Below are 56,544 nucleotides of genomic sequence, written 5' to 3'. Positions count from 1 at the left end.
CTCAATACTTTGTTATATCACAGGTGGATTTCAACTGTCCTTTGTGACATCACTGTTGGATGTTTGCACTCCTTTTTGTCAACACTGTTGGATGTTTGCAATCCTTTGTGGCATCAGAGTTGGATGTATCCAGTCCTTGGTGATATGATATTTGGATGTGCTCAATCCTTTTTAACATCATAGGTGTATTTCAACTGTCCTTTGTGACAACACTGTTTGATGTTTGCACTCCTTTTTGTCATCACAGTTGGATGTGGTCAATCTATTGTGAATTCACACTTGGATGTTTTCAATCCTTTTTGACATCACTACTGGATGTGTCCAGTCCCCTGTGTCATCACTGCTGGATGTCTACAGTCCCTTGTGTTGTCACTACTGGATGTGGTCAGTCCTTTGTGACATCAAAGGAGGATTTGGTGAGTACTTGTGACATCACTATTGGATATTTGCACTCCTTTGTATCATCACTACTGGATGTGTACAGTCCCTTGTGTTGTCACAACTTGATGTAGTCAATCCTTTGTGACATGATACGTCAATCTGGCTGGTCCTTTGTATCATGACATTTGGATGTGCTCAGTCCTTTGTGACATCACTATTGGATGTTTGCAGTCCTTTTAGACATCACAGGTGGATGTGTCCACTCCTTTGTGATATGATATTAGTGTGTGCTTAATTCATTGTGACATCAAACGCAGACTTGGCGAGTCCTTTGTGACATCATCATTAGATGTTGGCACTCTTTTAGATATCACAAGTGGATGTTTGCATCCCTTTGTGATGTGATATTTGGATGTGATTAATCCTTTGTGACTTCAGAGGCAGACTTGGTGAGTCCTTTGTGACAAGTCTGTTGGATGTTTGCACTCCTTTGTGTTATCACAGTTGGATGCATCCAGTCCTTTGTGATATGACATTTGGATGTGCTGAATCCTTTGTTATATCATAGGTGGATTTCAACTGTCCTTTGTGACATCACTGTTGGATGTTTCCACTCCTTTGTGATATGAAATCTGGATGTGCTAAATCCTTTGTGGCATAAGAGTTGGACGCATCCAGTCCTTGGTGATATGACATTTGGATGTGCTCAATCCTTTTTAACATCATAGGTGTATTTCAACTGTCCTTTGTGACAACACTGTTTGATGTTTGCACTCCTTTTTGTCATCAGAGTTGGATGTGGTCAATCTATTGTGAATTCACACTTGGATGTTTTCAATCCTTTTTGTCATCACAACTGGATGTGCTCGATCCTGTGTAATATCACGCATGGATTTGGCCAAAACCTTGTGATATCACTTTTGGATGTGGTTAATCCTTTCTGCCATCAGAATTGGATGTGTCCAGTCCTTTGTGACATCGCAGCATTAGGCCAGTCCCATTTGACATTACTAATGGATAATAGCAGTCCTTATTGTCATCACAGTTGAATGTGGTCAAACCGTTGTGAATCCCTTGTGTTGTCACTACTGGATGTGATCAGTCCTTTTTTGACATCAAAGGAGGATTTGGTGAGTCCTTTGTGACATCACTATTGGATGTTTGCACTCCTTTGTGACATCACTGTTGGATGTTTGCAGTCCTTTGTGATATGACATTTGGATGTGCTGAATCTTTTGTTTTTCACAGGTGGATTTCACCCGTCCATTGTGACATCACTGTTGGATGTTTGCACTCCATTTTGTCAACACAGTTGGACGCATCCAGTGCTTTGTGAAATGACATTTGGATGTGCTCAATCCTGTGTAACATCATAGGTGGATTTCAACTGTCCTTTGTGACAACACTGTTTGATGTTTGCACTCCTTTTTGTCATCACAGTTGGATGTGGTCAATCTATTGTGAATTCACACTTGGATGTTTTCAATCATTTTTCACCACTGGATGTGTCCAGTCCCCTGTGTCATCACTAATGGATGTCTACAGTCCCTTGTTTTGTCACTACTGGATGTGGTCAGTCCTTTGTGACATCAAAGGAGGATTTGGTGAGTACTTTGTGACATCACTATTGGATGTTTGCACTCCTTTGTGATATGAAATCTGGATGTGCTTAATCCTTTGTGACATCAAAAGCAGACTTGGGGAGTCCTTTGTGACAAGTCTGTTAGATGTTTGCACTCCTTTTTGTCATCACAGTTGGGTGTGGTCAGTCTATTGTGAATTCACACCTGGATGTTTTCAGTCCTTTGTGACATCAAAGGAAGATTTTGTGAGTCCTTTGTGACATCACTATTGGATGTTTGCACTCATTTTAGACATCACAGGTTGATTTGTCCACTTCTTTGTGATATGATATTGGTGTGTGCTTAATCCGTCGTGACATCAAAGGCAGACTTGGCAAGTCCTTTTTGACATCATTATTGGATGTTGGCACTCTTTTATACATCACAGGTGGATTTTTGCATCCTTTTGTGATGTGACATTTGGATGTGCTTAATCCTTTGTTATATCACAGGTGGATTTCACCCGTCCTTTGTGATGTCACTGTTGGATGTTTGCACTCCTTCTTGTCACCACAGTTGGATGTGGTCAATCTATTGTGAATTCACACTTGGATGTTTTCAATCCTTTTTGATATCACTACTGAATGGGTCCAGTCCCCTGTGTCATCACTACTGGATGTGCTCGATCCTTTGTAACATCACACGTGGATTTGGCCAAAACCTTGTGATATCACTTTTGGATGTGGTTAATCCTTTCTGCCATCAGAATTGGATGTGCCCAGTCCTTTGTGACATCACAGCATGAGGCCAGTCCCATTTGACATTACGAATGGATAATAGCAGTCCTTATTGTCATCACAGTTGAATGTGGTCAAACTGTTGTGAATTCACACTTGGATGACTTCAGTCCTTTGTGACATCACTGCTGGATGTCTACAGTCCCTTGTGTTGTCACGACTGGATGTGGTCAGTCCTTTTTTGACATCAAAGGAGGATTTGGTGAGTCCTTTGTGACATCACTGTTGGATGTTTGCAGTCTTTTGTGATATGACATTTGGATGTGCTGAATCCTTTGTTATATCACAGGTGGATTTCACCCGTCCTTTGTGACATCACTGTTGGATATTTGCACTCCTTTTTGTCAACACTGTTGGATGTTTGCAGTCCTTTGTGATATGACATTTGGATGTGCTGAATCCTTTGTTATATCACAGGTGGATTTCACCCGTCCTTTGTGACGTCACTGTTGGATGTTTGCACTCCTTTTTGTCAACACAGTTGGACGCATCCATTCCTTTGTGATATGATATTTGGATGTGCTGAATCCTTTGTAACATCATAGGTGGATTTCAACTGTCCTTTTTGACATCACTGTTGGATGTTTGCACTCCTTTTTGTCATCACAGTTGGATGTGGTCAATCTATTGTGAATTCACACTTGGATGTTTTCAATCCTTTTTGACATCACCACTGGATGTGTCCAGTCCCCTGTGTCATCACTAATGGATGTCTACAGTCTCTTGTTTTGTCACTACTGGATGTGGTCAGTCCTTTGTGACATCAAAGGAGGATTTGGTGAGTCCTTTGTGACATCACTGTTGGATGTTTCCACTCCTTTGTGATATGAAATCTGGATGTGCTTAATCCTTTGTGACATCAAAAGCAGACTTGGGGAGTCCTTTGTGACAGATGTTAGATGTTTGCACTCCTTTTTGTCATCACAGTTCGATGTGGTCAATCTATTGTGAATTCACACCTGGATGTTTTCAATCCTTTTTGACATCAAAGGAAGATTTTGTGAGTCCTTTGTGACATCACTATTGGATGTTAGCACTCATTTTAGACATCACAGGTTGATTTGTCCACTCCTTTGTGATATGATATTGGTGTGTGCTTAATCCGTCGTGACATCAAAGGCAGACTTGGCAAGTCCTTTTGACATCATTATTGGATGTTGGTGTAGCCGGAGGTTGTTTTCCTCCCGGCCACTACATGGCACTGTGCCAACTCTGATTACTGGGCGGCTCCTGACAGGATGCCCAATGCTGATGTTCTCCTTCGTGATCAATTTATTGAGCATGTTCTTGACAGTTCTCTCCGGCGGGAGCTCAAGCAATTTGTTCGCAGCAAGCCAGCTGCCACCTTGTTGGAGCTACGCAGTGAGGCTATTAGGTGGGAGAGGGAGGGTCTCCCAGGGGGCGCTAGGGGGCGTAGCTCCTCTCTGCCATCCGCTTATGGCCTTCTGTATGGAGTGCAGGGTCATATCCAGCCTGCATCTAACATCAGCTCACAGGGGCCAGGTTTCAGTGAGTTGATGGATCTCTTGAAGCGCCAACAGGAGCAGCTTAACCAGCTGACCCAGACTGTGGCTTCCCTGCAGGCCCCTCGCTCCCAAGGTTGGACTTCTCGCAATGGCCCTGCCATCTGCAGAAGATGCCAGCAGCCTGGCCATTTTGCTCGAGAGTGTGACGGTGAGCGGGCTCCCCCTTGACGCCGTGCTAATTCTGTTACTGGCTTGAACTCCAACACTGGTGGGCTTGCTCCTTCTTCCCAGCCGTCAGAAAACTGAAGCCCACTGAGCTGCCAAGCCACAACTCAGTTGGGGAGTCCATAGGCTCACAGGAAGGTGCAACAGCTGGATTAATTGCTCCTTGTCCAAACATTGATGTCTCGATTGGAGGAGTCACTGCGTCGTGCTTGGTGGACACTGGTTCCATGGTGTCCACAATTACTGAAAGCTTCTTTCTGGCACAGTTTACACCTTGGGGCTATGATCGCCTTCATTCTTGTCACTGGCTACAGCTGCGAGCAGCTAATGGCCTAGCAATTCCATATATCGGCTACTTGGAGCTCGACGTGGAACTGTGTGGCAAGGTGATGCCCCGCTGTGGGATCCTTGTTGTTAAAGACCCCCCTGGCATTGTGTCTTCTGTCCCTGGAATCCTAGCGATGAATGTGATTCGCCGATGCTATAGAGAACTCTTTGGTGCATTCGGCCCCTCTCTTTTTGACTCACCTTCCGTTTCACAGGCGCCCGGTCCAGTCATTGCAGCCCTACAGAGGTGCCACCAGTCTGCCACCCAAGTTCCAGGGACCCCCACTGGCATGGTGAGGGTCCGGGGCAAGCGAGTTGTGCGCATACCTGGTGGGGCGATGAAGCTGGTTGCTAGCACCTGCCCTGAACAGTTTTCTGGTCAAAGTGCACTGTTCGAGCCCCCCGAATCGGGTCTGCCAGCTAGGCTGCTAGCGTCTCCTTGCCTTGTACAGGTTGCACGGGGTACAGTGTATGTTCCTGTGGTTAATGTTGGGACGACTGAGGTTCTTCTTTACCCGCGGACTGGTCTTGGCATCTTGAGCACTGCCCAGGTCGTTAGCCTGCCTGCCGGTGTGACCGAGGTGAAGTCCACTTTGGCAACTGTTTCCTCCCAAACAGCTGCCCCCTCAGTTCCAGATAGGATAGAGTCACTTGATCTGTCTGCGTTGACTGAGCAGGAGCAGACTGGCGTAAAGTCTCTGTTGCACAAGTACCACTCTGTCTTCTCAGCCCATGATAGTGACTTGGGCTGCACCAACCTCATCGTTCATGACATACCTCTTCTTGATGATGTCCCAGTCAAGCAGAGGTATCGCCGCATCCCTCCCTCAGAGTACGAAGCGGTGAAGGCTCATATCAATCAGCAGTAGTCCCTACGCATCGCCCATCGTCTTGGTCCAGAAAAGGGATGGGAGTTTACGCTTGTGCGTGGACTACCGCCTCCTAAACAGTAAGACCAGGAAAGACGCCTTCCCCTTGCCTCGTATTGAGGAGAGCTTGGATGCACTTTCCGGGGCTCACTGGTTCTCTACACTCGATCTGGCCAGCAGTTACAACCAGGTTCCTGTGGCGGAGCAGGACCGGCACAAAACCGCCTTCTGTACACCGTTTGGACTTTTCGAGTTTAACCGCATGCCTTTTGGCTTGTGTAATGCCCCAAGCACCTTCCAGCGACTGATGCAGAGGATGTTCGGTGATCAGCAAGGGCAGTCCTTACTGCTCTATCTTGATGACATTGTCATCTACTCATCCTCTGTTGAACAACACCTCCAACGACTGGAAATGGTGCTTGGTCGGCTCCAAAAGGAGGGCCTAAAAGCAAAACTCGAAAAGTGCGCGTTCTTCCAACAAGAGGTCGGATACTTGGGGCATGTCATTTCGAGCCAGGGAGTCTCCACAGACTCCAAGAAAATTGAGGCTGTGGCTAACTGGCGGCGCCCAAGTCATGTTTCGGAGCTGCGTTCCTTTCTGGGCTTTGCAAGCTATTATCGGCGCTTTGTAGAGGGTTTTGCCAAGTTGGCAGGTCCTCTGCATCAGCTGGTGGCTGAGCTGGCAGGCACCAAGTCAAAGAAGGGGTCAGGTCAGGCCCTGGGAGCTGCATGGACATCTCAGTGTGAGGAGAGCTTTGGGGCCTTGAAGTCAAAGTTGGTCTCGGCCCCCGTGCTGACCTATGCTGACTTCTCGCGTCCTTTTATCCTGGAGATTGACGCCAGCTATAGTGGCCTTGGGGCTGTCCTCTCGCAGGAGACGGACAGTGGTGTGAGACCGGTGGCCTATGCTAGCAGAGGTCTAAGGCCCACTGAGCGCAACATGTCCAACTACAGCTCCATGAAGCTGGAATTCCTTGCGCTCAAGTGGGCCATGACGGAGAAGTTCCGGGAATATCTGTTGGGACATAGGTGCATTGTCTACACTGACAACAACCCATTGAGCTACCTCCAGTCCGCCAAACTGGGGGCCACTGAACACCGATGGGCTGCCCAACTTGCCGCCTTTGATTTTGACATCAAGTATCGCTCAGGCCGTAGCAACAGGAATGCTGATGCACTTTCACAACAGTATGTGCCTGGGTCCCATTTAGTTGGTGAGTTCTTGCCTGGCACCTCGGTCCCCAGTAACCTTCAGCAAGCCCCATGTCCAGACCCTGCGGCGTTGGCCACTCAGTCTGTGGTCTCAGTTCTTCCCTTCCACTCTGCTGCTGAGCTCCGTCTCTTGCAGGAGGCTGATTCCCTCCTGAAGGACGTGCTCATGTTTTGGCGACGGAAAGCCCCGCCTACCTCAGTTGAGAGGCGACAGCTTTCCCGGTCAGCCATAGCACTTCTGCGACAATGGGACCGCATAGTGGAGAAGGATGGGGTTCTTTTCCGCCAGGTTTTCCGTCCAGATGGGGGAGAAGAGTCTCTCCAGCTCATTTTGCCTGCGGCCCTCAAGCAGGAGACGTTAAACCAGCTTTACCAAGAACATGGCCACCAGGGCATTGAGAGGACCACTGAGTTGGTCCGGCAGCGCTGCTATTGGCCAGGAATGTTTTCAGACATAAAGCAGTGGGTCTTGGAGTGTGAGCGCTGCCAAGTCGCTAAGGACTCTGGACACGGGTCACATAGCTTCATGGGCCACTTGCTCGCCTCCCGACCCAATGAGATCTGGCCATAGATTTCACGCTGCTAGAACCTTCTCGGAATGGGTATGAGAATGTCCTGGTCATGACTGATGTGTTCAGTAAATTTACTGTGGCTGTCCCTACATGGGATCAACGGGCTTCCACTGTGGCCCAGGTCTTGGTCTCTGAGTGGTTTTACAAGTTTGGCATTCCAAGCCACCTTCACTCGGACCAAGGAAGGAGTTTTGAGAGCTCGCTGATTCACCAGCTCTGCCTTTTGTACGGAGTTGCGAAGTCCCGTACCACCCCATACCATCCTGCGGGTAATGGTCAATGCGACCGGTTTAACCGAACTCTGCACAACCTCCTTCGTACCCTTCCAGCATCCCGGAAACGGGACTGGGCTGCCTGTTTGCCCCAGGTGCTTTTCTGTTACAACACAACTCCTCATCAGGGCACAGGCGAATCCCCCTTTTTTCTTATGTTTGGACAGGAACCTCGGCTTCCTGTTGACTTTCTCCTGGGTCGAGTCCAGGATCCAGTGTCAGGTGGGGTACAGGACTGGGTGGTTGAACACCAAGCCAGACTCAGAGCTGCTTTTGAGGGTGCTCGTGAGCGGTTGTTAGCTGCCGCTGGCCGACGGAAAGAGCGGCATGATCAGCAGGTCCGGGATGCACCTCTTCCAGTGGGCCAGCTGGTGTACTTAAGGGACCGCAGTATTAGAGGGTGCCAGAAAATCCAAGATCTCTGGAGCTCGGTGGTCTATCAGGTTGTGAAGGCCCCTGTCCGTGAAGGAGTAGTTTACACTGTTGCCCCAGTGAACGATCTGCACAAGGTCCAGAATATACATCGGGACATGTTGAAAGCTGTAGTCCGGCCTGAAGCTGCCGCTCCCCCACCAAAGGTGCCCTCTCCACCTGCCCTGGCTGCACTGGATGGTGAGCACTCCAGTGACGGCGACCTGTGGTTCTTGGTCCCTGAAACGTCATCTCCACCGCCTGCAGCAGTTCCAGGTGCCTCGTGTCCTATAGGCTCTCCTGCCGTGATCCCGTCGCAGGCCAGGCTCGTCCCAACAACATCTCCAGTACAGGAGAGCTCCTTACCACCAGCTCCTTCGTTGTCCCCAACTGACCAGCCGAGCACCAGCCAGCAGGCATTGTGTAGGACAGTTCATTTTACAGCTGGCCACCATTCCAACGTCCATCATCTTCCTCGGCCTGCGAGCTATCAGGACAGCGCTGCTAGTAGAGTTTCAGACCCTGTGTCTAATGCCCAGTTTGCCATTTTTAGGCCTTGGTGTTAGTTCCAACTTTCTTGCTGTTCATCGTCGGGCCGACGATGCAAAAGTGGGGGGTAGATGTAGCCGGAGGTTGTTTTCCTCCCGGCCACTACATGGCACTGTGCCAACTCGCCGGGCACCCTGATTACTGGGCGGCGCCGTGCACACTGTTATATACAGGTGTGTGGGTATACCTGACTCTCTTTTCTGCTCCAACCTCCTGTGGTGGCTGTGGTCTGGCGTGGCAGAGCCCGTTTGTTTGGCGTGGCCGCCATCGAGGCGCACAATATCCTCTATACAGGTAATGCGCTCTGCTATTTCTCCTTTTTACATGTGTGCGTAACGGGCATATTGGTGATGCAATCTCCGCTCTTTGTAGCGTGTAGCACGGACGACTGCTGGGGCCGTGGGAGACGGATTGCTCCGCTGGAAGCCCTCTGGGTCCGGTAGCTCTTCCGTTTGGTAGGTCGATGTTGTCTGCCTGTCCATCGAGTCTGTCACTCAGTTCCCAGCTGATCATTGTTATGTGTACCTGTAGGCTGCCGTGTAATTGAGCCGCGGCCTGTTAGGCTCCCACTCTCCCCTGGGGCCTCATTGTTACATTGCATGGTGAGGTGGGGGTAATGGTGTGGCGACACCTGTTTTAAATGATTTTGTATACATTTTTCCTCATTGGTTGCCTTAATGTGTGCCAAGGGCAACATTTATTTAGGTTATATTTTGTTTGTTAGGAATTAATTTAGTTATTTGTATTTCTTTGGATTTGTTTTTTTTTTTTGTTTTGTTTTGTTATTTCATTTAAATATTTGTTTGTCCACACCAGTCTGTGTGGCACAAATGGCATGTTTTTATCAATGCTCCTCTTTGTTATTGGTCAGGTGCTGTGGGCCGAAGGCGGCAGTCCAATCCCTGGTGGCGGTGTTTTCTTCACGATTTCCTTTTGCTGTGTGAGAGTGTGCAGTGTCACGGGTGGTTTGTTTCAGGACCCCGTCCCCCTTTTTGGTTTTTTTTTTGTGGATAAATGCAGTCCTTTGTGACATCACTACTTGATTTGTACAGTCCCTTGTGTCATCACTACCGGCTGTGGCCAGTCCTTTGTAACATGACACATGGATCTGGCCGGTCCTTTATATCAAGAAATTTGGATGTGCTCAGTTCTTTGTGACATCAAAGGAGGAATTGGCGAGTCCTTTCTGACATCACTATTGGATGTTTCCTTATAGACATCACAGGTAGATGTTGTTATTCTGTAAAACTATAGGTAATAGCTGATATATAAGATAGCAAATATTATACTTATATTAACTTGTGCTGCATTGTAGTTACGTTTTATGGGTAACATTAGGTAGCTGCTTTACAAGCTAAGACAATAGTAATGGAAGTAATGGCAAGAGTTCAGTGTGGTAGTGAGATAACATTTGCTGCAAAGATATTTTTTCCCGGCTGCAGAATCAGAGTGCCAGTAGCGTTACCAGCATGGAGGCTAGAGGGCAAGGGAGAGGGAGAGGGAAGAGAGGCAGAGGTGCCGGAGCAGCTAGGGCAAGGTGAGGGAGAGGAGCCAAGGGAGGTACCAGTGCAGTAGCTTCACTGGATGACGAAGAGGAGAGAGTGGAAGCCCTCCAAAGTAACTGGAGAGAGGAAACAGAGTTTTGTATTTATAAAAGTATTTTGTTATACTCCTGATGTGAATGATACTTATTCCACACGCTTATCCAGCACTGTGCTCTAGAAATTGCAAAGTTACTATAGTCTGTAGTTTTTATAACCTTAGTGTAAGGTGAGTCACCATTACCTGTGAAACGCCAGAGACGCTACTTAATGATTGTATAAAAACTATATACAGGGGCGTAGTCGGGGGTAAACTGTAAAGTAAACTCAAAATATCAACCACTTTGAAACAAGGCTGAGTTTACTAACCTATTTTCAAAACTGTATCAATCAATGAGGGGACACAAGGTGGGTAAAATACACTTTACCCGCAGTTTACCCACCTATACCACTGCACCCCAAGGAACAGTATCATGCAATATATGCACAACATGTTGTTTTAGACATCTTTAGCCTACAAACCATAATCTGCAGTGGTATTGTCATATTGCCATTACCCAGCCTTACCTGTACTTTTCTTGTTTGTAATTTCTTTAGAAGCTTCTTTAAGAGATGAGATGAGCACAGGGAGCTCACCTTCCAACTCCTGGAGAGGCAGCCGCGGCTACTTTTTGATGACTTGATGATGCACCGGCGCAGGCAAGGTGCCCCACCTTCTGCTGCCAGTGGTACCATGGTGTACTTGTGGTAACTGTAGGGACATGCCTATGGATCAGAAGAGGAGATGCTGTAGCCAGGAACCAGCATACTGTATAAGCTGACTACCTCACTCCTCCCACTACTGCCTTAAGGAGGTTTTTTTGTCTTCACAGGCAGTACTGGAAAGATGTGACAGTACTAGGCCAAGTTAGGGAGCCTGGGGATGACAATCAGGAGTATGTAGTATGCAGCTTATAGGCCCTATAATTTTTGGCAGCATGGTGTTTTGGGATAGGGAAACCGACTTGTCCCATAAGGGACAAGGTCCCTGCTCCCCAAGCACATTACACAGGTTTCATACCTGGCATCTGAGCTTCCTTCCTGGCCATCTGGAATGTAAATACATTACCACAAATACTCACAAACCTGCACATGTATCATCAGGGCATCAAACCAACCAGTCCCAGCCTGGTCAGGTGCAAGAAAGAACTGATGAAGCCTCTTGGATGAGAGGTGAAATGTCTTCCTAGACAAATAACCAAGTCCAGTTGCTTTCGATTTAAAACTCCTTTGAGATACTATGACCTGGACAAATGAGAATATTCACAGGCTTATGGCATCAAATCAAGTTTTACTTGTTTTATTTTTATTGTTAATTTATTGTTGTTCTTCAAACTATGTTCTATATTTTCATGTGTTTTTATTTTCTATGTGTTTTACAATTGCTTCATTTTATATTTATATATTTATATTCAGTATTACTTCCATTTTTCATTGAAGATTGAAGTCTTACAAATAATTACTTACAAGAAATGCCTCGATTGTGTCAACTATCTTATAGTGCCACCAAAAATGGTTTATGATGTTTTTCAGCTAGTTGAGGAGAATAGTCTGTCCTTTTATCTTTGCTGCCTTGAGGAAATAAACAAAGCATACATAGTACATGGGTATTCAACCCCCACCACAGCATGTTCTACACATCACACATTGAGATACAACAGTAAACATATACTTTGAGGGAAAAACCTATTAATCAGCAGTTTTTTGTTTGTAATATAATATGTCAGGATAGCACAATTATTGATATGCAATGACTTCCCTGTCCGTCCCACTAGAAGCACCAATGGTAGACAATGCTGGTTGTGGCATGAAAGGGTTTTCCCTTCATGGGAGTTGATGTTGCAGGACCACTCTTATACTTGGAAAAACAACAGCAACAGCAAGAAAATAAGCATTACATCACACAGTCATGTACAACTGTAATACATTCTGTAACATTCTAAGGTTTTGGGAGGGTTGGTTCTCGTGGACATAAATAACTAAATTAAATCAAGAGTAGCTCAACAACTATCACATCTACTACAAGCACATGAGCTCTACACTTTCATTGGCAATGATTTTAAGCAGCTATGGGCCAATCTCTGAAAGTTCACGGGGTATTTTGGATATATTTCACTTTTGCTACATAAATGTAAAATCATAAATATCATGTTAGTTATATATTCAGTATAAAAATGGGGAGATGGACATCTGTAGTAACTGTAACAGTGACTTAGTAACCAGCATCATGCCCACGACCATGTCAAGTTAGCTAAAGCTATCAAACAACAAATTAGATTTGTAGGCTAAATTACTTGTCCAACAGAAAGCAGGTGACTTCGGGTATCAGTCTGAAAACATTTGTTTGTCATCAGAGATTTCCACCTGGGTCACACCAGTGTTGACCCTTGTTTTCTGCCGTCGCCTGTCGCACTTTTGTTTGGCTTCTTCGGGAAGTCAACTTCGGGCTTTCCATGTTATTAGATCAGTTCAGTATAATTCAACCCAATTCAGAAAAGCAACAATTTCTCAACAGGTTTCCCCAGCCTCCATAAACAAAACCCAAAGTTCATTCAGGTGATGCATAGATCAACAAACCCCTCTCCACAGTCCCAGTCAAAGTAAGGAAAACAATGAACATCTCGGCTTCCACCAACTCACAGTAACTGCAGTCACAAAGCGTTTCCGGTGTTTGATCTCCAACGGTGTCTGTTTGATTGTCAGCTCCCAACAGCCTCCAGGGAAGGAGAAGAAAGGAGTGAGATTTCTTCTCTACCTTCCAGGTATCTGGCACGCGAACTTAGATTAGCAAGAATTTCTCAGTATGCGCCATGAGCATACTGGACATACTCAAGTGCCTGGTGATGCAGTGTAGCTGCAGCACGATGGCGGGCAAAGAGGCAGAGGCTCCTGGCAGACAGTATAGGAGACAGTATATGCTCAATGAGTATGTAGTAGGCATTATGTTAGTAGGTGGTTCCAAACACACCCTGTGAGGCTGTGATCACCTCATTGTTCTTCTGATCATGTGATCATATGGTTTATTAGATCAGTAAGTCAAAGATACAGTGAAGTGAAAATAAAGAGGAGACAGAATTTAGCATCAAACTAAACAGACAACTTCACAGAGCTTCATTCATTATTATCATTGTAAGATAAACAGCAATAATTGTGTTTGTGCTCATTGTTTAATATTATATCCTCAATGTGAGTCATTGTGTGAATTATTTCCAGACTGGTTGAATATTTATAATCTCAGTCTGAGCCTGTCTAGAGCCTGATGAAGACTCTGGTCTGCTAAAACAACAACGCATACCTGTTTATTTGCACATGAAGCAGGGAAGTGAGATCCGATCACAAGTGGTCACTCGAGACCACTCATGATGGATGGTAATACCAGGTCTGAGCAGGGCCATTGTTTCTGTCTGCAGTCTGATGGATGAAGGGAATGTCTTCATCCATTTATGGATAATTGTCAGACTGGAAATGAGTCTCGTGCACCTGAGCCCAATTTCTCAGTGAGTGAGATTAATAAAACAGAATCATGTGAACATGGCATGACTTTATAATTCTTACGAGAAGAATGAGTCTGAATGTTTCTGGTTTTGTGTGTACATGTGTTTTCAATCTTGAGTCTACACTGAGGGCTATGGATCTGGTCAGGATGTCTCAGGAGCATTACACTCACCAGGCTCAATTGGTAATAAAATCACATTAGCGTGCAGCTAACATTAGCAGCTAGCCTGTTAGCAAGAGGACTTCTTCCGCAGGATTTCCACAAGAGAAGCTGCAACGCATGAAGGTCTAGTTTAATCTATGTAATGCACGTTGCGTCGTCTTTGCAGTGCACTATACGGTATACTACCACAATGACTTGTACAGTGTATGCTCCAGTCAGGGCCTTAGACTGGACTAGTCGCTGATAGCTGCTTAGCATGTTGTTGATCATTTTCCATCACTGTTTTAAACTAAAATACATTGTATCTTCAACCACGTGTGTATTATTGTAACCATGATGATGAAGGTCCTCTAATCTTGTTTTAAATGAAACCACAATCTTTTCCTAAACCTACCCAAACCATCAACTTCCCACAGTGTTAACCGTGTGTTTATTATTGTCGCCATGACAATGAAAGAGGGTGGGGACAAACGAACCGTAAGGTCATTTATCAGCTCACTGGTTACAAACAGATGTTTCACAGATGTGCTTCCTCTAGTGTGTGTGTGTGTTTTAGTGTGAGACATGTTATAAACAGATCACTAAGAGGTAACGAAGGATGGACCCAATCATCCAGAAGGTAATCATCGCATATGTTAAGAAGAAGTACATCTGGCAGCGAGAACATGATTCTCCACTAATGAGAAACTGTCTGTGTCACACACCACATGAAGCAGAGTTGAGGCCTCTGGCTCAACTTCACCTACTGCCAAGGTGCACTGAGAAAGAACAAAGTCTGAAGAGGTCAAAACAAGTCATTTATTTAACCAGTCATAGACCCAGCCTTTTTAACCAGCTGGTCCAGACACTTGACCAGCTCCTGCCCCAGCAGACCACAGCATAGAAGAGGACACTCTCCACCACGGACTGATAAAACATGTGCAGCATTTCACTGCAGACATCAAAGGACCTGAGCTTCCTGTGTGAGGTTTCTTTTTCATCTGGACCCACATAGCAGACAGCAGAGGGAGGGTAGTAAAGAGTTAAACAATTATGTTTTATTTGAAACAGCAGATTAATTGGTATTCTGGGGGGAATTCTGGCAAAATGGCAGAGGGGGGAAAACCAGCATCCATGCAGGGCAGCAGGAAATAAGGCGCAGGGCTGCAGCAGCAGCAGGAACAGGAGCAGGCTTGGGCTGAACTGGAGCAGGGCAAACTCCAGCATCTCTGTGAGAGAGTGAGGGTTCAGGTTGATCTGAGGTGCAAACAAAGAACAAAGCTGAACGTAGTGGACAACAGGAGGACTGGAGACTGGATCTGTGGGAAAAAGAAGAGTTCAGGTTACAAAGAGTCAAAATCTCAAAATGTCAATCAGGCAAACGGTTGGCCAGAGTGAAAAACAACATGGTAAGATGGAACAATCTGGTGATAAGTGGAAAGCTGAGCCGGTCTTAAATAGTATGGCAGGTGGGGGAGTTGATGAGCTGATTCACGACAGGTGTGGTGTAGGGAACAGCAGCAACCCGTAAGTGCACACACACACACACACACACTAACATACACAAAGTCCTTCCCTCTTATGTCGACTGGTGTTGGAGGTGTTCAGAAGGAGGCAATTCTTTTCGCTCCATTCACATGAAAGCCTTCCTGACCATTCCTGATACATGCCAAAACAGCTGTGTCATCCTTTGTCTGTATTTCTGTCTGTATTAGCTGTGTCACTATTTCTGGATGTAGAAAGACTCAGAGTTGTATTTAAAGTCTGCTGTATACAGGGTGAACAGGAACAGAGCCAGAACAGTCTTCTGTGGAGCCCCAGTGCTGCTCACCATCGTCCCTAAGACACAGTTACCCAGCCTGATGTACTGTGGTCATCTTGTCAGGTAATCCACAATCCAGGGTCTTCATGATGTGTGAATTGAGGGCCACTGGTCAATAGTCATTTATCTCAGCTGGGGGCCCAACTTTAGGTTCCAGAACATGACATAATGTTTTCCACAGGGCCGGGACCCTCCCTGTAAGTTGAAGAAGCTGATGTCAAGAATCTTGGTAATGAGTTCATGTCACCTTTGTTGGCTAAAATGTCTAAAAACAACTAGACCCCTGTTCTATGTGGTGTTGAATTGTGTTCATACATCATCACAAATGTTTCCATTAATTCTCAAACCAGAGGAATCTGTGATTTTAATCATAGTAATGCACTGTTTCATTGGTCACCTGTTGATGACATCAAATCCTCTATGCTCATGTGTCAATGTTGTGTTTGTTGGGCAATAAAATTGACTTTTATCTAGTTTGAAGTCACATTTTTCAGATTCACTTTTTACACCTTGGTGGTTTTCAACTCTATATTTGAACCAGATGAAGGATTTTTGTCACTGGACGTCCAAATTAGAGAAACAAGCTGAGTAAATGTTAGACAGCTCAGCTCCCAGCTGATCAGACACGTCCCATGTCACTGAAGAGTGTCTGGCTCAGGTCTGGCTCAGGGCAACGAGAGACCACACACACACACACACATACTACACACTACATACTCTGTCCTTTATTAACCTGACAGAAAGAAAGCCTGTCCCTTTCCTGTCTGAAGTAATAATTTTAATAATTGTCAATAGAATTTTTCATCAATCATATAGGTGGCTTCACTCTTCTTCACTGACACTAACATTGTTCCATAGTTGTTTAATTTACAACACACTCCACTATAACATATCGTCTCATGAGATGATCTGCTTCAGCTTGGTTCCTGTATTCAAGCATGGAGCTGTCAGGTTTCTCACATAGAGGTTTCTCACAGGGCCTGACTGTCAGTCACTGGCATTGAGTAACTGACCTATAAGGTATCATCTACATTCAAACAGTACTGGATGAGCTGAGAAGAGTCTGTGAGTCCCGAAACTACAAACAAAATTCCAGCTCTTCATCACAACAACGATTCGCAAAACAACGTTTTATTGTAAACAAAACAAAGGAAGCAGGAAATGGCTGCTGGTAGTGAGACAGCTGATACTGGTGCCGGAGATCAGGGGTATGATGGAGGAAGGAGTTCCCAGGTTACCTGCAAAACACAGCTCACTCTGGACATAGCACAGTTCATCTTCTAGTCATACCTTCCAATAGGTGTAAATTCAGGTCTGTGTAGGTCGGTCAAGTTGCTCTTAACTCCAGTTCCCCTCAGCTTCACTGTTTTAGTGTCTTTCAGCTGTTTCTTGTCACAATTTGACCAGCATGTCGCTAAAAGGAGAATGAGTTAGATTGACATCGGTCAGTTGACCAGAAACATGACTCCTTGTGAACGCTAATGATGCTAACATGTTCCCCAAAACTACTTTATAAAGGTGATCATATGTAGATGTGCTGGTGCCTAAATAAATAAATTAATCAATAAATCTTTTTTTTTTCACAATTCTCACCTTTCTGAGAAAAATTATGAAATAAAATGATTTGCTGATGGAATGTCCGATTATCATTAATGTCAGCAGAACAGCAGTTCATTTTCATAAAATCATTTTGTAAAAGTGTGTAACTTCATATGAAGGGGCTGATCTTAAAATATTCTCCTGTCACATCTGTGTGTTTATGACACTGATCTGTGAAAACCAGAATAATTTCATCCATCAGTGACAAACCAGGAGCATCTGTCACAGCAGCAGAGCAGAGCGGCTCAGGTTCTCGTCAGTCTGTATGTTAGGATGAGGGTCTGTTCACACCAAGGGTGAACATGAGACAAGCTGTCAAACCATCAGGACGCTGAAGCTGACCTGAAGCCTTTGTGCAATTCAGTCCGTTCTGATGGTCAGTCAGGACCACAGGCCACAGCCCCTCATCTCAAAGCTCCGACTCCAGACAGACAGCCACCTCCCCAGACAGACACATGGTTGGTCTGCGTTGTGCCCTGCATCTGCTCCTTGAGCCCGGGGCCCTCTGCTGGGCTGTGGAGGTATTGCAATTGGGCCAACAAATCATTTGCAAAACAGTTTTGGTGAAAAGATGGATTTATAAAAGATAAATAAAACAATATATAAATAATGTTTTTATATGTTTTAAAACACAATGATCTTTAAAAAAAGATTTAAAATGTTAAAAAACACTGCTCATTGTTTCTTATCACTATGAGAAGTTAATGATTTACGTTGTCACTGGACCACATCACGTACTTCATATCTCAGTGCAATTGAGCTCTAAAAGATCACATGACACAAACCGGAGGATCAAATAGATATGTGGGTAACAACAGTAGAGTTAAAGGAGAGATTTTCAGTCTGAAAAGGTTTGGAGCTGCTTTCTTGTGATGTGGTGATGTTTGTCTGTGGTGATGTTTGTGTTAGACTACAGGCTTGTTGTAGTGGATTTGAGCACAGTGTGTTTCTGTCTCATAGAAGAGAAGCGTCCAGATGTGGCAGCAGATGTTGTCACTGAGTGTAAACTGGGATCCTCATTATGTACAGCAGTGACCTTTCCTCCAGACAGTTCATTGGTCTGATTAAAAGTGAAGAAGAACAACTGATTGATGCGAAGAAACAAAACAGCAGGAGCAGCTTCATCCATCATTAAAGGTGTTACTGTGACTGTGATGTTCTACACCTTCTTCTACTGATACACTGTTTATTTCTGTGTTTAAATATGAAAGTGTAGATATATTATTATGAACACTCAAACACTGAGTTAGTCTTGAACTCTGCCCCTCCTGCCACACCTCAGGTAAGGATCATATTTCAGGAGCGTCTCACTGTGGGCATGTCTTAACCTAGCAGAGGAAGAAAAGAAAGAAAATCTCACAGTTCTGCCAGAAACCAGCACTTAAGTGGATTTTCTGTCAGAGACCAGCACTCAGGTGGATCTTCTTCCCATATGGACCCTTTCACCAAAACAGGGGAGGTTTACCTCCAACCACACAAACCTGGCAAAGTGAGTACGGAGCTGTGAACATCTGTCCAGCTGTTGTTTCAGTGTTTTAGAGTCAGAGTTTGACCTTAGGTTGATTAGCAGCTGTGTTTTCTGGGTAGTAATTATTGGGTAGTAATTATTATTCCATAAACATCCTCATAGGAAGCCACAGAGACGTGATTCATTGTAACACTGCATGACTTTATCTGTCGTTTCATTCCAGTTTCACTGAGTGACTGAGACCTGAGCTTTCAGTAGAGGAGTTATCAGCCTCTCTGTTGCTGCAGACCAAGAATCCAACATGTTGAAACACAACAGTTTCCCCAACACACATTCCTGTGCATACTGACACACTGCACACAACACTGCTGTGTGGTTTAACCCTAACAGCAGCTCTGAGCTTTAATCAGTATGAACCATCACCAGCAGGGATTGACACACAAGTAACAGGTACTCAAGTAAACACACAGGTCCTCGCACAAGAAGCAGGATTAAGACAAACTCAGGTGTTTACAAAAAACAAACAGGTGAGCAAGAGGAGCAGGGAAAATGTTGTAAAGTTTTGACCTGACTGTGAAGAAGTCTGGAGATAATGTTGTGATTTGGTAACACAGAAATAAAACTGAACTGAACCAAACTGGACCTAAGGGAGGAACATTATCATCCTTATTAAACAGCTCTGTAAAATGTTTCCTCTTTTTATTTTGAAAGGACTGGCTTACAGGTGTGTCGGGGATGACTAATGTTTACCTCTGTGTCACACTGAAACTAAGCGTCATGAAGAAGAGTGTGTAGGTGTGTGTGCACAGATGAGTGTGTGACTGTATGCAGGTGTGTGTATGTGTGTAAACAAGTGTGTGACTGTGTATAGGTGTGTGTGCGTCTGTCGCTGACACACATGCCCTGAGCTACTGTACTGAGTCTCTGTCTGTCTCTCCTCAGAAATGGAAACCTGTGTGGTTGTCTCTGTTTCCTCCCAGCAGCAGGGCAGTGGGTCGACTGGAGATCCAGGATGTGGGAGGTAACTATCAGCTCTTTCACTCTTTTTCCTGCTTATGGCTCTTATTTTGAAGGTTTTGACCAGATGAGACACGTGACATTAGGTGGATCAGAGTGTTTTAAAGGAGCAGTCCGCTGCTTTTACACTGTTGTACCATATCTGAAGTCACTGTGATGTTGTCAGGGTTACTTCAGGTCAGGCCTGAGACCAGGAGGTGTGGAGGTCTAATGAAAGTTGTGTTATGGGAAATGTTAGATGGAGGGTTTTGAAGCTCAACCTCTGACTAAAATTCTTCTTCATGTGTCTTTTTTGTCTGAGTCGCCGGACTTCATGGAGATGCAGTACTAATATCTGAAATAGCCCTTTAAAGAAATCAACAGTGGAGTTTGTTTTCCTGTGTAGATGCACATTCATGATGAGGCTGGTAGAGTTGATCTACAGTTAGTCTGAAGTGTGAGGCCACAGACTGTTCACAGAATAAAGACATCAGACAGACCTCATCCCCAGGATAACTCAGGCCCAAGACCAGTGTAACCATTGGTAACAATCAATGATGCCCGCTCTGAGCTGTATGGATCATAATATATTTTTTGCTGACATTGATGTGAAGAGAGAGTTTGTATTGTTTCACTCTACTCAAATGAAACGTTCTTGTGACTGTTGAATTCTTCCAGGGTAAACAGAGCTGAACGGCTGTATGTGGTTCCTCGCATGACCATTTTTCATATAGAAAAAAGTCTCAAATTACTTAGAACTCATTGTACTACAGTCTGACAGTGGAGAACTAACCTGCTTTGATGAATGTAGTTTGTTTTGTCTGAGCCACAGTCACAGAGTGTATTAAACCAGATCCTGGGCTCTGTGATGTTCTCAGTTCCTTTGAGAGATGTTGAAATTAACTTAAATTAACAATTGTTTTTACTGATGCAATTACCAAAACTACACAGTTGTAAAAACACTGAATTGTCCTTTAATGAAGTGGTTCAACCTGTGAAGATAGGTTTACACACACAATGATGGTGTGTAAAGTTACTTTGTTTTCTTGTGAATGACTTGATAATTTTACCTTTGAGAAAACACCTGATAGAGCAGCAGTTTGGCTTAAGGCTGTTTTCTCATTGAATGTGTACATGTCCTGCTGAAGTGACTCCCAGAACATCCAGATCTTTCAGTGTCAGACTGAAGGTCCTAATGCTCCTCATGAGCCCAGAGATGTGATTATCAGAGGTTTACTGGAGGCTGTTTCACTTGAAGAGAGAAGCTACGCTGCCTTACGTCCAACAAACTCAGTGAGAGCCTACAGGCCTCAGAGAGACACACAAACCTGAGGTGATAACAAGTTTTTAGTTTTTTTTAACAAATGAGTCACAGTCACAAAAAAATCCCTTATGAAAGAAAACATTTTTTGTGAATGTCACTTGCCTCTAGGGGTTTGCTTATGCAAGTGGGAGGAAAAAAAACTTCAGCAACAATAAATGAATGAAAATTAATCAAATAATAATAATATATATTTTGTCAGAATTTTCTCACTCATCCACTGTGACCTGATCATCACCTGGCCTTTGTACCTCTTCATACTGTCTCACCTTAGCTTTAAGAAAGACACAATAGTGTTGTTACATAACACACTTTATATTTACCTTCTGTTTAAAGTAGAAGGAGAAATTAAAAGTCACCCGAAAACCATTCAGTCCTGTTTTGACTGGGACAGTTTCACTGGCCTCTCAGAGCTTCTTTATTAACCTGTCTGAATCACCAAAGACAATGATGGTGATTCACTGAGTCCACCACTGAGTCTGTCACTGAATCCACCACTGAGTCCATCACTGCCTGGTACCCTGTTGCCACTGACAAGGACCAGAGCAGACTGCAGTGTATCATCTGCCATCCCTCCAAGACCTTTTCACCTCCAGGAACTGTTCACCTTCAGGACCCTGAGGCGAGCAGTAAAGACTGTGGCTGACCCCGCCCACCCCGGACACAAACTCTTTGAGTCCCTAACCTCTGGAAGGAGGTTGCAATCCACCAGGACCATAACCTCTCACCATAAAAACTGCTTCTTCATTCTGCAACTGTTGCACACTGTACATATGTACATTGTATTATTGTATTACATTCATATTTTTATTATATTATTTGTACATTTTTATTTAAAATATTTTATTGTCTTATACTTGTTTTGCTTCATCTTCCTTTATATTATTTCTTCATCCTTTTTATTGTTATGAATCAAACACCAAATTGTTGACTGACTATTGAGCAGGAAACATGATAAAACAGACTTGACATCTGACCTCTGACCGTAACCAACAAGATGAACTCTGCATTATTATAAACTGGTGTAACATGCTGTGAAGTGGTGTCTGTACAGGTCAGGCTGAATGTCATTATTTTAGAGCGGGGCCTCCACCCACATTACACCTGTGTTCCTCGTAAGGCTTCTCGCTCCATTTCTCATTAGATACTCCTCCTCACACCTCCTGCTCTGCAGCTGATCCACTTTGAGGGAAGCATGTTGCCTCCTGCAGCTCCTCCTCCCTCACAGGAGAACATGTGGGCTAACTCTCTACTGACAGGCCTGTCTCTGTCTGTCTATCATGTGTCCTCTAGGAGGGGGGGCAGGAGGTGATCATGGCTCTGGGATCAGGAGACACCACCAGCCTCTGGGGGACAGGAAGCTGAAGGTGGTCCGACTGTCGGAGCTGATTAGCGTCCTCAGACTCCCTCCCAATGCTGAGGCCTGTCCCATGGTGAGCTTGTCTGACTTGTGATGTTTACATGTGTGAGGATGAATGAATGCTACAGCTGTGTGCTGTTTGCAGGACAACATGTCTGCCTTCTGTGTGGAGACTCAGGACAGGACCATGGTGTTCGCTGCACTCAAAGACGACTGCACGGACTGGGTGGAAAAACTGTGTCACAGCACGTTTCAGGTGAGAGGAAGCAGGAAGTGACCATCTCATCTGTGAGTGAGCTTGTACCCAGTGTCTGGTGTGGAGGGAATAACTCCAGCTGTGCTCTCCTCTTCCTCCTCTTCCACCTCGGTCTCTGTCTCAGAGAGGAGGTGGCTCAGGCCCCAGTCACCTCCAGATGGAGGAGAACCAGATCTACGCCTCAGCAGACCAAGGTAGACCTCTGTCTCAGCTCGCCTCCTGTTCTGTCCTTTGGTTCAAAGGTTACTGTTGGAGTGTGTGAGAGAAGAAGAAGATAATGAAGCCTGAAGGTCTTCGAGACAAACTGAGTCTGTGATGGACCACAGGAACGTAGATCATGATGCAGGAGGGATTTAAAACCAGAGGTGGACAAAGTCCACAGGTCCAGTACCTGAGCCACAGTCCAGTTCCTCCTGGTCAAATATTACTGCAATACAAGTGATAGTTGTTCAGTCAAAGTATTACAGGAGTTAAAGTACTGCAATACTTGATTTTACAAATACTTCAGAATTCAAAAGTACATTTGTACACATTGTTGTGTTGTTTCACATTTACAGAACCTGATGAAACAACCTACTGACTGACTGTACAATCTGTAGACTAAAAAGCTTGTCCAGGTGGGCAGGACAGAAGTCCAGATGGCTCGTTTTAAGGCTCAGTTTCTGAATACAGGCTGTGTGCAATTCTCTGTGGACTGAGCGCTTTGACACATTCACAGTATTAATATACAACCTAGACCTGCTCTATAATCAAAAAATACATGGACAGCTACCTTTATACTATATGGACTTTAAATGCTTACTGATGCTTACAGTCACAGTCCTACACCTACAGCTGATATCAACAGGATCAAACTGAGTCAGAATATTTTCCTCCCTGTGCTCAGCCTCAGAGTTCTGGGTGGTGGTTCAGAGGACAGATGCAGCGACACGTTGTGGCCTGCAGGGGTCGTACTGGCTGCAGGTGGGACAAGAGGCACTACAGCTGAGAGAGACCCAGAATAAGAGTGCTGTGAGGGAGTGGCCATATGAACTGCTGAGACGATACGGAAAAGATAATGTAAGTTTTTCTTAGCTCCTCCATCAAGTGCTTGTCCACTGGGCAGAAGAGCTGCTCTGAGCTGGTCACATGATCCCCCTGCATGTTTGTGTTTGTGTTTCCCACCAGCTGACTTTAACCATCGAGGCAGGCAGACGCTGTGACTCTGGTCCTGGAAAATTCACCTTTGAGACTCAGCAGGCTGAGAAAATCTTCTCCCTGATTCAGAGTACCATCAAACAGAAGACGTCACCTGTTGCTGCAGGTAACCAGAAGCTTGCGGAAGAGAAAGTTCAGGTAGCCAGCAGACGCTCTCGTTCATCCCTCCCCAAAGTGCCTCACTTGACCAGTGTAGCTGCCCTCCTGGAGAGCAGCCTGAGGGCAGATGACAAGAAATGTCCCACACCAGAGGAAGAGCTGTGTGTTCAGTCACAGCCAGCTCCCATCACCCTCATGCCCCTCCCACTAGTCCCTGCACATGACTCCCTCCCCAGAGGTCATCACAGCCTCCAATCAGACATTGTGTATGCTGTCCCAGCTGACTGCATCCAGTCTTCCCCAAAACTCCAGACGTCCACAGCTCAGTATATAGACCCTGCAAGTGTCCTTCCACTTAAACCCCCCTCCTCGAGAGAACCTGTCTCCCCTCTTCCTCCCTCCTCTGCCCCTCACCCCAGCTTCACATCCAATCACCCAGAGTCAGTCTACTCAGAGGTGTACGACAGGCTCAGTCCAGTCCAGGGTAAACCAGCTCAGAGCAAACACGATGAGCCCATTTACACTGAGCCCATGAATCAGAGGGAGGGGGTGACTCAGGAAAGTGACAGCAAACCCGACCCCTTTGCCCACCTGTATGCTCAAGTCTGCAAACCAGCTCCATCAGCTGGTCCCTCCACGTCTTCCAACACCACATCACCCGGCTCCACCCACTCTCTGTCTGACCCAGACCAATGCCTTGATGATGTCATCTATGAAAACCTGGGCATCATTTAGTGACCTCATATCAGAACAGGTGACGTGTGACGATGGTTCAGCTTCGTCACACGTGACGCTTTCTGCTCATAAGTTGCATATTGATGAAACTACCACACAGACCTCTGGGGCCCAGCAGCTGAGGGCCCCTGTCAGGTTCATCTGACTGTGTATCCAGGATGGGTTGAGGTTTGGTAGTTAGGGTCAGATCAAATGGTACGGTGACATCACAGACCTGCTGTAACTCTCTGCTGCAACTGCTGTGTGTGTGTGTGTGTGTGTGTGTGTGCGTGCATGTGTGTGTGCGTAGAAAACATATTCTATTTTTTATTTCAACTCATCAAACATTAGGATAAAAAGTTTTAGTTTTGTTCATTATATTTTCATTTTACCCGTTATCACCTGTTGATCAGAATCATTTCAGGAACCAAGTTTTTCACTAAGACAAAAAGTTTAGTTTTGTTTAGCTCTCAGTCCTGTGAATGTTTCAGGTGTCAGCAGAAGAACTCACCTGGACCAGTGTTTCACCTGACACAGATATTTTGCTTTTGTTTCAGTTTATACATTCACATATGTTAAACAGGTGTTGTCATCATTAGTGTGTATGTTGGTGTGTGTCAGTCCTGCCTGTTATCAGCATTTCAAACATAGACTGAACACTGACACAACAAACATCTGATGTAAAGATTCTCTCAGAGAACTGGGACCAGTTTGTTTACTAGTTATTTTTTTTCGTGAATGCATGAATCGAGAGGCTTCAGTGTATTATGAGCTCACCTGTAAATGAGAGGCTTTCAGTGTATTATGAGCTCACCTGTAAATGAGAGGCTTAAGTGTCAAATTGAAGTTATAATATGGTCACACTGATTTACTCAATTTACTGAGTGGTTTTGTCAGGACAGGTCAGGACACCACATTAAAGTGTACATGAAGAGCAGGCTGTACCAGAATCAAGCTGTACGTTGGCACCTGTTGCAGCACTTCAGTTATTATTATAGCATGTATTTTTAACCCTTGAGCATCCCTTTAAAAAACTTATACTGAGGGCCTTAGAGGACAGAAATGTCTGCGGCAACTACCAAATATTCAATCATTTACAGGATTTTAACCCTTTAAATCCCAGTTTGTGTACATAATACCAGTTGTTTTTCAAGAATAATTTTCCTTACAGTAAATACTAAGGGAGATTTTTTAGTTGGATTATCACAAAAAAATATGACATGAAAACAACTTGCTCTCAGCTCATATGGACATACAATCATATGTATGTAAACACACATTTGTTTGCATACGCACACACACACACACACACACACACACACACAAACACACACATGCACACACCAACACTAATTTCTCCATATACATATTGACACCATACTCTGACATCCATACCAACAAACACACTATTTTAGTTGCATACATATATGTTAATGGCCCACAGTGACCCTAGTAAAAACCAGGAAAGTAGTAAAAACTGTAGAACTAAAACCTAATAAAATGATCTGTGTGATTTTATGTTGTAATAGCTGAGGGATCAAAAATTGCAGTTTTAATGGGTTTCAGTGGGGACATTTTTGTCTGTAAGGTCCTGAGTGTAACTATTTTGTGTACACAGTGTATCATAATTGAAATTCCAAAATTCTCCTGAAAATACACACCCTTGCAAAACCTACGCAGTTTGCATTATCACAGTCAAAATGACACAAAAGGGTTTAAACCATGCAGCCTCTGTGGATCATCAAGCTGAGTCTTTGTGAACCTGTTGATCTGTGACTCTCAGCTTCAGTCTCCAGAGATTTTACTCAGAAAGGAGCCGGACGTTTTTCACTGCAGCAGATTCACATACATGTGTATCCCTTCCACTACATATAATGTGTTGTCTTTGCTGTTTCTTTGACTTGTTTTTTTTTCAAATTCTTATTTTTTTTTTTAATATTATTATTTTTTCATTCTGACTAATTTAAATTTTTATATCCACTTCATAAAAAACTATATACCAATATATATCCAGCAATCATGTGACCCACTGAGTATGTGTCAGATGATCTGAATCTGTGTGTACGACAGTTTGATCCACTTCATGTCAACATCCAGCAGTATTACACAGAAGAGGAGCGGACCAACATGCAACAACTTGATCAGCTCTGTGTTGCATTGCAGGAGGTGGACACACCAGATATTGACTCGTTCTCTGATGCATGCTGTGTAATCACATATGTGATATGATGTCACACCTGTCAGGTGGATAAGGATCTTAACTAACAGATTAAACACATTTGTTTGAAGTTTTGATAGAAAGTTGTCTTTAACTTATAAAAACTCATAAAAACAAAAGTGTTGTGAGTCTGTTTTTGTTCAGTGTGTACTTGGCTGCAGCTGTTGACTGTGTTGGTCCTGATTTTCCAGAGGCTTCTTCTCCTCTCATGCTGGTCTTCTGAGATTTCAGACAGACACATTTTGAATGTGGTTAAAACCCTGTCCTGACAGTGATGGCACCTGATTGATTTTTTGTCATAATAACATGAATGAAGACAAGCAGGAAATGACGACACAAACTCAAAGTATTCCCTTATTAACAAGTACACAAGTGTATTATTTTGTTTTATTTATATATGCAAGCAAGTTCATGTCTTTACAAATAAAAAAGCCACTGTCTGCCCAAGCTGTTGGCACAGATATGTACAAAAATGGAAAAGTGAATCTGATAGAGCCTGTTACTAAGCAACCAGAGCCAAGTACAAAAAGTCCAGACTGTGATGGAGGAACAGAAGAAGCTGCTCCCCATGTCCCACATGCCCAAGCTGACGAGGGATCTGAGAGCAGGTCGTTCAGTCCTGATGTACCAGAGATAGAACCTGGTTCCTCCTGTGTCTCAGAAACCAGGTCTGAGTCACAGAGTCTCAGAGATCAGGTCTGCGTCTAAGAATCTAAGAGTCTCAGAGACCAGGTCTGTGTAACAGAGGCTCAGAGACCAGGTCTGCTTCACAGAGTCCCAGAAACCAGGTCTGCATCACAGAGGCTTAGAGTCTGAGACTCCTAGAATCTCAGACTCCAGATTTAATATTCCCCCCTCTCAGGCCTGTCACACGAGAGTGTTCAACTGTGGTCAGTGGGAAGACAAGAAGGATGCAGGATGTTAGCAACATGATCATCTCTACAATGACATAAAGAGGAGGCACATGGGGGCGGGGGGGGGGTTAGTCCTCCTTCTGCCTCAGTCCACCACCTGATACAGATCTTTGTGGGTGGTGGTGGTCACACTCTCTTCTCTGAATTTGCTCTGGAAGCAGCTTGAATGATTTCTTTGCCAAGTTGGCGTCACACGTTGTTCTGGCTGCTTGTTGCTAGGTGACATGGAGCCTTACTTAAGCACCAGTGACCGTGTGTACACGTGTCACAGGAAGTCACTTTTAAATCCAGATGTGATCAGACAGATGAGGTGGAGGGTGTGAGCAGAGGTGGGGATGGGGGGGTAGATGGCGGCCAGAGCAATACATTACACCACATGTGCAGATCAAACACTAACGAACACCACTGAAGACTCATCATGGACTCATGCACCAGCAGTTCACAGGAATGATTTCATGTTTACATCTCAACTTGGTCAAACTGCTACAACATATTGCTCTGGTGGTAAATGACTGAGCACACAAGCTAGTTTAGCAATACCATTAGCAAGAGGAGCAGCAACACTGCACACTGAAGAGTGGCAAAGAAAAGAGAAGGAGCAGAACAGTGCCAGTGGAAAGATGATTTTTTTTCTTCTGTTTTAATCATTAAAATTATGACCATTGAATGCATAACCATGCCACAAACAACAACAAGAGTCACTGTCTTTTTTGTTTTTTTTTTTACCTAGTATAAGATTATCTTCATTATTATGAATTCATTCATTTTCATCTTTGATATTTCTTCAGGTTATAACCAATGCTGCAAGACTATACACAGGTCCCACGAAGGGGATCTCAATGTACTTACACACCAAGAATAATAGAGAGAGAGAGAGGGAGAGAGAGAGAGAGAGAGAGAGAGAGAGAGAGAGAGAGCGAGAGAGAGCAAGAGAGAGAGAGAGAGAGAGAGCTCACAATGGTCAATAAGTGCACAAAAACTATTTTTTTCTTTTATCTGAGGTTAAAAACACTGACAAGACATTTATTGTCAGGCAATGAAATGACGGAATACTGTTACTGTAAAACTAGACCCCTTAAAAATACTGACTGTTAACAGCTGAGGCCCCTGACCAGGACACAGGTTTGGAGGAGCCCCCCCCCCATCCACACTGATGGTGTCAAATTCAGCTGAATTTACACAACACAGAGGGGCAGATTTAAACTTCTGTGTGTGTTAACATGACCCAAAGTTAGGTTTTGTTGAGAGGCGATCCCCATGTGAAAGTAGCAGTTTATGTTCTTTCTATTATCCATGACAGTTTGTTGTTATTATTGTAACCATGACAACAAAGATCGTCTAATGTCGAGGAAGTACTTGTTTTAACTCTAATCACCATCTTTTCCTAAACCTAACCAAGCCATGAGTGTTATCATGGTAACCTTGGCAACCAAGGTCTGGTATGCCTGCCATCATAGGGCTGCTATTTCAGGAGACACTGCTATGGGTCGTATCAGAGGTTGTTGCTCTCAGGTGACCTCAGCCAATAGAATAATCTAACGCTCATCTTCACAGACACCTGATGCTCTGACATCATCATGTGTGTGTAAATGTAGAGGCTCCGGCCTCCTCCAGACTCAGTGACCAGTAGGAAAGCATGCCCCAGCTGCTCACCTCAACGATTTCACATATATGTATATCTTTATACAGAGCTGATATGGTTCAGTGTGTCACACTGAACCATAATAGAAGAGAAGAAAACACATCTGTTTTTTTGTAATTCAATGATTCACATTAAAAAGTTTCATAAAACAGTGAAATGACAACGTGAAAGTAAAAGAGCAAAGAAGTATGGCTCAGAGTGATGGTGGTGGTGGAGTGTGTGTGTGTGTGTGTGTGTGTGTGTGTGTGTATGTGTGTGTGTGTGACTGTGTGTGCTGGTAGTTTCATGAACCACTATCAAACCACTATCATCATCATCTCCTTCATCATCATTACAGTATAACCCTCTCTGTCGTCTCTACTGGCAGGTAGAGAATCTTCCTCACACACACTCACCTTCCTCTGACACCTCAACACAACCAACAACACAAACACAACATCCCTGATGCTGGTGACAGACCCGGTTTGATTAAACCAGTGGAATCAACATCATCCTGGTTTAAATAAAGTTTAGAGAAATATCTATGATCCAGTCTGAGCAGATTTGAGATTCTGTAAAGTTGCATCCAAGTAAAACAAAGTGAAAGCACCTAAAGATCTGGACTGGAAACCACACCCTGACCCAGTAAAGAAAATCATGAGCTTATTGGCTGGAACATCATCATTCATCCTGCACATCATCAGGAACGGGAGCTGCTTCCTTCAGCACCTTTTAAAGTAATCCTATTATCCCACCTCTTCACCTCAGACCCAAAGATCCCAGTAACAAAACCCAGAGTTCCCAGTAACACCAGTGACCAGTTGAGTGTCGGTGGTTTGGTAACATCAGGACAGAAAGAAAAGAGAAGGACAACACAACTCAACCCGATGACTGTTGTATGTGTGTGTGTGTGTGTGTGTGTGTGTGTGTGCGTGCGCGTATGCGTGTAGAATCACTGATATACAGAATCATTACATGAAATTTGCAAAAGTGATTTAACCCCCACCCCAACCCCCCCTTTAAATACCCCCAACACATCAACAAATGACGCATAAAAAATACTGATAAAAATGTGTGAGAAACAAAATAATTATTCAACAGGAGACATGTTAAAAAGACTTTGTGCTGTTAAGATGTGCTGTGTCTGAAGACAATCACAAGTTTATACAAACGGGGTGGGGGTGGGGGGCAGGAGCCCTGTTTCAGTGGTTGCTGTTAACTGAAACAAACACCTGATGTGAAACAGAGCATAATATATAGCACTTTATCAATCAATCAATATAGGGCCTAATTATCATTATTACAATTAACTATTGAACCTGATTCACAATCAAACTCCCACCCAACAACTGAAACTGGGCTGTAGATGAAGAGGTCACAGAGGGGCGAGAGAGGAGGGAGGGGTGGAGGGGGGAAAATAGGAGGGAAAGGTTGGAGGGGGGGGGCAAAGCTACCCATCTGTACCTGGCAGGTACATGTTTCCTCTGGGACCATTTTTCTCTGTAACACCATCATCAGAAAATGGTGAAACGACACGACACAGTATGACACCACCATATAACACCAACCAATCAGCCATATCTAGTGTGTGTATGTGTGTGTGTGCGTGTGTGTGTGTTTGTGAGTGTGTGAGTGTGTGTGTGTGTGTGTGTGATGAGCTCATAGACACCAAACACATCCCTGTGTCTGCTGCAGACTGTTGGCTCCAGTGTGTCATTTAGGGCTGGGTACCGAACTTCGGTTCTTTTAAGGCACCGACCGAAATGCTTCGGTAGTACCGAGTATCAAAACATGCCTCGTCTTTCGGTGCCAAGTTTCGGTACCCAGAGGTTAATCACATGATCAAGAACTGATCATGCTACGATTAGCTGTATTAACGTTACACTTTGCGGCATGCAGGAAAATGTGGTTACGCCCACAGACGGGGTTCACGTGTATCTGCGTTGGGAACTGTAGTTGCGTGTGTGTGTCGTTGAACCGGTTAAACAATGCCACCGAGATCAAAAGCGTGGCTCCATTTCACCAAGATTGATGCCAATAGTGCGCGATGCAACATATGCCAAAAAGTCATTGCTCCGTGTTTGACTGCAAACACGGAGCAACTGCTGGAGACACCATCAGCCAGGAGCGGGCTTGTCTGTGTCCTGAGAAAGCAGACATGTTGATTTTTCTAAAGAAAAACTGCTAAGTGAAAAGTATCCTCAGTATGTAGGATAGTATTAGACACCAACCTGTCACTTGTTTGCAACTGTTTGGCACTGGAAATTATTTGTTGTTAATTTTTTCTGTAAGAAAACTGCCTGGATTGGAAAAATATTGAGCTGAAAAATAAAACTGAAGATTTGTACTGTTATGTGTAATGTAATTTCCTTTTTGTTAGAATTGATTATTATAAAATTGGTATCGAAAAAAGTATCGCTCAGGAACCGGTATTGAAGTGAAGGTATCGGTATTGGTACCGGTATCGAAAAATTTTGATTGATACCCAGCCCTAGTGTCATGTGACTGACCATGACACAGAAACATTTTATCAGATTAAAAACAAAACTTTTCTTTGGGTTCTTCTCCTCCATCATCACTTATTTTGGTTTTAAATGTAGACTCATATAATTTGACTGCTAGTTTTATCTAGTTAGCTTGTTGTAACACAGCTAGCCAGTTACACTTCATGTTGGATAAAGAGGGTTTGGGGAGGGGGGAGGTCATGGGTTCAGCTTTCCATGTGCGGGAGTCTCTGCTTGTTCACTTTAAGGTGAAGCTGAATGTGTCTTGTCTCTTTAAGGCAGAAGTCATGGTTCAAATACACAGGATGCTAAAGTGTTAGCAAAGACCGTCGGAGCCAACGATCTACTGCTGACACAAGGATCATGATGGTGGTTGGGTATTCCTCATTTTGTGTTATCAACTCATTTCTGATGCTTGTGTCTTCGTTTGTGTGTTTGTGTTGTTTTTTCACAGGGTGTGTGTGTGTGTGTGTGTGTGTGTCTGACAGGTATGTGTGCGTGCCGTTTTTTGTGGCTGTGTGTTTATGTGTATGCGTTGAGGCGTTCTTTGGAGCGTGTGGAGTGGATGTCATGCAGCTCCTGCTCCTCCTTCGACTTTATGTCCTCGTACTTCTGCATCCGGCTGGCGTCTTTCAGGTAGCCCCAGTTAGCAGCCAGAGCCATCAGGAAGTGGACCTGAGGGGGAAGGGGTGGGGGGGAGTCAGGATGCACATAAGAAAATGCACAAACTAGACTGCAAACCACTGGATTTCAGTATAATGGCACTTTTAGTCCACCTGAGTTAGACAGGTAGAGCTGGATGAGGTGAATGGTCAGTGGCTGTGGATGTTCTTTATGTTAATGCTCAATGTTCACTTTGTAAACAACAAACAGAAAACAATCAGCTTTACTGTTTTGTACAAACAGGAAATGATGCAACACAAACCAGCTGCTGCCAATCAACGGGAGACTAAAAGAAAGTGCTCTGTTTTTCTAGATCAGTGGTTCTCAACCTTTTCCTCTTGACCTACTTTAACAAAAATGTTGGTGACCCACATCCGACCCTGTAACAGTACGGAGGCCAGAAAATGTCTTCTTTTAATATGATGATTCAGAACTGAATTGAAAGGAGGTGAAAAAAAATGTTGAGGCAGTTTGGTTTTCATTTTAAACCAAAAACATAAAAACAGTAAAAACATAAAAACAGTAAAAACTGTAAAAACATAAACACTTAAACACATAAACACATAAAAGCAGTAAAAACATAAAAACTGTTAAAACAGTAAACACATAAAAACAGTTAAAACATAAAAATATTAAACACATTTTTTTTTCAGTTTTTATTGTCAGAATTAAAAAATGAATAACTGCTTTTTGTAAATCCTTTTATAATTTTTCCTTGTTGAACTGAAGATGGAGAAATGTAGTCAGGTGACGGAGGGAAGTAAAGCTAAATATTTCAAAATAAAAGCCAGAGGATAGAATGGTCATTCTATAAAGTGTAACATTATAAAGTGCAGACAGACAGTTTCTTTATTATCTGTTCATTTCTCTGACTTGGTTCAGATCTGGATCATCTCTGAATGTGAGTTTGAAACTCTGTCTGTAGACCCTCAGGGGAGACTGATGAGTAAACAGCTGCATTATGTAGTATGTAGTTCTGGGTATTTAGCTCTGAATGTTGAAATAAACAGCCTGACGGCTGCCTGCTGCAGATATGATGATGATCAATACCTTTGGCAGATTGATTAGTTCACTATGTGATGTCTGAGGACTGATGGATTTCAGAATAAAGGGTGTAGTGACGGCTATAAACAGTAAACATTAGCTCAACCATATAGAGGAATATGAAATGATGACGGGTGAACGACCATGTGGTAACAATGGAGACCTGGTCACTGTAGACAACACTATCTAGGAAGGACCACACAGTGTATTTACACATAATAATTAATCAGGTTATTAATTCAGGCTACGCAGGTAAATAATACATCACACACTGTTGATCAAATATGTTTCCTCTTAATGCAAAGAAACAAAGATCTTTACCTGTCTGTGTTTTATAATGTTATAGAAGGAACAGTCTATCCTCTATCCTAATTTATAAACACCAGAATTGAACGCTTTGTTATGTTTTACATGTTTGTTGTTGTTTGTTGTTGTTGTTTTAACTCTGACAATAAAAACAGAAAAACATCTGTAATTTGATGTTTTGATGTTTATATGTTTTGTGTTTTATGATTCATGTTTTTATGTTTTTGTTTTAAAATTAAAAAACGAACTGCCCGAATGTACAAGAAACTCAATTTTTCTGTCTGTTTGATGGTGAGCGAGTGTACGATGTGGTCTAGTGCGGACAACATAAAAGTTCCTGTATCACTATATACCACTGACCAGGTTGGGAAGCACTGGTAATGGACCATCAATTTGCTGTCTCACCACCACCCACAGTAAGTTTCTGGAGTGCATTGCACTGTGGGACAATACACTATGCAGCACACTCAACAATCAGCTGCTGTATGGAACACAGCTGTAATCAGCACAGCTGTTTTCATATTACGATGGATCCAATACCGACGTAAAAATTAATGTATTTCAGCTGATCTGGTCTGACTCACACAGTACAGGATATTAGTTAGCAGCTTAATAACAGTTAGCTGCTGAGAACTTGAAGGTCCAGCTATGTCCCTCATCCTGGAGACTAGAACAGAGCTGACAGTGAATACTGGACAGACCAGGTGGACGCACACACCTCTCAGCGAATACTGATGTTGCTCTGTGTCTGCAGCTTGTTTCTGCTGCCCCCAGGTGACCACAGATCTGCTGTTGCAGGTTAAAACATGAATTAAAACATATATGAACCACTTTCTCAAAGCCAGACACTGGCTGAGCTCTGGTGCCCCCTAGTGACCAAATACAGGACACTTACTTTTATTTTTCCCTTCAGTTGTTTGTATTATGTCACATTCCTGCTGAATAAGCCTGTAGTCTTCTGAAACCTGACCTTCTCTTTGACAAACACATCATGAAGACATCCTCTTAGTGCTCACCATACACTGATTCACCTGCCGCAGCTCATTCACCTGTACTGTGTAAAGCTTATGTATCCATGGTTCTTTGTTGGTCTGAGGTTCTTTCATTTTTAAAGTAGGGCTGTCAAACGATTAATTTTTTCATAATTGCAATTAATCGCTGAATTTCAATTAATTGCGATTAATAGCATGTTTTATCACACGATTAAAATACAATTATTTTGCATTTCGGAACTGTTTTCTCTTGCCTGACAACACATAACCGTCAGTCTGTCTGAGCTAGGAGCTTACGTTAGCATGTTTGACGTATAATTATGAAGATGTCTGATAATTTATTTATCTGAAGATGAGCTTTGGATAAGTTATATTTTTATTTTCCAACTCATTTGATCTTCATCAATGACGATTCAGGCATTGGATTTAAACTCTTTAGGTCTCCCGACACACCCCTTTATGCAGAGTGGAACTGTTCCCCTTTTGCTCCCACAGACATGACTTGCCATGAAGAATCTTGCTCTGCCATGTAAAATCTTTGTAGGAAGTGTCTGAGGTAGTAAGGTTGCATAAAATAGTAGCAGCCAGAGATTCTAGAACGTAGCGCTCTATAATCTTTGGTAACAGCACCAGTGACGGTGTAAAATGAAGAATCTTTGGCGGCATGTGATTAACACTAAAAAAGAAATGCACTATGTTCGGTCCTTAATCCCCTCACGATTAACGTGTTAATGCTAACAGCCCTAGTTTAAAGGCTTCAGATTTTTTGTTTACCTCTTTAATAAAGATGTGGGGGAGATGAAGAGTGTTTTTGGGAGAAACCCCACCCCCCAGTGACTGAGCAGGGACCAGCATGTACAGAAAACAGATGGATCGATGTTAATGTCCTTATCTGGAGAGAAATAACCTGACAGCAGTGATCCTTTCCACATGTCAGAGATGTGACTGGTGATTCATCGTCTGTGTTTCTACAGACTCTCTCTCTCTCTTTCTGTTTCTATTATCTGCTCATCTAATGAGAAGTGAAAAAACCCTGAGGACAGAAAATGTAGATGAAAACAGTAAAATACTAGAGAGCAGAAGAACACTGGTGAAATGTCCTGACTCCAGTCCCATAGCCAATCAGATGTCAGAAATAATGGCTCTCACCATGGCGATGACAGCAGCTCCTGCTCCTGCCAGTGCGCACACAAACAGATGGAAGGTCAAGTCCAGCTGCAACACACACACAACACACAAATATGTCATTTTAGTGGAAGAGGCTTTCCTGTTGCTGCAGGTCACAGATCATTATGTCTGCATCATGGTCCTCCCTCCCTCCTTCTCACCTCATTGGATTCACACATCTTGAAGAACTTCTCAGATCCTGTACACACCTTCCTCTCCTCAGAGATGGTCACCGCTCCTTATTAAAAAAAAAAAAAGAAAAAAGAAAAAAACATAATCAGCTACACATCCATCTGTGATGCCCATCAACTGCCCTCAACTGCCCCTCAGACAATTTTCATCTGATTAAAGGTTTTAGTGGGAGCTGCCCAGTTTGACCACAGGGTGCTGCTGGTGGGAGTGTTCAGTCCAAGCCTTTATGAAGCAGGTGCTTTAACAAAAATATTCTTATTAATTATTCAGCCTGTGCAGTGTCTGGGTTTGGACAGAAGATGGCAGCACCGCAGGAGTCTGCCTCCTCCAGTGTCTATAGATTGAATGTGGAGAACAACATGGTGGACAGTGCTGCGACTGCATCAGGTAAACTAACATATGCAATGCATAACACATATGACAACACATAACACATGCATTGATATGCACTAATACTAATATACTTATAGTCCAATTAAATCTAGATGTCAGTCTATTAAGACTGACATCTTAATAGACTTCCTCAATAAGGTCTCTTATCGACGGTGGCCCAGAAAACTCAATGCACTTTGACTTAAGGACACACAAAAACAGACAAATGTGACAACACTCACAACACAACCAAATACACAAATGTGCTGCCAAGGTTAGCCCAGACAACAACAGAAGTGTTTCCAGGGGATACTAAAAAGTGATGCACCAGGCTGAGACACACTTACATTGATATAATATAACACATGTATTATAACACTTCCATATGCTTTTGTGGTTAAAAGATTTTTTCTTAAAAGTCACAAATTATTGAGCAACAAGCGTGTTTCAGCTTGGTTCATCACTTTTTAGTGTCCCCTGGAAATACTTCTGTTGTGTTGTGAGTATTTGAGGCTCATGTGTATGTCACATTGATGAAGATGTTTTCTGAATGTTTGTGTTTTGTCTTTTTGCATGTTTTCTTAAGCTGCATATGTTGAAATGTATCCATTGTGAGAATCAACCTCTACATCCTACACTCAAGGTTTATTGTAGGTTTATGGTGGTATGCTTATTTCTTTGAAGATGTTGTTTGTCCAGATATCCATGAGTCCACTGTTGTGCTGTCCAGATATCCATGAGTCCACATTGAGCTCTCTGGGCCACCATACTTATGTTGAAATGCATCCGTTGTGAGAATCAACCTCTACATCCTACACTCAAGGTTTATTGTAGGTTCTACAGCATGGTTATTTTTTAAGTATTTTCTGGTCTTCATGGACTCAGTTATTTAAAAATCACTGGCTCATTTTTTTTATGGTTCAGATGTTTTTATCTTGTGCACTACCTGTATTTTCAGTACATCCTGTGTTGAAAAGTAAAAATAATTATTGTCCTAAAACACGCACACACGTAAAAGGACACATCCTTCCTCAAGGCATCGGGGACCTGGATAGTAACTCAAACCGTTGTTTAATCATCTAACCTTTAGGTCAGAGGCCCACCTGTCTCAACCCTGGGATGCCTCAGACAAACACATTTTCAGAAGAGCCTGATTGGCTGACAATTTTGTGAGTGATCCAGTAAAAATATAGCAGATTTCAGGTAAACACTCAGAGAAACCAAATCCTGCAAGGTTGGATGGTGGGTCAAGGCGAGCGGGGCTTGGGCAGGACTGAGGGCAGTGACTGCTTTGTTGTGACATCACTAAGTTACAGAAGTCCTGATGGCTCAGTTTAAGGCTTCAGTTTCTGAATACAGGCTGTGTACATCTATCTGTGGACTGAGCCTTTGATACTTTCACGGTGTTAAAATAGAACTTAGATCTGCTTAATAATCAAAAAACACGTGGACATCTACCTTTAGAATGTACGGACCTTTAACCACATGGTTAAGCCACTGCTTAAGTCCCAGGCATTTCAGATCAGTTGGCCCTCCTGAGTACCTGATCTAGGCTCTTCATATTTCCCTCACAGCACATGACTCACTCTGGGCTTCTTCTGGCTCTTTGGCAGTTTTGCTGAGCACACACAGGTTTTTCCATCGTGTGTGCCAGTGTGGTATTATGGTGAATCTCCTGCACTAAGTGGGTGGATGCACACAGTTTTCTGTCAGTAATCAAGCAAGGCAGAGAAAACTGGGTATCCAGGATTATGAGGACCTGTATTCCTCTTCACTGGCCCACTGACACTATTTCAAAAGCAGAGGAGTAGGAGAGACTGAGGATGATTGAGTTTCATCACCCTAGCATGTTTCTGATTGGAGAAATACGATTTGTTGCAACCGTCTCCTGTTGCAACCGTCCCCAGTCTCCCCTACTGCAGCAGATCAGCAGTTTCTCTAATAACAAAGAGAGGAAGATGAGGTGTGTACTACTGTGGTCTGTATGACATCATCAGGCCACAGCAGCATGGAGGGAAAATAACTGTCAAAAAGCAGGTCAAGGTTCACAAAACCTAACTCAGAGAGTCTCTCTTATAATAAGTGTCTGATTAAGGAAATTCACTTTCACAACATTTGACTACACACAGAAGAGACTCTGTGATAACTAATGTTAGCACGTACCAAACTGACGCAGGTCTAGGCACAGGTTGGCCCCCTCCACCAGGCTGGTGTTCTGACACATGGACCAGACATTGAAGTACATGAAGACGGGCAGGCTGGTGAAGGCGGTCACTCCGAGCCACACCAGGAAGAACAGGTAGGCCATGAACATCAGCTGTAGACACAGGCACACCGGTCACATGATGAGTCACATGATGGGTCGCTCATGTGATCAGCAGGTCATTTCATAATCATTTACACAAAATTTACATTTACACAAAAGGTACAACGTTTTTTATTGCTCTACAATAACATATCAGAGAGATCAAACCAGGACTTCTACTTTAGTACTTTAGATTTCGCTGATGAAACTTGTACTGTAGTAGGAATTTTCATACAGGACTTTTACTTGTAATGAAGTATTTTTTCTTTGATGTGTTGGTACTTGAAATTATATATTGTATATATATATATATATATACATATATACATATAATTCCTTATTGAGAAAATGAGAGCCCAGTCAACTTCACTAAAACAAGACTGGCTTTATTTATAAATAAGAAAGACAATATTCTTACATTATTATGACATGTTTTTGAGCAGCCAAATGACAAAAGAAAAAAAAAATTATGACATGTTTTCATCATATACAGATTTCAGGTAAACACCAGCACCAGAAACCAAATCCTCCAAGGTTGCATGGTGGGTCCAGGTGGGCTGGGCTGGGGGCACGGCTGAGGGCACTGACTGTTTTGTTGTGACATCACAAAGTTACAGAAGTCCTGACAGCCTGTTTTGAGGCTCAGTGTCTGAATAAAGGTGTTGTGCATTTCTCTGTGGACTGAGCACTTGACACTTTCACAGTATTAATATAGAATCTAGATCTGCTTTATAATCAAAAAAACACATGGACCTGTTTAGACTATATGGACCTTTAAGCTGCCCTGACTGATCAGGGTTGGTCAGATAATTAGTTCCCACTGAAAATGATGCACAAATATATTGTTGTAGTTTCAGTAAACTATTTAAAAACTGTGGTTTTGAGTAACAGAGCTGTAAATATCAATGCATCACATGAAATTTGTTAGTTGAAAAATGTGCTTACAAACGCAGTCAGGCAGCGTCCGCAGGCGGTGATCTTGAACTCTCCATACAGATCCCTGATGGCTCCGGTGGTGAAGAAGCCCTCGACCAGCAGCAGGACACCAAACACAAAGAATCCAGCAGCAAGGCCGTAGATGATGTACTTCAGGATGTCGATACTGTGGAAGGAACACATGCACACACATTTTATTTATATTTATTATATATAGATATTATATTATATTTATATTTTTATCACCAAACAGGTTAGAGATCATTTGTGAGGCTGGAGGGTGAGGATCTGGTTCTGGGGTGGGGTGGGTTGAAGCTACCAGAATTCTATAGTTTATGATTAAGTAGGAAACCTGTAGAATCAGATAACTCTCATCAACAGTCAGATTTACTTCCTCATAACTCAAAACAGATAGGTCAGAGTCTTTGTCCCTGTGGTAACTCATGTTCCAGTGTTACTGTACATTCAAACAGGCTGACACATTACAACAACACCCCAACTGAGTCTGTCCGGTCATAATATAATAATATATAAATATTAATTTAATGTTTCTGCTGACTATATGACACATATGTAGCCTCCATTTCCTCCAGTAATAACATGCAGTTGCACAAATGGTAAAATAAATAAATAAATATTATTATTATCATGTCTGAGCATTTTTTTTCAGATTTGTTGGTCAGTCACAAATGTCTGTATTTTGTAATCTGGATAACTGTCCTCCAAGATGAACAAATGGCCAAAATTATTACTTTGAAACCTGTTACATCACTAACAAGGTTTAGCCAACAGAGTTAGTGGTCTGATGGTTTGTGAGGTGCATGATCTGGATGGAGTTAAGTTCCCAGCCTGAATGATTGTTTCAGTCTGTCCCTGCTGCTGCCCCTGGACCCAGACATGGATCACAGTAGAACAGTAAATTGATCCATCTTATGATGTTTGGTGTGGAGTAGTGTCAGTTCGTCATCTCGTTTTGACGTCTCGTGTGGTTCTCACTGTGGCTCACTGTTACTCTGATGATCACACTCATCCCTCAGCAGACCTGACGGCATCCGTGCGTCTTGTTAAGGTGGAAATGATGATGGTGACCTGCGTGTCCTCTGCTCTGCTCAGTCACTAACTGTCAATCAAAAGTCAAGTCATCTTTAAACTGCTAAAGTGAATTGTGTGCTCCAGTATTTCATTTGGGTTCAGTTGATGGGAAGTAGCTTCAATTAATGATGCAACAAAATCATTTTTCTGACTGAATTAACATTAATTAGATGTGTAACTATGACTTCATCACATTTCATGAGATTCTGCAGCAGTGGACTGCAAAATACAATGGAAACAGTGCTCCCATTTTCTTTTTAGTGTTTGTTCTTAAGTTGTGTTACTTTGTTTCAAGTGCAATGTGCATAGAAATAATTTGTAATTCATATGTTTGGATTAAAAAAAAAAAGATAATTTGTTACAGTGAAAAATGTAACAAGATAAGCTAAATGTGGCTTCTTGTTATAGGACGAAGGCTATTTGTGAGCAATAAAAGAACTCAGTAAAACACCTTAATGTCGACTTTCTCTGAATCTGAATCTCTGAATTTGTTTGTTATCTGGCAGTTTGTGTGTAGATGGAACATGTTTGAGGAACAGAACAGTGCTGCAAGCTCTCCAGAGAAACTGCACCATGTTGTCACTTCACAGAGGGTTTGAGGGTAATGCTAGTGGGTTTAACCCTGTGATCTGGAGCATAAATTACACTGAGACCAGACAATCAACATCAGAAACAGCTTTGTCTTTAGCCATTTAAGGAGCCAGTGAAGCCCAGAGCTCAGAATCTGGAGTTATAATTCACAACTAACATTATATTTCAGATAGGCTTCACCCTTTAAGGCTTTCACTATTGGGTTCAACTGACTCCGTCCAGTACCATGAGGACCTACACCTACTGAGCACCTACTGTAATAAACAGATCAATAATCACTTCATGCCCAGCCATCATGTGTAATAGTGGACCACACATATGAGCCTCGATGGTCTTTCTGATGAAGCCTCCTGGTGCTGGAAGGGGAGATGAAGATTACTTTTCGTGAGGAGCAGAGTGGGTAGATGAGTGGCTCTCCATACACCGACAGGCAGGAGGGAGAGGGTGCATCAAGAAAATCCAATATTGATCCTGCTGACAAAACCTTCAGTACAGAATGAGTCACAGAGAAACAGGAGACATCCTACAGATAGAAAAAGATGAAAGACCAAGAAATGTCTTCCACTGCCACTCTTCTGTGCAAAGCCTGGGAGGATGAAATTCCCCTGGTGGAGCGCAGCCTAATACTCTCCGGGGATCTCAGCCAGAACGGTGATATGTCTGTGAAACAGCTTCCCACAGCTGATGTGACAGGCACCGTGCAGACTGTAGAGCGCAAACCGACGCTGGGAACCGTGAAATGCAGCCTCTCTAATCGTTCCTGTTCAGCACTGTTTGCGCCTCCTGCCTGGGAAAGAGCAATCTTGTGCCACCAAAGTTCCCATGGATGGCCTGATAACAGCTGGTGCAGGAACAGAAACCATGACACACCTGTGAGCTACCTATCAAAGTCCTCGATAGCCATTTTTTCTGCACTCAGACCAGGAACCAGTGGATCAGCAGAAGCATTGATGAGCACCTTGGGCTTTGGCCGGTACGTACACTCACCACTCACGGACAAAGACAACTAGATAGCACACTGCATGTGTGGCAAACAAATATACCTCTGCTCTGTTGATCCTGCTCCAGATCTGGAGGACCAAATTGAAGCTCAAGTTCCTCTGTCCTGGGTCTTGACCAGGAAATAATGGGAGTAAGGTCCCTGATTTCCCTCTCCCTGGAGAACCATGGATATTTTTTATCATCAGGACTTCCTGCAGCTCTGATTTAAGAGGGACTGTTCCTGGGATGATGGGTCTGTTTCCAGAATTCTTCTGAATCATAAGGGAGTTGTGGTGAACTGTGGTGTGTAACCCTGATCAGCCTGTCCATCCAGCTGTCCATTAAGGACATACACCAAATATGCTCTGAAAGCAGGTGTGCATTTACTTGATGCCTGCAGCTGTAATGGACACAAGCCAAGCCAAAGACCCTGCCACTGTGATCCGTGTTGGTAGAGCAGTGATTGGAGGAGTGCTGTGGGAGCACCTCAGGCTGAGAACAGGCCATTTAAGAGAGACACAGGCAGACATTCCTGTAAATCAGCTGCTGCCATGATGCCATGCAGGTGGTGGAGGCAGTGACTGCTTCAGTCACAGTTTGAGGATGGCACTGGCGGTTTACTGAGCTCATCCACCTGTTCGGGAGGAAGGAGCTCAGGTTCGGCGTACGCCAGCAACAAGACATTGCTTGCTGCTACTGAAGTCTGGAAGGCACACAGGTGGGATCTGTTGGTGAGTCTCGTTGTCAGCTTGTCCTTGCTAATGGGTGGGGTTGGAGCTGTCTCCCAACACGGTAGATGCTGATAGGCCTGGAAAGGGAGGGAACCCATATTTTGTTTGGAGAGTAGGTGGAGACTAGGACTTTCAGCTTCCCAGGTTCAGCTGCTCTACCTGACTGGTAAGGAATGAAAGCTGAGTCCCAATATGTAACCTGGGCTGAGGCTAAACTGCCGGTCATGATATCCAGGGGAGGTGTAGCTGCTTGCTACTGTCCTGATGATCTCAGGGAGCTCATGGACAAGAGCACCTATGTCTGACAGCAATGTCGATCCAGGGACTAACGTGTTTTCAAATGTAAATATTGTGCTAAAATAAGAAATCCCAAAAGGTAAGGTCTGTTAATCTGTGTGAGAAACAAAAGTAAAAAATGTCATCCACATGAGTTTATGAGCCGCAGATCTACACCAAGCTCCAGACCCTCTGATTGGATGGGGGTAGCTGTCAGGGACCAGGGACACATTCTTGGCATTTGCCCTAAGCTTCTTGGCTGATGATAGATGAAGCTCATGAGTTAGCTCATCTGAGAGGCTGGACTCAAGAGTATCAACTGAAGACTGGGAGCTGATTGTCTGGTCTCAGTCTAATTTATATCTGAGATGAGACTGAGGTCCTTTAATCTGGAAAAATAAAAGTAAGAAGGTAAAGTCACTTACATGGTGAACACGTTCAGCATTTCCCCCGGAGCTCTGATGACTTCAAAGTAGTTCTGGAGGATGGTGACGGTGCCGCTCAAAGCCTCGTGGCCACACCCACAGAACAAAGCCACGCCCATGTAGAGGAGGATCGTAGCTATGAGAGAGGCCCAGGGCAGACTACCCACACATCGCTCACAGCACTCCTTACAGCCTAAACACACACAAACAGACACAGGTGTCATGTTGACAGCGTCTTTAACATATTCGCCGTGACTGTTCAATTCAGATGATTCAAATCACCAAACCAGGGCCAACCACGGCTGTTGCTACCCAAACCATCAGTGACAGATGAAGATGTCTCTTCTTCTGAGCATTTCACTACTGCATCCTGGAATCTGCTCAATTATTGTGATTTTTTTATAGATCAGTTTATATGTCTTGTTCATTCTTTTTAAAAACTGAAGGTCCTTAAAGGACAAAAATGTCCACATTAAAAAAAATTGCAATAACAATATTATATATTAATATTATTTAGAGTTAGATATTAGTTAGATATTTTTATTCAAGATCAGTCCATATCATAAGGATTTCAACCCTTTAAATCCCAGTTTGTTTACCACAGTTGTTTTTTTATCAATCATTTCCGATATACTAAATGCTAAGGGGAGATGATAATTACAAATGATGCCATGGAAACCATTTGCTCTCAGTTCTTATGGACATGCAATCACATACAACTTCAAAGCTCAATAGCCTACTGTAACTCATATACAGCAAAGTACTGTACCTGTAAGCTTTAATATTTTATATTCTATTTAGTTTGAAGGCATGCACATGCATGCATATGTGTGTGAGTGAGTGTGTGGGTGAAAGTGTGTGTATGTATGTCCTTAAGGTCCTGATTGTTACTACTTTGTGTACACAGTGTATTATAGACATATCATATGAAAAATACAAAAATGTCCCTAGGGACAGACAAGGGTTAAATCCTTTGGTTTTAGTTTGACCTTTGTCCCAGGGACATTAACACACAGTTTGAATAGATCACAGACACACACCAGTCTGTTTGAACTGGTGGTGAAGCTACGCAGTAGTAACAATGTTCTCACTTACAGTCATTTATGAGAGGATCTGCTCTGACAGTGTGCAGGTACAGATGAAACAGGATAACTTAGACAATCAGTACAGGTGTCATCTCTGGGTCCACACAGACATGTATCCAGAATATATGCAGCTTATCTTAAAGGACTCGTGGGAAACTGCTGGTCTAGTTGCTACAGCTCTGAGCTGTTTAAACCTGCACTGGTCTGGCCCCTAAAGTACAGATGAGGCTAAAACTCTACTGCCACTGATTCATGGATAAAAAGCATGTTGTGTGGATTCATCCATGGATCAGAGAACCGATAACATAGTGAGTGACTCTCAGTCAGAAGTGATGAAGATTTACTGGTTAAGTACATACTGACATGAATAATTAGCTCTCCACGTGTCACATGATATAAGTTTGCAGTGGCTTCGATGCTCCAGTCTTTCAGGTTGTGTGGCTGCAATGACAACACTGCAGAGATGGAGGATGAAACAGGATGAAATGAATTACCTCTGACACAGTTTAACATGAACACCTGAACAGGTGTGAGTTCACTGTGTAACTGACTTATCTTGCATATGCAGGAGAGATTTGGAGGACATGGAAAGGGCAGGGTTATGGTCACTGTGTGTGACCCAGTGGTGACCACTGGTCTAACTGGTAGAGGTGGGCGGATTGATACTACAGAGACTACATCTTGTTTTTGAAGATCGATACTAGCGTCAACAGGATTCAGGCAAGGTTTAGTTCCTCTGTTCTTTCACATCCTTCAGATGTGTCCTTCTTTTCCTGGACCATGAAGAATCCACCTGTTGGAGCCCAACCTATCCCAAGATGCATTGCATGCCAGTAAGCCTAATGAAAATTATATAACAACAAACATCACAGGCAGAGAGCCTGCGGATTAAACTGTTAAATGTAAGTATTGTGTTTCAGCTCAGTTCAACAGCTAACAGTGCAACTGTTAAAACCAAGGGCCTTAAAACCATAAGTTACTGTGAAAAAAAGTTATGTGTTGTTAAGGTTGCTCAGCAACAGGAGCCGTGCTTTGTGATGCAATAGTAAGGGTGGGAACAGCTGGTGATGCAAAGCGAAAATCCTCCATTGCCCAGACTGCCTGATTTCAGTTCAACCTTCATGGTCAAAGACGACTATGAAGGACCACACCTTCATTGACCAGGTCCTCTGAAGGATGTGGCCCCTGAACTGGGAGTGCTGCTGGTTCATCACATCTTATCTCCACCCAGCTACTGGCTGGGTCTATATCCACTAATAATAATAATAATAATAATAATAATAATGCAGGTTTTGATTACAAAGTCTCCATTTTGGACTCCAGCCTTAACACAGACACACAAAAATGTGCACACACACACACGCATACACACACACACACACACACACACACACACACACACACACACACACAGACAAAGATAAAAGATAAAGAGAATCTCCTCCCTCCTTCACCTCTCTGTTGCACAGAGAGGGGTTTGTTTGTCTTTGTGTGTGTGTGTCTATGTGTGTGTGTGTGTGTGTGTGTGTGTGTGTGTGTGTGCGTGCATATGTGCGTGTGTGTGTGCATGTGCATGTATGTGAGTCATCGCGCTACTGAGGTTTAATTGACCAGCCTTGTTGCCATGCCAACAGGGGTGTGGCAGGAGGCTGCTGACCCACTTTGCCTGTAGTGTTGTCATGGCAACAGCACGGCTCTGCGAGTGTTACAGTCACACTGATGCACATTTTCACACACACAAAAAGACTCAGGCAGTGTCTGTGTGCATGGTGTGTTCTGGTTTCAGTTCCAGTTTACACAGACTCCACCTCAATCTACACACACACACACACACAGACTGAGTGTGAGACTGTGATGTAAATGTGTTATTAATATGTGTGAGGGGGTTGTGTTGTTGTCTTGCATATAAATATTTTCATACATCTGCATGTGTATGAGAGTGTGTATGTGCATGCATGAGTGTATGTGTGTGTGTGTGTATTTGTGTGTGAATGTGTGTGTCCTGAATGTCAGCCATGTTATAATCCTCGTTATATTTCCATATTTGGGCTTTAAATGCAGGAAAGACCCAGTGACCTGGTAAAAACTAGGACAGGCTGAACACAAAGATTGTGCGTCTATATGTGTGTGTCTGTGTGTGTGTGTGTGTGTGTGTGTGTGTGTGTGTGTGTGTGTGTGTGTGTGTGTGTGCATGTAGAAAGGTGAGTATATGTGTATACAGTCACCCAACTGTCTCATCATATCAAACAGCTGGAACATCTGCATGACATATCATCACCACTCTGACTCTTATTAACAGATTTACTCCGTTTACTGTTTATATGTCTAATAAGTGACTTTTATAAATATTTATGTTTTTCTGTGTTTTTGTCAATGAAAACACCTCTGGTGCTTTCAGGTGACAGTTGGCTTCATGCAACCTGGATTTTCCTGCTTAATCAATTTCTTAGTGACATTTACATGACCAATGTCTAACACATCATCAGTCAGTGCATCAGTCAATCAATCAGTCCATCAATCAAATCTACTCTCTGCTGACAGTGATAAATCAGCTCATTGAGATAAGACAGGGCAGAAGCCCCAGTTGTTTGGGATCATTGTATGTGTTCACTGTTCAGACACAAAACTCACAAAAGACACACATTCACTGGTCCACACAGGGCCTCACTGCTCATTAGGCAGCAATTTGGACAGTGATGTCTATGTGTGTGTGTGTGTGTGTGTGCGTGCGTGTGTGTGTGTGTGTGCACACGCGCGTGTGTGTCTTAGCTCTGAGAGAAGATTACTGAGGTCTTTCACACAGACACACACACAGGGAAGCGAGAGAACACACACCCACACACACACACACACACACACACACACACACACACACCGGCCTGAACTCCAGAGTCAAAGGCCTGTTCTAATGGAAGATGACAAGTTCACTGCCCATTTAGACCAACATACACTTCACTATATACATATATATGTGTGTGATATGTGTGTGTGTGTGTTTGTGTTGTTTTTTGTGAGGAGTTGTCACTGCACATCAACATCCACACAGTTGCTTTGACACCAGATGTTCTTCAGAGGAGCTGGGAGTGGCAACCAGGAAACAGTGGCAAACCTGTGTGTGTGTGTGTTTCCATGTGTGTGTGTGTGTTTGTCTGTGTCTTTGGGTGCTATTCTCTTAGCTGCCATTCAAGTCTCTCCCCGCCTCTCCATCCCTGTGTGGACTGTAGGAGTGTGTGTCTGTGTGTTAGTGTGTGAGGCAGACAGTTACTGTATTTAACTTTATCATCTCTATTAAGTGATCAGCTGTAGGAGACATCACAGCCACAGAGGACCCAGTCTATGGTCTGAGGAGACTTACATTTGGCAGTCTCAGGTCTCCCTGTGTACACCTACAGCAGCAGGAGATCAGTACAGATGTGCAGACAGATGCTGCTCACTCTGTATTGATACCTATGAAGATGTATTGATTATTGTCATCAATGTTGTTAAAGGTCCATATTTTAACTTCTCCATTGTTTTATTTGAAGTGTTAATATCCATAAGAAGATATATTTATGGTTTTAAGAACCAAAAACCATCTCAGTGTAGTTTTACATCTCCTCTCTCAGACTTCTCTTTGGAGCTCTAGTGACAACAGGTCAGTGAGCCCCTCTTCTGATTAGTTGTCTATTTTCTGTGTGATGCAATGGAAATGTAGCAGATTTCAGGTAAACACTCAGAGAAAGCAAATCCTGCAAGGTTTGATGGTGGGTCCAGGTGGGCAGGGCTTGGGGCATGGCTAAGGGCAGTGACTGCTTTGTTCATGCTTTGCATCACAAAGTTACAGAAGTCCTGACTGTTCATTTTAGGGCTCAGTGGCTGAATACAGTCTGTGTGCATTTCTCTGTGGACTGAGCGCTTTGACACTTTCATGGTATTAACATAGAACACGGACCTGCTTTATAATCAAAAAACACATGGACATCTACCTTTATACAATATGGACCTGTAACCACTGAGTCCTTCAGCAGACTGAGAACCTGTCACCTGATAAATACAAACTCAGCTGGACCAGAACAAACTGTGGTTTTCTAGTTTTAAAGCTTCTACTGAGTGTTAGAATAGCAGTCCCACAGGGCACTGAAACATACTAAACTAAACTAACTAACTAACTAAAGCTGTGTCTGTATTATCTCTTCCATCCATCCAGTTCAACATTAGGCTGTTGAATAACTACTGATTTATAAGATATTCTAATTATGAAAAGAGGAACCTCCTGTCATTTCTCCTCATTGTGGATGTGTGAGGCATCAGAGCAGCAACAGAGACACAGACTGTCAGAATGAAGTCATCCACACTAACAATTGGAGTGGCTCCATGAAATGATGAAACGTGGAAACGCTGCCAGGACTCAGTGACAGCAGGCTCAGGAAGAGTCTTCTGATTCACAGGTGGGAACCACACATCTGATTGTCTACAACACCCGGGGGGGGGGGGGGCAGGAACATTTATAAGGGGGGGTTCCTTGAAGATCTGCCCTAGGAACAAGATTCAAGGGGATCAGTCATCCCCTCATTAGAGTCAGAGGTATCTCAGGTAAAAAGGTACCATGATGGTGGCACCAGAGGAGAGCTAATGAAACACCCAGTATGAGGGGTTCATCTGCTGGGCACCATGAGTATGCTCAGTAAATCTTATAGTTTTGTATTTTCTCAACCACTCCTTCAACCAGTCCTCTAACCAGTCCTCCACCCAGTCCCCCAACTGGTCCCCCAAACAGCCCTCTGGCCAGTCATCCAACCTGAACAACCATCAACCCTCTGATATGACCCACAGCAGTCTATCCTGAAACAGCACCCCTGTGGTGGCAGGTGCACCGGACCTTGCTTGTCACAGTTACAATAACAAATGCACGGACTGTACCAGGAGTGGCATACCCACCTTTGTCACCATGGTTACTATAATAATGGTCATGGTTTGTTTAGGTTTATGAAAAGATCATGATTTGGGTTAAAATAAGCACTTCCTCAACATTACACAATCTTTTTTGTCATGGTTACAACAACAACAACAACAACCTAACTATGAGTCGTAATAACCTGCTGACAGATGACCTATGGGCTCATTTTTTAGCAGGAGGACAGTTTTGTATTTTCATATTTCTCTTGTCTCAGAATCTGTTGACATCAGGACCACAGACCTGATCCAGCAGAGGACCAGTCAGGGTTCAGGGTCAGAATCCAGCTCAGACTCTCAGCTGCGCTCAGTAGAGCTTGTTTTCATTTCTTGTGTCAGTGGGCAGTAATGAAATTACCTGACTCCCTCCTCTGCCTCTCTCACCCCCTGTGGGATTGCTAAGTCCATTTGTATTGACTTGTCCTCTCTCCATCAAGAGGCTTTCTATTAGCGGTGATGATGATGAAATGGATGTGAGGCAGATGGTCTCTCTCTGCTGCTGCCAGCTCTGACCTCTACACTACAGCAGAAACCACCAGAGCTGAGAACATGTTCCATCCTGGACCATAAACCTCCTCTCACTGCTCCTCCTGCTGACCTGGGTAATGTTATTGATGGGGAGTCAGTCTCTCTTGTTCTCATGGCTCCTGTATAACAGTCATTGAACAACAAGTTGTGATGTGGATGTCATCTGAACTGAAATACAGAGCAGCTTTTCTGCTGCTTGTTCTGTGTTTTTGTCATGTGACCTGATGACCTCATGACCTGGTGACCTTGTGACCTGGACCTCCTGCTCCTCCTCCTGTCCCAGCCCGATCTCCTACAAATGTTCTTTTTATTTCCTATTTTATTTTGTAGGGATCATTTTCAGAGGAAATATAATTAGACCAGGTTCACATCGAAGACCAGGTTCACATCCAGAGACCAGGTTCACATCAGAGACCAGGTTCACATCTGTGGTCTATAGTTTGTATGTGATGACATGTTCCTCTCTGTACCAGCTGAGGGCCAGAGTCTCGTGTAATATGGTCCTGATCTATGTCAGCTGTCAGGTGAGAGAGATGGCACTATCACCATCATGTGTTAGTTAATGACTATGATACACAAAAATATTTGTCCAGTACAGCACTACATTAGATGAGTACAGAGCAGTCATGTAAAACAATAAGGACTGAATGCAGGTTAATATGTATATAACATATATATTTATTTTTTAATAACTTGCAGGAGAAAAACTAAAACATATATAAAAAATCACACTTTTTCAGAACAAAACTTTTTTATATGTTGCTGTATTTTAATTCTACTGCATGTTTGTATAATTATTTGCTTTTTGCTGCTTTTTTAGGGCAGCATCAAGTTCCTGAACTGCCCCTCACTCAATTATCTCAGTTTTAAGAATTAAAGGACAACAGCTGTGATAACGCAAATTTTATACCTTTAAGTTTGAATCTCAAATATGTTCTCAACCTTTTCCAGCTCAAGTCCCACTTTAAAATCTCAAAAATGTTGGTGGCACTCATCCAATCCTGTAACAATACAGAAGCTGAATGATGCCTTCACTTGTTATTTTAATGATGAGCATGAGCAGTCAATGAGCATTCAGGACTGAATTGAAACAGAGGAGAATCAGTTTTCCTTTCTGTTTGACAGGGTCACTTGTTGATTCATTATCTGTCTCTGACTCTTTCCTTTAACTCGTCCTGTTGTTCACCAGCTGTCTGTTTAGATCCTCCAATCTCAGCTGTGGAAGTGATCCTTTAGAGCTCAGTAAGGCTGAGACAGAAAATAAGTATGTAATAAGGTATGGTCCAACGACAACATTAAAGTCCAGTCATTGACTTATCACAGTGAAGATCATTTTCATTTTAAACATTTAAAATATTATCTACTCACATCTTTTTACCAAAATTGTACTGTTTTAAAAATGATTTGTCGGCCCACTTGCAAGACTTTCACTGACCACCAGGTTTGAAACCATTGCCTTTATGTCCAAGTGTCAACCCACTGTGGCGTCACCCATTGGTTTGTGAATTGTCGTTTTGAAGGTGGAGCTGAGGAGGAGTGAGGGGTGGATCTCTACTCTATCCTGATTGTCAGGCAGGTTGCCAGGTGTGGTACAGTCTGTCAGTCACATGGTAGCCCCACCCTAATGCATACCCTACTTTATGGTCTATTTTCCTCTAAATGTGACCATAATTAAAAAAAATGAACTCATATTATATTGAAGAAGGCTTCAAAGTAGAGATTGAGACCATAAACTAATTAGGTAAACGTTAACTGAGGTAATAAATCAAGTGAGAAGTAGACATTTTCACATAGACTTCAATACAATCAGGCTTCTTTTTGCAACCAGTGGAGTTGCCCCCTGATGGTCATTAGATAGAATGCAGGTTTAAGGCATATATTCAGTCTATGGTTACAATGTTAACCATGTTGCAAACTGTTTTAAATGGCACCTTTGGCCTCTACTAATGTCTGTACTGTATGAACATCAATTAGCAGACTGAACTTGTGTCAACCATCAGAGTGAATATCAAGTTATTTAGAAGTTATTATAAAGAAAAGATATCTGTATAGTAGGTAGTGGAAGTGATTCATATGTTGATCAGTAGTTTGGCTGCTGAGAAGATACTTAAACATGAAATTACACAATCATACAATAATAATAATAACGCCCATATTGACAACTATGATCAAACTAATAAACCTTTTCTGAAGCTTAACTACAGATTAGCGCGTATTGATTAATGGCATATTAACTACTAGTTCCTTTCCAGTCAACCCACAGTTACACAGACTAAACAAGAGATTCAAGCAAAGTCAAATCTCAAATCTCAGAAATCAAAGGTACAGGAAGATCAGACTTCCTCTTTTAACATCTGTCAGATCAGACAACATGAAACTTCAATGATGAATTTGTTTGGTTTTTAGGTTCAGAATCTTCTCAGACCCCATGAGTCTGCTCTCAATGATCCATGATCACAGACTGAAATCTGTGCTAAAAATTTAAAACTTAAATTTCTCATTAACAAAACTCTTCAGACCTTAGTCCGGGTCTTTGTAGGGCTTCCTTCAGAAAGCAGTTCCAGCTACAGTCTTCTTGGGTTTCTGAGACTCTGAACCTGGATCTGGTCAGTGTATCTCAGTCCTCCTGTCAGATCCTCTGCAAAGTCTCTGTGAACTGTCCACTTCAGGTCTCTGTGCAGATGGTCTGTGGGGTTTCAGCCTGGACTTGTCTGATCCCCTCAGGGACAGTCAGAGACTGGTCCTGAAGACTCTCTAGTTCTGTCTTGTCTGTTTGCTTCAGGTCACTATGGAGCTGAAAAGTGAACTGAGTCTCAGGTCTGTGGACTCTGGATCAGGTTTTCCTCAGGACCTCTCTGTATTTGGCTTCATTCATCCTTCATCAGTTCTGACCTGTCCCCCTGTAATTGCTGCTGAGGAGCCCTCCCACATGATGCTGCCCTCTCATGCTTCACTCTAGGGATGCATGTCACTCTGGTGTCTGGAGGTCCAGACTGGACCATGGTTGCCATGGTTACAATAATAAACATGCGGTCTGTATGGAGAGTGGTGTACCTACCCTCATCGCCATGGTTACCATAATAACGGTCATAGCTTTGTTGGGTTTATGAAAAGATGGTGATTTGGGTTAAAATAGGTACTCCCTCAATATTAGACGATCTTTGTTGTCATGGTTACAACAATATCAACAAACGCTTATGGATAATAGAAACAACAGAAAGTGCTACTTTCACATGGGGATCGAACACCACTCTCCTGTGATATATTCCTTTGTTTTGTTGATCCATCCATCATCCCCTAACCTCCTCCTGATATGGACTTTGTCGTTCTACATACTACATCAACGCACTTTTCCGTTTGCTCCTCTCATCATTACTACAGCCACTAGATGTCACCTGGCAACAAAATCTAAATAAGTGTCATAATAGCCTGCTGACTGACGACCTATGGACTTGTTTGTTACAGTCTAGAAAAATAGCATCAAAGCTCTTATTATAACAATGTAATGTCTTTAACAGCCATCCTGCATTTTTCTTCATCTTTCCCTGTCACCTGTGCTGCCACATCATCACACACACCTGTACCCCATCTGCTGTTTGCGTCCTGTTTATTAAATGAAGATGGACAGAGGGACAAGGAGGTGTGAATAGATGAATAGAGGGAGAGGGGCTGAGAGCCTTTCTGATTGGCTAAAACAGGTTCCTTCCAGAAAAAAAACACATGAATCTGCCTATCACGCTACAGGAGACAGTTCCACGACAGTGTCACCATAGAGACAACGTTAATAAATGTTCACACAGCGATTAATGCAAATAATTGTTTATTTTTCATCATGGTGTGTTTGTGAGTCTGTGTGAGCAGTGCTGCTCATGTCTGATTCAGACTGAAGGTGCCATGAAGAAAATGGACACGCCCATTTTCACTGCTGACAACAACAACAAAAATATGGAGGGATGTGATGAAAAACATGAAGATGAAATCTGCTAAAAATACAAAAACACAGAGGACGGTGGTTTAAAATGGGCTGGGTATGATCTGAAATGGACGGAAGTGAAAAGGAGAAAAAAAAGGCTGGGAATGAGGGAGGGAGAGAGGGTGTCAGAGTGAGATTGAGGTAAGTGAGAGATGAGTCAAAATAGATGGAAGAGACAGAGAGAGAGCGAGAGAGAGAAAATCAAGTCTGAAATAGACTGAGTCAGAAAGGCTGAAGAAAACTACAGAAAGGGAGAGGGCCAGTAAGAGGGAGGGAAGAGGAAAATGGAGGGAAAGGGTAGAGAGCAATACAGACACTAGAAAAAAAAAGGGTGAGAGTGAGGGAGTGAGGGAGCGGGGAGAGGAGAAGAGGTTCAGACAAGCGTGAAGCATCAACAATGGAGCCGAACAAAGAAAACCCCAATGGAGGCATCAATCACTGCTCCACTTATCTCCGTCCTCCTCAGTCTCACTCTTTATTCTAAGGTTTTGCCCCACACTCCCTCCTCCTATCTGCCCCCACCCTCCCACCCACCCACCCCCCCTCCCCGCCACTCCCACCTCCTCCATCCATCCATCCATCTGTCCTTCCATCTGTCCATCCAGTCTCCAAAACAACAGCAACCCTCCAGTGTCTGCTAGCTCCTCTCATCCTCACCCCAAACAATCTGCTTTGTCCCACGTCCACTCATCCAACACACAGAACTGAATGGGCCAGTCTAATTCCTGGTCTTATCATAAGCGCACACATAGCTGGCACCTAAAATTCCCAGCCTGTTTTTCCATTTCTGCTCAACAGAGTGACGAGAAAAAAAAAGTGTATGTGAAAATTAAAATGTACAAACTGAGAGGTGATGCTGTTGTTACTGCAGGACGTGGACGTTATCTCCATCTCTGCCCACAACACACACACACAAAGGAATCCCATGATACCAGGAGAGATGGATGAACAGAACAATGGCAGAACGGTTCATCTGATGAAATATAAAAGAGAATACACTGTTCCTTATCCTACCTTTCTGGCTTTGCGATTCATCCATGTTTTCCTCCATTGTGGCAGGTTACAGTCCTTTTGTCTCTGTTTCGTGTGAAGCTGTTTAAAGCCCCTTGCTAGCTCTCAGCACACTGTGTGTGTGTGTATGTGGGAGGCTGTGTATGTGTGTGAGTGTTTTTTTTCCCTCCCTGCAGATGATGGAGGCACAGGGAAGTCCCTGTTTCAACGCTCTGCTCTCTCTCCTCTCTCCTCCAGCATCACTTCATCTGTTCACAGCTTCAGTTCATTCTGTTAATTTTTATTTTCATCATGTCTGCATCAAATAAAGAAAAAACATGAGTGGAATCAACAAAATTCAATATTTCTTTCATTTAAAACTATGAGTCAACAGTGAGAATCAGAAACAAGGCAAACAAAAGCATTCACAGTAAACAGTAGATTTTAATTTTATTTCACAGTTTAATGTGATCGAACCGTAAAAATCACTCAAGGAAACAAAGAATCAACCTCTGGAGCTGAAACATGAAGCCAACACTTAAGTAACAAAACCTGCAGTTCTACTAATGACCACTAGAACCTGGCTCCAACAGTAAGTTAAGAGACTGTATATAAAACTGGATGTGGACCCTGGGTCTGAAAAGAGAAGCCAATGCTGAAGTCCTTTAAACCTGCATTCTATCTAATGACTAGTGGAGGGTGACTCCACTGGTTGTAAAAAGAAGTCTGACTGTATTGAAGTCTTTGTGAAAATGGCCCAAATTCTCACTTGATTTACTACCTAAACTTTTCCTAATGAAATTGTGGTCTTAATCTCTAGTTTCAAGTCTTCTTCAATACAACATTATGTTCATTTTTAAAATTATGGTCCCATTTTGAGGAAAACAGATCATAAAGTAGGTTATGCATTAGGGTGGGGCTACCATGTAATTGACAGACTGTGCCACACATGGCGACCTGCCTGACAATCAGGATACAGTACAGAGCAGGTCAGATCCACCCCTCACTCCTCCT

At 43.3% G+C, this 56,544-nt stretch overlaps 2 protein-coding genes and 1 long non-coding RNA gene across 3 annotated transcripts; 2 read left to right on the top strand and 1 right to left on the bottom strand.

Moving 5' to 3' along the window:
- Positions 1–9,656: 9,656 nt before the first annotated feature.
- Positions 9,657–18,065, top strand: LOC139636966 (uncharacterized). Its single transcript, XR_011694495.1, has 3 exons — positions 9,657–15,387; positions 15,638–15,745; positions 15,864–18,065. It is a non-coding gene; the product is annotated as an uncharacterized lncRNA (long non-coding RNA).
- Positions 18,066–18,600: 535 nt separating this feature from the next.
- On the top strand, positions 18,601–26,623 carry dok1a (docking protein 1a). The gene is made up of 7 exons (XM_071504536.1): positions 18,601–18,770; positions 19,692–19,770; positions 22,360–22,499; positions 22,572–22,682; positions 22,807–22,876; positions 23,569–23,741; positions 23,850–26,623. Exons 1-7 carry the CDS (start codon positions 18,714–18,716, stop codon positions 24,711–24,713), a joined length of 1,494 nt encoding a protein of 497 aa, XP_071360637.1. The 5' UTR covers positions 18,601–18,713; the 3' UTR covers positions 24,714–26,623.
- Positions 26,624–31,815: 5,192 nt separating this feature from the next.
- LOC139636449 (neuronal membrane glycoprotein M6-a-like) lies at positions 31,816–55,721 on the bottom strand. The gene is made up of 7 exons (XM_071504537.1): positions 55,555–55,721; positions 44,023–44,215; positions 39,936–40,092; positions 38,849–39,002; positions 36,283–36,359; positions 36,104–36,169; positions 31,816–32,624 (listed from the first exon to the last, which is right to left on the bottom strand). The coding sequence occupies exons 1-7, from the start codon at positions 55,589–55,591 to the stop codon at positions 32,472–32,474; spliced, it is 837 nt and encodes a 278-aa protein (XP_071360638.1). The 5' UTR covers positions 55,592–55,721; the 3' UTR covers positions 31,816–32,471.
- Between the last annotated feature and the right edge of the window lie 823 nt (positions 55,722–56,544).

This window comes from Trachinotus anak, unplaced genomic scaffold, assembly GCF_046630095.1.
Source record: "Trachinotus anak isolate AG129_WGS33_773 ecotype Australia unplaced genomic scaffold, CSIRO_AGI_Tana_v1 ptg000019l, whole genome shotgun sequence".
Lineage (NCBI taxonomy): Eukaryota > Metazoa > Chordata > Actinopteri > Carangiformes > Carangidae > Trachinotus > Trachinotus anak.
The sequence above is the reverse complement of the archived record's forward strand: the minus strand, read 5'-3'. Positions and strand labels throughout refer to the sequence as shown.

What these genes read in the sequence shown, in the direction of transcription:
- LOC139636449 (XM_071504537.1), bottom strand. Translation starts at nt 55,591, where the DNA reads ATGGAGGAAAACATGGATGAATCGCAAAGCCAGAAAG. An exon ending in ATGCTGAACGTGTTCACCAT is followed by an intron (nt 40,093 to 44,022) that starts GTAAGTGACTTT and finishes TTCCTTCCACAG; the next exon opens with TATCGACATCCTGAAGTACA. An exon ending in CCTAGACCTGCGTCAGTTTG is followed by an intron (nt 36,360 to 38,848) that starts GTACGTGCTAAC and finishes TTTTTTAATAAG; the next exon opens with GAGCGGTGACCATCTCTGAG.
- dok1a (XM_071504536.1), top strand. Translation starts at nt 18,714, where the DNA reads ATGGACCCTTTCACCAAAACAGGGGAGGTTTACCTCCAACCACACAAA. An exon ending in AACCACACAAACCTGGCAAA is followed by an intron (nt 18,771 to 19,691) that starts GTGAGTACGGAG and finishes GTCTCTCCTCAG; the next exon opens with AAATGGAAACCTGTGTGGTT. An exon ending in TGTGTCACAGCACGTTTCAG is followed by an intron (nt 22,683 to 22,806) that starts GTGAGAGGAAGC and finishes TCTCTGTCTCAG; the next exon opens with AGAGGAGGTGGCTCAGGCCC.